The sequence below is a fragment of the Phocoena sinus genome, chromosome 15 (assembly GCF_008692025.1).
Source record: "Phocoena sinus isolate mPhoSin1 chromosome 15, mPhoSin1.pri, whole genome shotgun sequence".
NCBI lineage: Eukaryota > Metazoa > Chordata > Mammalia > Artiodactyla > Phocoenidae > Phocoena > Phocoena sinus.
The window spans coordinates 29,092,445-29,164,533 of NC_045777.1; the positions used below are offsets into that span (position 1 = coordinate 29,092,445).

At 41.8% G+C, this 72,089-nt stretch overlaps 1 protein-coding gene across 1 annotated transcript; it reads left to right on the forward strand.

Moving 5' to 3' along the window:
* The first annotated feature begins 1,651 nt into the window (after nucleotides 1-1,651).
* Nucleotides 1,652-40,287, forward strand: TGM6 (transglutaminase 6). The gene is given in 12 exon segments (XM_032606081.1): nucleotides 1,652-1,960; nucleotides 2,750-2,794; nucleotides 2,796-2,870; nucleotides 4,373-4,504; nucleotides 5,979-6,156; nucleotides 6,680-6,818; nucleotides 10,393-10,496; nucleotides 10,575-10,815; nucleotides 23,019-23,344; nucleotides 38,269-38,432; nucleotides 38,711-38,832; nucleotides 40,005-40,287. Coding segments are annotated over 12 exon segments (2,118 nt in total).
* Nucleotides 40,288-72,089: the final 31,802 nt, after the last annotated feature.

Here is a 72,089-nt window from a genome sequence, read left to right on the forward strand (position 1 = left end):
CTGTCTTCATTTCTTTTCATTCTTTTTTCTTTATTCTGTTCTGCAGCAGTGAATTCCTCCATTCTGTCTTCCAGGTCACTTGTCCGTTCTTCTGCCTCAGTTTGTCTGCTATTGATTCCTTCTAGTGTAGTTTTCATTTCAGTTATTGTATTGTTCATCTCTGTTTGTTTGTTCTTTAATTCTTCTAGGTCTTTGCTAAACATTTATTGCATCTTCTCCATCTGTGCCTCCATTGTTTTTCCAAGGTCCTGTTTCATCTTCACTATCATTATTCTGAATTCTTTTTCTGGAAGTTTGCCTATCTCTACCTCATTGAGTTGTTTTTCTGGGGTTTTATCTTGTTCCTTTATCTGATACATAGCCCTCTACCTTTTCATCTTGTCTATCTTTCTGTGAATGTGGTTTTTGTTCCACAGGCTGCAGGATTGTAGTTCTTCTTGCTTCTGCTGTCTGTTGTCTGGTAGATGAGGCTACCTAAGAGGCTTGTGCAGGTCTCCTGATGGGAGGGACTGGTGGTGGGTGGAGCTGACTGTTGCTCTGGTGGGCAGAGCTCAGTAAAACTTTAATCCGCTTGACTGCTGATGTTCCCTCTTGTTGGTTGTTTGGCCTGAGGCAACCCAACACTGGAGCCTCCCTGGGCTCTTTGATGGGGCTAATGGCAGCCTCTGGGAGGGCTCATGCCAAGGAGTACTTCCCAGAATTTCTGCTGCCAGTGTCCTTGTCCCCACGATGAGCCACAGCCACCCTCCTGCCTCTGCACGAGACCCTCCAACACTAGCCAGTAGGTCTGGTTCGGTCTCCCCTGGGTTCACTGGCCTTCCCCTGGGTCCTGATGCACACACTATTTTGTGTGTTCCCTCCAAGAGTGGAGTCTCTGTTTCACGCAGTCCTGTCAAAGTCCTGCAGTCGAATCCTGCTACCCTTCAAAGTCTGATTCTCTATGAATTCCTCCTCCTGTTGCAGGACCCCCAGGTTGGGAAGCCTGACGTGAGGCTCAGAACCTTCACTCCAGTGGGTGGACTTCTGTGGTATAAGTGTTCTCCAGTCTGTGAGTCACACACCCAGCAGTTATGGGATTAGATTTTGTTGTGATTGTGCCCCTCCTACCGTCAAATTATGGCTTCTCATTTGTCTTTGGTTGTGGGGTATCTTTTTTGGTGACTTCCAGTGTCTTCCTGTCGATAATTGTCCAGCCGCTAGTTGTGATTCTGGTGTTCTCGCTAGAGGGAGTGAGAGCACGTCTTTCTACTCCACCATCTTTGTTCAGGCTCCTGGAGGCTTTTGATGATAGCTTTCTGGGGATGGTTGGAAGGTGCTGCCAGCAGGCAGTGGGACAGATGAGATGACAACTCTGGAATCCTAGGCACACCAAGAAATCCAGAGCTCTGGAAGGGTATAGAAGTTCATCAGGCATTTTTGGAGTCCATGCTTTCCTTTGCTGATCAGACAGAAGGCACACTTTGGTTTCAAAGAGTGCTTTTACTTCCTCCTTGATCCAGGAAGTGGGTGGAAGTCAGGACAGCTAAAGTGGACCCCTCTCTACAGCTGGCCCTCTTGCATCTTGGTCAGGCCCTTCCCCACAGCAGTGTCCCAGCAGCTCAGGGCCTGAATGTTGGTCTTCCAGGTCTGTAGCTTTTCCCTTTCTCCAGAGATGAGCTTCCTGTGGGTGGCTGGGTCTCCTGATTCCCTCTCCTCTCTGCCAGGACCCCAGGCTTCTGAGGCCCTCTGCACCAAAGCTGTGTTCTAGACATCGGAGCTGGAGGAGAGCAATGCCTGGATGGCAGTGAAGGAGGCTCATATGGAGAACACCATGGCCATCAGCCTCACCAACCCTCCAGATGCTGTCATTGGCTGCTACCAGCTGAGCACCAAAGTTTCCTCTCGCTGCAAACACAGTAACCGGAAGCTGGGCGAGTTTGTTCTGCTTTTCAACCCATGGTGCCCAGATAGGAGCTCCTGAGTCCAAGGCTGAGGTTTTCCTGGAAGCTGTCCTTCAGGAAGTCCTGGGAGGCAAATTAGGGACAGGGAGATGAATGCCAAGAGCTTGGCAAGAGTGGGCCCAGGAGGAGACAGGCATGGGACAGAGGAAGCTGGTAGCAGATGTTCCAAACCTGCCGTGACAGAAGGGCAGGTATTAGTGGGTTCTGGTGTATGGAGGCCAGTGGGAAAGGAGGGGGCTAATGGAAGGAGAGGCCTAGGATTGGGTAAGAGCCAGGTTTCAGCTACCAGACAGCCTTGATTTAGTCCCAGCTTTGCTAAGTTGCTTCCCTCTGAGTCTCAGTTTCCTCACCTGTAATATGGGAATAACAGTGCCTACCTCTTAGTGTTATGGTGAGAAACCATAGAACTAATGTTTGTAATATGCAAGGCACATCTTAAGGAGTACTGGGGTCAGTATTCTTATTAAGGGGTAAGTCAGTAAGCAGTAGCCTGGATCAGTATTCTTATTAATGTTTAAGAAATATGAACCTTCCATTGTCATTAAATCAGGTCACTCGAAAGCATCAGGACTTCTAAATTCCCTCCATCTGGGGCTGGGTTGGGGGTGGTCCCTGCCTGGGGAAAGACCGGCCAGGTGGAGTAGTGCTTGGCCGGGAGGCAGCCTGGGAGCCAGCAAGCCCCTCTTGACCTCTCCTGCCCCAGCAGCCTCTAGGCGCCATCCTGCAGCTGAGCCCTGGTGTAGCCCTTTCCCCAGGCCAGTGAGGCCAGACTCCGTGCCCACGCCAGACCCGACCACTGTCTTTCAGAGGATGATGTGTTTCTGGCCACAGAGGAAGAGAGACAGGAGTACATACATGCTCAATGACAGCGGGATCATCTTCCGAGGAGTGGAGAAGCACATCCGAGCCCAAGGCTGGAACTTCAGGAAGGTCTCCAGGGACCCAGGCCAGAAGGGGGACTGAGAGTCATAAGAGACAGAAGCGGGGCTGGGGAGATGAGAAAAGTCAGTGCAGGAGCCATTCTGTCTGCCCTCTTCTTCCCAGGAGGGACAAGCTGGGCTGACTCTTAGACCAAGTCCACTTCTCCAGTCTCTACTACTAGTTGTGCTGGGTCCTTGGGAAGGGGTGCTACATTGGGTACAAATAAATAGCTTAGATCAGGGGCTCTCAATCTTGAGTGTGCACCAGAAGGCCACCGAGGGCTCGTTAAAACACACAGGTGGCTGGGCCCCAACTCCCCAAGTTGCTGATTCACTAGGTCTGAGGTGGGGCCTGAGAGTCTGTATTTCTAGCAAGTTACCAGGTGCTGCTGCCGTCGCTGGCCTGGAACCACATTTTGAGAGCCCCTGACTTAGATAAGTAGCTACAATACAAGGTGAGATGTTGTGGGAGGGGGTGGAGGCAGTTGGAAAGGTAGAGATGGGAGCAGAGGGAGTTCAGAAGGTCATGAAGGGAAACTCCACTTCAGGATTGCAGAAGGCTTCATGATATTGGGGTGGAGCCCCCAAAGTCGGGCAGGATCTGGACAGGCAGAGGGAAGAGCAGACAGAGCAGTGGAGGAGGGGAGCCAGAGAGTAGTGGAGGTTCTGTAGAGGAGCTCTGTCTGCCCGGGCTCCAGGCAAGTCGAGAGCCTTGACTGTCAGACTGAGGAGCTGGGGGTTGAAAGCATCTGGGGCTCAGGGGCTGGGCAGGGATGATATACCAGAGAGTTCAAGGTCCATCTAAGGGTAACCCCATCTCAGCATCCACTTCGTTTTTTTTGTTTGTTTTGTGTGTGTGTGTGTGTTGTATGCGGACCTCTCACTTCTGTGGCCTCTCCCGCTGCGGAGCACAGGCTCCGGATGAGCAGGCTCAGTGGCCATGGCTCACAGGCCCAGCCACTCCGCGGCATGTGGGATCTTCCCGGACCAGGGCACGAACCCGTGTCCCCTGCATCGGCAGGCGGACTGTCAATCACTGCACCACCAGGGAAGCCCAGCATCCACTTCTTATTGCCACAGAGGAAGGTGAGCCCAGGGTTCCCGGACCTTCCCAATTTTCAAAGACCAGAAATCTTAATTTGTATGTGAAAATCCCCCAGTTTTTAAATGTTGTCAACTAAGTCATTTGGAAACATTATGTAAACCAGTGGGATCAATGTGGCTCCAGAGTCCCAGTTTATCATGAACTTTACTGTGGTTCGTGGGGAGCCATGGGCCTACTGAACAGGGGAGGGAGGTGATTAAGGCTGAGCTTCTGGTTCCCAGTGACTCTTTGAAAGAGGGTTTTTGAGACTTGGGTGTGCTGTGTTGTGTCCCTGGAGGGGGTGGACGGGTGGGCAGTGGGGTAGGCAAACTCCCTGCACAAAACAGTGACTGACTAGGGAAGGGTTGTGAGAGGGTCTGAAGTGTAGGTGTGGCTCTGGCCTCTAAGAACAGCCTCTCTGGGGGCAGTTTGAGGAGGACATCCTGAACATCTGCTTCTGCATCCTGGACCGAAACCCTAGTCACCAAGATGACCCAGCCACCACCAAAGCGTCCCACCGCTACGACCCCATCTACGTCACTGGAGCCATCAGCGCCATGGTAAGGAGCCCAGCTATCCCTGCACGCACACTCCCTCGTGGGTCCCCAGGCCAACTCCAGGGTCACACCCTAAGATTTTCCCCATCACCTCTTGTTTTAATTCTCTATTGCTGCATAACAAATCACCCCAAAACTCAATGGTATAAAACAGCCATTTACTATGTTGACAACTTTGCAAATCAGGGACTTGGTCAGGGCAACGTGAGGACAGAACACCTCTGTTCCAAGCTGCTTCAGCTGGGTGTGTCTGAATGGCTGCAGATGTCTGGAATGGTTTGATGGGACCATATATCTAGGGCATTTGCTCCAACAGTCAATGTTTCCTTGGTTCTCTTCCATGCTGTGTCTGCTGGAACTGGAGTGCCCAGGTGGCTTGCTCACTCTCATGTCTGGCCCCTGGGCTGGGATGGTTGGAAGAGCTGGGTCTGGCCAGTCATCGCTCTGTGTCTCCATGCAGCCTTTCCACATGGCTAGGTTGGGCTTCCTCAAAGCATGGCAGTCTCAGGGTAATCAGATAAGGCAGCTGGCTTCTCCCCAAGCGATTATTCTAAAATTAAGTGGAAGCTGCCAGTCTCATAAAGCCTGGGCCTGGAAACAGGCACAACATCACTTCCACCATGGTCATTAATCAAAGCAGTCACAAGCCAACCCAGATTCAGGGAGAGGGTACACAGAACCTCCTCGCTGTGAGAGGATTGCCATCTTTAATCTATTACATGCCAGTGCTTCCTCCTCGGAAGGTAGCCAGAGGGCCTACTAGCTCTCTCTATAGCAAGTAGGTGTTAAGATCAGTGGGTGGGTAACTGTGATTCCAAAAATGGGCAAAGCTGTTTTTCCTCATATTTGATACTCTCAAATCCTCAAGACTTCAGAGACATGTTGGAGCACAGAGAATCAAAAGCAGTGACCAGTCCCGAACAGTAGAGTGGTACAACCCTGTAGGATAGCGGTACAGGCTCCCAAGTCAAAGTCCTGAACTCCTGAACCCCTTTTGCTAACTTGCTGTGCGATTTGAGCAAGTGCCCTAACCTCTATGAATCTCAGTTTCCTCATCTGAAAAAAAAAGGAAATAATAGAACCTACATCATAGACTAATATAGATTAATATAATGTGTGCTAAGCCCTTAGAATAGTGTCTGGCACACGGTAAACATTTAATGAATGTTAAGCATCTCTATAACTAACATTACCACCAACAGTCCCAAAAAACAGATTACTTAAAACAGGAAATGCTCTAAAACTGAATACAATTTTCAGCAATAGAGCATCCCAATGGAAAGTAACTGAAAATGATAAATGGTACCAAAAAGTAGGTATTTTAAAACAGCAGATGGCCCCAATTTTCAGACAATTTAAAAACAAGGGGTGGCCCCAAATAAATGGGTGGCCCAAAGTTGGAGACGATTTTACGATGGCAATGTTCCTGAAGAGGGAAGCCCTGCCTGGTGGTGGACTTTTGGCCTCCTCTGCCCAGGTGAACAGCAACAACGACCAGGGCGTGGTACAAGGCCAGCGGCAGGGCAAGTATGGTGGCGGCACCAGCCCACTGCACTGGCGTGGCAGCGTGGCCATTCTGCACAAGTCGTTCAAGGGCAGGTTCAAGCCAGTCAGATACGGCCAGTGCTGGGTCTTTGCTGGAGTCATGTGTACAGGTACCCTGGGAAAGAAGTTCCCCAACCCCTAGTCAGCTCAGTTTGCATTTGTTTCCATATATTTGCATAGGCATTCCTCCCCAACAAAAAAAATCTTTCTTTATTAGTGATGGGGAAATAGAAGTCTGGGTAATGAAGAGAGAAACCAGATCCCTCATTTATGTGACTTTTGATCTTTTATTTTACAGGAGTCCCACCTCTCAAGCCCACTGAGTGCCCTTGAGTGAGTCTTGTGGTCCTGGGTCCTCAGTCCCTACAGGCTATTATGGCTATTATAGGGTTATTATATGGCTTCCAAGGTCCTGCCAGCCTCAGAGCCCATCTATTCAAATGGGGGTGGTGGTGGTGACTCTAGAAGTCCCCTGAGAGAATGTACAGGAGATGGAGGTGTTTCTCAGAGTGGAGACGAGAGTCAGCCCTGGCAAAGATAGGGAGGGGGCTGTGGCCAGACCTGAGGCAGGCGGTCTGCTAGGGGAGGCCACACCACTCCTCCCTGAGTCTGGGGTCCCGCCCTGTCCTGAAGTCTTGCAAGCATCCTGCTCTTCACTCCTTGGGTGCTTGGGGATTTTGACATGGGTTGTGTCAGGCAGGAACCTGAGTGTGGACAAGTACATGGACTCCTTCGGGTGGACACTGGAGGACTTGATGGAGGACAGCATGTGGTGGCTCCTCAGCCGCTGGCTCCCAGGGGCGCCCTGAGGCCCTCCCAGATGGAGCTCAGCTCCACTGAGTCTGAGCCAGTTCTGGAAGTGGTGACAGGTGCCCAGCAGAGGGGGTGGTCCCTGGCAGGGTGACTCCTCTTCTGAGATACAGGGGTCTTTGGACACATGACTCAGAAGCCAAGAGGTGGGGTCAGGATTTGACAGCCTTGTACCCCTGGCTCTCCGCTCTGCAGGGCTATGAGCCCTCCCCTAGACACCTGTGACTTGCAGGTGGGGCCAAGTCCCGCCCCTGCAGAGTCACCTCTGTATCCCACTCCTGCTGTCTGTCAGCTGCCTGTGCACTGAGCTGTGTCTCAGGCGGGAAACAAGCTCCTTTCTCAGCTCAAGCAAAACTCTTTGCACAAAGCTTTACAAAGTTCATTTTGATTTGATTTTTTAAAGTAGGAGATACATTCATGTGCTTTAACATTCAAAAGGTACAGAATGGGCTACAGTGTAAGTCTCCCTCTCTCCATTGCCAGCCTCCCCCTCCTCCTTCTGGACACAACACCAGAGAGAAGCCCTGCAGCTACAGGGGCACACATATGCACAATCCCCACACACCCCCACTTCCCCTCACTTAATATCAGCAGCATAATGTAAACTGTTCATTTTGCTCTACATGAAACAGTTCCATATTGGTACATACAAAGTTTCCTCTCTTTTTATTCTTAATTAATTAATTAATTAATATTTTATTTTTGGCTGCATTGGGTCTTCGTTGCTGCACGCGGGCTTTCTCTAGTTGCGGCAAGCAGGGGCTACTCCGTTGCGGTGCGCGGGCTTCTCATTGAGGTGGCTTCTCTTTTTGCAGAGCACGGGCTGTAGACGCGCGGGCTTCAGTAGTTGTGGCTCGCGGGCTTAGCTGCTCCGCGGCGTATGGGATCTTCCTCCACCAGGGCTCGAACCTGTGTCCCCTGCAGTGGCAGGTGGATTCTTAATCAATGCATCACCAGGGAAGTCCCCTTATTTTTTATAGTGTTTAAAAAGTAGCAACACCGTGCCCAGTGAGCACCTCGTCTACGCCAGACCCAGTTGTGCTGCACATGCAGGCTGACCTCATTTTATTACTCTTCTTTTTATTGTGCTTCACAGACATTGCATTTTTTTCTTTCTTTTTTTTTTTTGCGGTACACGGGCCTCTCACTGCTGTGGCCTCTCCCGTTGCGGAGCACAGGCTCCAGGCGCGCAGGCTCAGCGGCCATGGCTCACGGGCCCAGCCGCTCCACGGCATGTGAGATCCTCCCAGACTGGGGCACAAACCCGCGTCCCCTGCATCGGCAGGCAGACTCTCAACCACTGTGCCACCAGGGAAGCCCCAGACATTGCATTTTTTTACAAATTGAAGGTTTGTGGTCTATTGGCATCATTTTTCCAACAGCTTCATTAAAGTATGTACATTGTTTTATTAGACGTAATGCTATTGCACACTTAATAGATTACAGTATACTGTAAGCATAACTTTTATATGCACTGGGAAACCAAAAAAGTTTGTGTGACTTGCTTTATTGCTGTATCCACATTTTATCCACATGTAGTGGTCTGGAACCTAATCCACAATATCTCCAAGGTGTACCTGTGTACTAATTCATTCCTCCAAACAACCTTGTAAGCAAGCTAGTATTGTTATCTCTATTTTGCAGATGAGGAAACCAAGGCACAGGGAGGTTAAGTAACTTGTCTAAGGCTCCACAGCTAGTGAGTGGACGAGAAGTTACAAACCTGTCCTGCCTTTCAATTGTACAGCAAAACCATTGTTTATCTAACCACCTCACATGGCTGGACCAAATATTTGCCTTTACAAACAAGGCTTTTGGAAAACCAAAAAGAGGAGAAGGAAAGGGGAGAAGAGAGGCAGAGAGATGGTCTGAGGCTGGACACCAGCTTGGGAGGAAGGAGTCCTGGGCACATTCCCCTGGGCGTGGCTGAAGGACATTTTTAAGAAGAGGGCTGCTGAGGCTGGCTGTGTTTCCTTCTGTACTATGTGCTCTTCACTATTCCCCTGCTCTTTAGAAAGTCGACTTTTCTTGGCAACTTACACATGTATAAGCAGACATTCGGATAAGGTTATTCATGGAAGCCTTGTGGATACAGGAGCTCCAAAAAAAATTGCATTCTTTCTTTATGCAGAACAGACAGACCCTTCTTTTTGTTTTGGGGATCTCTGTCGTCATACAGGTTATCCATGTTCTCCCTTTCACCCCCAAATGCTTTTCACAATATTTTCCCAAAGAAGAGTTTGGAGGTCAGAGTAAAGACACCAACCCAGCCCAAGAAGCATTTCTCTCTGCTGCTTCCTTACTGTGTGACCTTGTGCAAATGATGTCACTTTTCCTAATCTCATATTCTCATCTTTAACATAAGAGACTTAAAGCCTAAATGAAGGCCTACAGAACTCTGCATAATATGAAACCTACCTACCCCCGTGCTTGCCGTAGCCCAGAGATATACTTTCTGTTCCTTGAACACACTTTTTTCTTGTCTCAAGAGCCTTTGCACATGCTGTTCCTTCTGTCTGAAACACTGTTCCCTTCACTCTTCCTATGGCTAATTCTTTCCACTTTAAGTCTCATCTTAGATGTCATTTACCTAGAGTAGGTCTCCAGCAGTTATTCCCTAACTCAAGCTCCTCTCTTTCTTCACAGCATTTATTATTACTTTATTGTTTTATTTATTTGTTTATTTATTGTTACTTTATTGTTTTATTTATCTGCTTACTTACTTTTGCCTGTCTCCCTATCTGTCTCCTTTGTTAGAATGTAAGCTGCACAAGAACAAGGATCTTCCGTCTTATTTGCTGTTGTATTTCTGGACCTTGAACAACAGGTTCTAGATATATAGATATAGATATATAGATATAGATATACATACGTATATTTATACATACAGGCAGGCCTTGGAGATAGTGCCAGTTCAGTTCCAGACCACTTCAATAAAGCAATTTTCACAGTAAAGGAGTCACATGAATTTTTTAATCCAAAAGAGCATATAAAAGTTATGTTTACATTATACTATAGTCTATTAAGCGTGCTATAGCATTATGTCTAAAAAACAATCTACATACCTTAATTTTTAAAAACTTCATTGCTAAATGCTAACTATCGTTTGAGCCTTCAGCATGTTGTATTAGTAACATCAAAGATCACTCATCACAGATCACTATAACAAATACAATAATAATGAAAACGTTTGAAATATTGCAAGAGTTACCAAAATGTGACACAGAGAGACATAAAGTGAGCAAGTGCTATTGGGAAAACAGGGCAGATAGACTTACTTAAGGAAGGGTTGCCATAAACTCTCAATTTGTAAAAAACGCAATATCTATAAAGTGCAATAAGTGAAGTGCAATTTAAAAAGGTCTGCCTGTACGTATATGAATGCTAGGTGCTCTATCATTACAGTTCATGAACGGTTCAAAAAATTCAGCCACAGAGCAGGGCCCAGGGCCTAGCTGGCAACAGGAACTTTCCCTCTCTGAGGGCTCCTCTCTGCTCACCGGAGGCCACCCTGCCCCATCCTCTCTCTGTGGCAGGAATTTCCATGTCTGGAATGAGAGCTGGTTTGTCCGGCAGGACCTGGGCCCCGCTTACAATGGTTGGCAGGTTCTGGATGCCACCCCCAGGGAGGAGAGTGAAAGTACAGGCTTAGGGGGGCAGGTCCTAGACCCCCACTTTTGCTCCCCTGGAGCTGCTCACTCCCACCCCTCCTGCACAGGTGTGTTCCGGTGCGGCCCGGCCTCGGTCACCGCCATCCGCGAGGGCGATGCGCACTTGGCCCACGACAGTCCTTCTGTGTTTGTGGAGGTCAACGTGGACTACATCACCTGGCTCTGGAATGAGGATGAAGCCAGGAGCGTGTGTCCTCAGACACTAAGTACTGAGAAGATCGGGAGGTGCCTCAGGACCAAGGCAGTGGGCAGCGACTCCTGCGTGGACATCACCAGCCTCTACAAGTATCTGGAAGTTAAGGGCGTCTAGCGGCCTCCATCAGCCTCCCCAGTGACCCGGCTGCTGCATAGGGACAACGCGGGCCGCCCCGGGGCCAGGCCGTTTCCCATGTGATATGGTGGTGATAGCCTCCTTCAGTACTGTCTCTGAGATTGAGCCAAGTGCTTTTAGCTTATATTAACAGCTTCCTCTGTTTGCAAGTATATTTCCCACATCTAACAATATCAATAGCTACATTTCCTTTAACATATATGTTCCAGGTACTGTATCAGGTATGCTCACATGTGATAACAATAATTACTAATAATAGTGATGTTAGTAGCAGGTATTATTTATTGAACACCTAGGATACACAGCAATAGGCCCCATGCAAAATAATAATAATATAGCAGCTCCTGCTTATCATCTGCCAAGGCCTAAGCCATGATCACTAATTAATGGTCACCGGTTTACTGAAGAGCCTGTACTTGTTGGGGGTACAAAAACAAAACGTATTTTTTCTGGTCACTGCCTCTAGCTATAAAAAGTCACCCTTTTCCCCTCCCCCTAAATAACAGGTCCCTTAGCAGTGCTGTGATCTGATCACACACTTTCAGCTGCTCCTGCTTGTTAAAGGAATGTTATTTGGGTAATCAAGACTTCAAGTTCAAACTTGAATCAGAGCTAGTCTCCTCCCCTCCTCTGAGCACGAACTGGAGCGGTGACCCCAGAAGTTTGCTGTAATCGAGGGGCACCAGCTCTGGCTTCCTCCAGCCCCTGCAGTTTACCCTCTAGGGTGGTGGTTTGCAATGCACTGGCGTCACCTGGGGCACAGATTGAACAACAATTACTTCTTGCTCAGGATTCTGTGGGTCAGCCACGTGGGCTGTGCTCAGCTGCAATGGTTCGCACGTGGTGTCTGCTGGGATCTCAAATTTATCTGGGGCCTCAGATGGGACTGCTGGGCTGGCTACTGGAGCCTCTCATGCTCCAGTAGCTAGCCCCGGCTTGTCCACATGGCAGCAATGTGCTCAGCAGGTCAGAATGAAAGCTGCAAGGTCTCTCAAGGCTTCACTCAGAACTTACTATGTCATCTTTGCCACATTCTGTTGGTCAAGCAACAAACACCACCCCAGATTGAAGGGGCAGGAAGTACACTCTACATCTTAATAGGAAGAGTTGCAAAGAAAGTATTATGGCCATTTTAATCTACCACAGCAGCCCTGACTGCACCCTAAGTGAATTGCAGTCTCTAGAGGGTGTGGCCCAGCCATCAGGACTTATAAAAGCTCCCCAGGCAATTCCAACGTGCAGCCAATGTTGAGAACACCGGTCTAAGTCTTCTGGTGTGTTAGGCCAAGAAGGAGGAGGACAGAAGAGTGGAAATGCCTTTGACTTCAGGGAGCGAGGATTCAGTGCCCTAAGGCAGGCAAGTGCTGCTGCCCTAGTTACTCCGTAGCTCAGGGAGGACAGGTGGTGGCTCCGTTACAGCCTGCTGCCTTGGGACTCACTCCTGTGCTGTCCCCAGGCACTGCTGATTTCTTGAGACATTGCCCTCTCTTGCAGTGGAGCCCCCCCCCCACCCCACTGGCAGTCACACACTTTCCCTCTCATGCATGGAAGTTTTTGTCCCCAGATTCTGGAGGGGTTTGCAAGGCTGTGGCCCCCACACTCATCTAGATGCTGTGACCACCTCCAAAGCTGGTGGGGAGAGTTCTTGATGGGCTGTTACCCACCTGCCATCTCCCTTCAGTTCTGTCCTCTGTGCTCAGGGAACACATGGCTCAATAAGCAGACCTCCCACAAGGATGAAATGCCAGCTTCCCCTTCCTGTAGGCACTCTGCCAGTCTTTACCGGCCAGCTCCTTCCTGCAGGCACCCCTAAACTTTAACATTGATTCTTTTAAACACCCCACAACACACACACACACACACACACACACACACACACACACACTCCCCCAGTTCCTTCTCTAGGAACATGGCCCTTGATGTTGATGACCTTCTCTTCTTCACTGTCTCAGGGTGGGCAGTGAGGGATGGTAGGTGGTAAGGTCTCTTCCAAACTACTACTTCTCTCATAAGTCTTTCAGGTTGATGCCTGGTCCCATCTGCTGGGAGTTTCTAAAACTTAGAATACGGGGTGTTTGGGGTCTCTTATCCTAAGCTTTAGCCATGGCCACATGAGAAATCAACATCCTGTTACAAGATGCCAATAACAGTAGTCACCACTGCTGAGTCCCACTGTGGGCTGGCCATGTTCACATGTTATTTAATTCTATTATTTAACAAAAGCTTACAAAGCAGTTCCCACAAGCTTGTAAGGTAGATGCTGGTATAACATTTATTTGTTAGAGGAAAAAGCAGAGGTGCACAGAGGGAAGTAGACTCAGTGAAGGGACACAGCCAGTGAGTAGCGAGTCTGGCTCCGGAGCCCATGCTATTCCTTTACGCTTGGCTGCGCTATCTAATTATAATATTATCTACTGTTGATTGCCCACTGTGGGGCAAGTGATTTTACATCTAGGTTAATAATAATAATAGCATCTAAATATTGTTAAGCATGGTGATAAGCAATGTCTGCACATTATTTCATTTAATATTCATAAAAACCCTGTCTTACATAAGCAAGTTGAAGCATAGGAAGGTTAAGTAACTTCCCCAAGTTTCCAAAACCTAGAAGAGCTGGAATGCTAACCAGAGCCTCTGTGTAATCTCAGAGCCTCTGCCTCTCCACTCTGCTAGACTGCTCCTCTCTTCCATGAGTGCCCACAATGTGCCATGTACCACGCCAGGTTCTTTTATGTGCTCAAGAAATAAAGCATCCCTAAGTGTCAGGCATGATTTAGAGGCAGGGGAGAAAGAGAAGTGCCCAGAGGATTCACCATCTGGTGAGCGGACAGCATCAGGATGGCACAGGGTGATCAGCTGTACTGTGTTGGGGAGGCCAGAAGGCTGAGGAAGCCCAGAGGACAGGTTGCTAACCAGCCAGGGAGGAGAGGGCAAGAAGAACATCCATGGGAAGGGATCCTGAAGGGAGTAGATTTAGCCAGGAGATGAAGGGTTGGGAAGGCATTCCAGGAGAGGACCCTATGCATCTTGATTCCAGATTCACTGTAAGCAGTGCTGTTCATCCAAGCCATGGGCATCCCATTCTGTGGATGAAATGCCATGGCCTGTCTGCTTGCTCCATCCACTGAAGGAGGATACATGATAGAGTAGATTCAGAGTCCTTGGGGACAATGCGCTTTGCCCCTACCACTGAGTCAGCCTGGATGCTGAGCAAAGAGGAACCAGCCTTCCAAGCAAAGGAAACTGTGTACAAAAAACGCACTGACCGTCCTCAGATTCAGGTGGGCTTTCTGCAACAGGCTTCAGAGTAGAGTGGAGGAAGGCAGCTTCCCCCGCTAACCTTCAGGCAGAGGCACTAAACACAGAGGCAAGATCTTAGTCAGAGGCTGGTGCCAGGGGTTTGCAGGGGAGCCAGGTTGGCAGTTCAACCATCTGCCTCTGGCCCTGCCTGTTAGTTTCTTAGGGCTTCCATAACAAATTACCACAAATGTAGCAGCTTAAACCATCAGAAAGTTATTCTCTCATAGTTCTAGAGGCCAGAAGTTCAAAATCAAGGTTTAGCAGGGCCACACTCCCTCCAAAGGCTCTAGGGGAGAATCTTTCCTTGATTCTTCCAGCTGATGATGGTCCCTGCATTCTTTGGCTTCTGGCTGCATCACTCCAATTTCTGCCTCCACATGGCCTTCTTTCCTCCTATGTGTCTCAAATCTCCATTTCCTTTCTCTTACAATGACATCAATCATAGACTTTAGGTCCCACCGTAAATCCAGGGTGATCCTATCCCAGGATACTTAATTAATCTGCAAAGGCCCTATTTCCAAATAAGGTTATATTCACAGGTACCAGGGGTTAGGACTTGGACATACCAATAGTGGGCACTATTCTGCCCACTACAGCCTGTGAGCGGGGAAGACCATGCACCTGTTGATCAGGGCCTGGCCAGCCAGCACATCCAGTGGCTGTGGGGCTGGAGCTCAGAGGCTGATCCACAGAGACCCAGTGACCAGACCCCAGGGAACTCCCCTTCCACCCTCTCTCTCCCTCTCTGTTACTCTGCTGTCTGTCTCTTTCTACACTTTTCTGCTGTGCCCTTCCTTCTTGCATTTAGTGGGTCCCCCAAGTGTCAGGTAGGAGAGTGGACAAGATGAACAGGAAAGCAGACAGTCCCAGCAGAGCGTGTTGCTGTCCGCCTGCCAAAGTACAAAATGGCCAAGGGAACAGCATGGGGGAAGGCACAGCTTGTTCAGGCAAGAGCAAGTGTGAAAGGGTCATTGGAGACTCCTTTATACCTAAAGGACTTTGCACAGGATGCTTTCTCTGCCTGGGAAGGTCCTGCTGACTTCACCCCAAGTCTGCCTGACCAGGGGTCTCAGGACCCTACTGGCTTCCTTCTAAGTACATATCACAATCTGATATTTGTTTGAATCTTTATTCTTTCCCCACCAACTAGACTGTGAGCTCTGGTATGGCTGGAAACCTGACTATTTTGTCTTCTGCTGTATCTCCAGCTCCTGTTTCAGCATCTACCACATAGTGATGCTCAATATGGATTTTTATGAATGAATGAATGCAGGCTGATAGCACATAATGGGCTTTGAATGCCTAAGGACTTTGATCCATATGTCGGAAGGCCTTGCTTTATTGATTGTAAGACTGGCTTATGTTATGAGATACATGAGGCACATTTTCACATTTCTCTGTATTGATATATATTTATTGAACATCTGCTGTGTGCCAGGTACCCAGAGAACAAAACATGCATGACCCTTGCCTTAAAGGGGCTAACATTCTAGTGGGGCAGTTAGAAGTTAAGAAAAAGTAAAATAAATAGTATCTCAGATGGTGATAAGTATTCTGGGGGAAAATAAAGCAGAGAAGGATTTTAGGAACAGATTGGGAGGAAGTGAACATTTGTCATTAAAATCAGGTGATCACTAACAGATATCTATAGAAGGCCCACCCAGTAGCAGCAGAATACACATTCCTGGCAAGTCCAAATAGAACATAATCTAGAATTGACCATATGCTCATCCATAAAACAAACCTTAGAAGTTTTAAAGGATTGAAATCATACAAAGTATATTCTCTGATCACAATGGAATAAGATTAGAAATCAAAATCATAAAGGAATTTGGGGAATGCACAAATATGTGGAAATGAAGCAATACATACACCTAAATAATCAGTGGGTCAAAGAAGAAATCACAAGTGAAATTAGAAAATATTTTGAGATGAAAGTAAATGAAAACACAACATGCCAAAATTTATGAGGTGAGATAAAGCAGTACCTAGAGGGAACTTTATAGCTGTAAATACCTGTATTAAAGAAGAGCGATCTCAAGTAAATAACCTAACCTTCCACCTTAAGAAACTAGAAAAAGTAGAGCAAATAAAACCCAAAGAAAGCAGAAAGAGGAAATAAGAAAGATTAGAAGAGAAATAAATAAAAAACAATGAAGAAAATCAATAAAACCAAAAGTTGATTTTTTAAAGATCAACAAAACTGACAAATCTTTAGCTAGACAGAGAGAAGACTCATATTACTAAGGTCAGAGAGGACATCACTACCAAACTTACAAAAAAATTATAAAGGGTGTGGTAAAAAAAATAACTAATTGGTCTTTGTCCCCAGTTCCTGGACATGGCTCCTAAAAACCCTTGAAATCTCTGGAGTGATAAGAGTGTCTTTTGTATGGAAATGAGATGACAGGTGGCTGGGGGCCCCCAGGTAGCTCAGGATGGGGCTGGTTGCAAAAAGGCCAAAACCATGCTTAGAAGATTAGAACTTTACACTTCACTTGAACCTCTGGGGATGGGAAAGGGGCAGGAGATTGAGTTAAATGCCAATGGCCAATAATTTAATCAATCATGCCTATATAATTAAACTGTCATAAAACCCCCTAAACACAGGGTGCAGAGAGCTACCAGGTTGGTGAACACATCCAGGAACTAAGAGGGTTATCCTCCCAAAAAGGACATGGAAGCTCCATGCTACCTCCCCCCTCCTTCTACCTTGCCCTATGTTTCTTCTGTTTATCTCTTCTATTTGCCTATTCCTAAGTTATATCCTTTAATATAAATTGGTAATAGTAACTAAACTGTTCTTCTGTTCTGTGAACTGCTCTAGCAAATTACTGAACCTGGGGCCGTCACAGTCATGGTAACCCCCAATTTGTAACCAAGTCAAACAGAAGTGTAGGTAACTTGGGCACCCAATACTTGTGACTGGTGTCTAAATTGCAGGCAGTCTTGGACTGAGCCTTTAAATCTGTGGAATCTGACACTAACTCCAGGTAGTTAGAGTCTGGGTTGAATTCAAATGCAGGACAGCCAGGTGGTGACCAGAGAGTTGGAGAGTTGGTTGGTGTGGAAAACTCCCACACATTTTGTGTCAGAAGAGTTGTGAATAAAACAGTTCATTAGGAGACAGAATGAACAACTATTTACCAACATATTAGATAACTTTAGATAAAATGGACAAATTCCTCTAAGAATTACCAAAACTGCCTCAGGAAGAATTAGAAAATCTGAATAGATTTATAATAAGTAAAGAGATTGGAGTAGTAATTTAAAACTTCCCACAAAGAAAAGACCAGGCCCATATGATGTCACTGGTGAATTCTACCAAACATTAAAAGAAGAATTAATACCAATTCTTCACAAACTCCTCCCAAAAAATTAGGAGGGAACATTTCCCAATTCTTTCTATGAGGTTAGTATTATCCTGATAGCAAAACCAGATAATGACATCACAAGAAAAGAAAACTAGAGATCAATATCCCTTATGAACATAGAAGCAAAAATTGTCAACAAAAATACTAGCAAAGTGAATCCAACAACACATAAAAAGGATTATATGCCATGACCAAGGGTTTATTACAGGAATGCAAGATGGATTTAACATTGAAAACTAATTAATGTAATATACCATATCAATAGAAAAACCGGACAAAAACCATGTGATCATCTCAATAGATGCAGAAAAATATTTAACAAAATCCAACACACCTTCATGATAAAAAGTTCTTAACAAATTAAGGATAGAAGTGAACTTAGCCTGATAAAAGTCTTCTACAGGTTAACATCATATCTAATGGTAAAAGATTGAATGCTTTCCCCCTAAGATGAGGAAAATACAATGTTGTACACCATTGCCATTTTGTTCAACATTGTGATGGAAGTATTAGCCAAGGAAATTAGTCAAGAAAAAAATAGAGATCTTTTCAACAGTGTTGGGAAAACTGGATATCAACATGTAAAAGAATGAATTTGGACCCTTACCTTACACCATACACAAAAATTAACTCAAAGTGGATCAAAGACCTAAATGTAAGACCTAAAACTATAAAACTCTTAACAGGAAACATAGGAGAAAAGCTTCATGACATTGAATTTGGCAGTGATTTCTTGGATATGATACCAAAGGCAAAGGTAAAAAAGGAAAGACAAATTGGACCTCATCAAACTTTTGTGACATTATCAACAGAGGAAACCTGTAGAATAGGAGGAAATATTTTCAAATCATGTATCTGAAAAGAGGTTAATATCCAGAATATATAGACAACTCTAAACACTCGACAGCAAAAAAAAAAAAAAAAAAATGGGCAAAGGATTGAATAGACATTTCTCCAAAGAGGGTATACAAATGGCCAATAAGCACATAAAAATATGCTCACATCACTGATCATTATGGAAATGAAAATGAAAACCACAATGAGATACCACCTCATAACCATTAGGGTGGCTACTATCACAGAAGGAAAGAAGTCAGGAAGGAAGGGAAAAAGAAAGGAATAAAGGGATGGAGGAGGAGATGGAAGAAGAAAGTAAGAAAAGCACAAGTGTTGATAAGGATGTGGAGAAATTAGAACACGTGCACTGTTGCTGGGATTTTTATATGGTGCAGCCACTGTGGAAAACAGTATTGAAGTTCTTCATAATATTAAAAATATAATTATCAGATAATCCAGCAATTCCACTTCTGAATATATATCCAAAATAACTGAAAACAGGGACTTGAAGAGATATTATACCCATGTTCATAGCAGCATTATTCACAATAGCTAAAAAAACATGGAAGCCACCCAAGTGTCCATCAAGAGATGAATGGATAAACAAAACGCGGTATATACATACAACGGAATATTATTCAACCTTAAAAAGGAAGGAAATTCTAACACATGCTACAAATGGATGAAGCCTTGAAGGCATGATGCTAATGAAATAAGCCAGTCCCACATGGACAAATGCCATACAATTTCACTTGTATGAGGTATATAGAGTAGTGAAATTCTTAAAGACAAGAAGTAGAATGGTGGATGCCAGTGGCTGGGAGAAGAGGGATGGGAAGTTATTTTGTAATGAACACGGAGTTTCAGTTTTGCAAGATGAAAAAAGTTCTGGAAATGGATGATGGTGAAGATAGCACAACAATAGGAATGTACCTAATGCCACTGAAGTGCACACTTAAAAATGGCTAAGATGGTAAATTTTATATTATGTATATTTTACCATAATTTTTTAAAAAATAAAAAGAAAGAAGAAAAAATAAAGTAAAAGAAAGAAAAGGAAGGAAGGTAGGAGGGGAAGGTGGGAGGGAAAGTAAAGAAATAGAAGAATTTCCAGATTTGCAAGGAAGAGGTAAAACTATCTCTATTTGCACATGATATGATCTTGTATATATAAAATCCTAAGGAATCCACTAAAAGTTATTAGAGCCAATAAATGAGTTCAGAAAAATTGTAGAACACAAGATCAATTTTTAAAAATTAATTGTATTTCAGGACACTAGCAATGTATAATCTGAAAATAAAATTAAGAAAACAAATCCATTTACAATAGCATCAAAAATAATAAAATACTTAACAATAAATTTAACAAAAAAAGAGCAAGTCTAGTACACTGAAAACTACAAAACATTGTTGAAAGAAATTAAAGACTTCAGTAAATGGAAAGACATCCCATTTTCATGGATTGAAAGACTTTATTTTTTTAAGGTGGCAATGCCCCAAAATTGACCTACAGAATCAATGAAACCCCTATCAAAGTTCCAGCTAAGTTTTTTCCAAAATTGACAAGCTGTTCCTAAAATTCACTTGGAAATTCAAGGAAACCAGAATAGCCAAAACAATCTTGGAAAAGAAGAACAAAGTTGGAGGGCTCAAACTTCCCAAATTCAAAACTTACTATAAATATACAATAACCCAGATAGTGTGATACTGGCATAAGAATGGACATATAGATCAATGAAATAGAATCCAGAAATAAACTCTTAAAATTATGTTTAATTGATTTTGACAAGGGTGCCAAGACAATTCAGTGGGGAAAGAATGAGAACAGTCTTTTCAACAGATGGTGCTGGGACCACTAATTATCCACATGCACAGAATAAAATGGGCCTCCTACATCACACAGTATACAAAAAAATTAACTCAAATGGATCATTGACCTATATCGAAGAGCTAAAATTACAAGCTTTTAGAAGAAAACAGGAGTTAATCTTCATGAGCTTGAGTTAAACAGAACCTTTTTGGATATGACATCAAGAGCATAAATGACAGAAGGAAAAATTGATAAATCAGACTTCATCAAAATTAAAAACTTGTACTACAAATGATACCATCAAGAAAGAAGAAAAGCCCACAGAACAGAAAATATTTGCAAATCATGTATCTAATAAGGTACTTGTATCCATAATATATAAATAATTCTTATAGCTCAGTAATAAATAGATAAATAACCCAATTTTTAAATGGGCAAAGGATTTGAAAGGCCTTTCTCCAAGGACAATATACAAATGACCAATAAACATGAAAAGGTGCTTAGCATCATTAATCATCAGGGAAATGCAAATCAAAACCACAACAACATACCGCTTTATATCCACTAGAACTGCTATAAGCAAAAAGACAGACAATAAGAGTTGGTGAGATTGTGGAGCAATTGGAACACTCGTACATTGCTGGTGGGAATGTAAAATGGTGCAAGCTCTTTGACACTTCCTCACAATGTTAAACACAGAGTTAACGTAACAACCTAGCAGATGCACTTCTAGGTATACACCCAAAAGAAATGAAAAATAACATCCACCCAAAAACTTGTACATGAACCTTCATAGCAACATTATTCAAAATAGCTAGAGTGGAAACAACCCTAACATCCGTCAACGGATAAATAAAATGTGGTCTGTCCATACAATGGAGTATTATTTAGCAATAAAAAGGAATCAAGTACTGATGTATGCTACAACATGAATGAACCCTAAAAATATTATGTTAAGTGAAAAAAAAGCCAGTCGCAAAGGACCACACATTGTATGACTCTCTTTATATGAAATGCCCAGAATAGGCAAGTTAGAAATTAAATTAACAGTTGCCTAGGGCTATGGGTGGGGCAGGGAGGAATGGGAAGTGACTGCTAATGGTTACAGAGTTTCTTTGAGGTGACAGAAATTGTTCTGAAATTAGATTGTGGTGATGAGTGCCCGACTCTGTGAATGTACTAAAAAACACTGGCTTGTAACCTTTAAACTGGTGGATTGCTTGTTATGGAATTATCATATATCTGAATAAAGCTGTTTTAAAAAATCAGGTGGCCAGAGAAGCCCTCCCTGAGAAACTGACTTTAGAAGTTTTGGCAGGCAAATGAAACATTTTCTTAGTAAAAATATATTATGAGTACATTATGGAATAGAATGAACAATTCACATACATTTTAATAATAAAACATGATATGTTAAAGAACCTTTAGGTCCACATGTGTCCCTTCAAGCCCAGGTCACACAGTAGAGAGGTACTTGGGAGAACGTTTGAGAAGCAGCACAACACAGGGTTCAAGGAGGGAATCAGAACTATCAGAGTTGGATCTTGGAAGGATCAGGGTGGAAAAAGGACTAGAGGGGGCATGCAGCCCACATCCTCAGGAAGGGAGGGGCATTCCTGAGCACTGTGCTTGGGGCCTAGCCTTTGCACCTCTTCTCCTCACTTCATAGATGGGAAACTGAGACTTGGAGGGACAGGGTAATGATAATAGTAAGAAAAAGTCCACAGTGACCTGGTGGCAAATTGATCTGATGTTGAGACATTTTGTACAGTGGTATGAGGGGAAAAGAATGATGGGAGAAGGGGGAAGATTCCAGAGATCAATGAGGATGCTTGGCAGAACTTGCAGTCTCATCAGCTGTGAGTGGTAAAGATGAGGGGAGAGTCAAGGACACATCCAGTTTCCAGTTTGTATATTGGGTGAATGGTGGAGCTGTTTGCTGAAATGGGGAATGCTGCCAGGCAGAAGATGGCATGTTTGGTTGGGTTGGAGGCACCTGTGGAATATCCTGGGGGTGAGGTGGGGGCTGTCAGGTTGTGTGTTGATCTGGAGATCAAAAAAGAGAGAGAGAAGTCTGTGCTAGCAACAGGGTAAGTGGATGATCAGGGTTCCTAAACTCACATGTCTTCAGAAGCTTGCAGATGGCAAGCCATGAGTGCAGCAGGCCAGTGGGAGAATTACAGGTGGAGACCATGGCGAACAAGCAAGTATACTCCCTTCCAGAGAGAGCACCCCTTACTCAGCTCTAGACCATAATTGCCATGTAGAGAGTGGGAAGGGAGCATGATTAAGAACATGGAAGTTGGAGCCAGACTGCCTGGGTTCAAATTCCAGCTCCCTTACAATTTGCTTTACTTCTCTGTGCCTTGGGTTCCTTATCTGTAAAATGGGGATGATAATATAGTACCTTCCTCCTAGGAAAAAAAAAAAAAAAAAATATATATATATATATATGTGTGTGTGTGTGTGTGTGTGTGTGTATATACATATGTGTGTATGGCATATAGCAAGTCTACAAAAGTGTCAGCTATCATTATCATATGAGACTTCAGATCCAGCTGTTAGAGGGGCTACACATCTATAATGTTATGTGAAATTTACTAACCTGAAGTTGTTGGCAACTGATTAAAATTTTATTTAAATAGTCCAGAATCAAACACAATACATATGGATGAGGTCTGCATATGGCTCTTGAGCTTCCAATTTGAGACCTCCGACAGCCATGGTAAGTTAAAGTGGGGATCGAGTGGTGGTTTTATCTAGAGAAAAGGGAAAATGAGAAGAGCTGGCCCTGGGACAGGTGGCAGAGGAGAGAATACCTGCCTCATGATGTCCGATGCCCTGCAGGATCCCAGAAGGAGAGACAGATGTACAGCAAGACCATGAAGAAGCTGTTAAGAGTGAAAGCCTCTGGAAGGAGGGCCCAGGTCCACAGTGTGGGCAGCCATGGTCTCTGGCATGATGACCTCCTGGAGCCTGCCAATAAGCCCAGCATCACTGGAAAGTTCAAGGTGCTGGAGCCGCCCATGCTGGGCCATGACCTGAGACGGGTCCTTTGCTTGGCTAACCTCGCATCCTGGGTCCAGTGGGTCCAAGTCACCATACTTTACACCCACAAGACGGTGGCAGAGATCCTGCACGAATCCCATGCAGTGAAGCTGGGGCTAGAAGAAGATAAGAACGCCACAGCTGGGTGGGACCTGGTTGGCCCAGCTCCTTTTTCAGGAGGGTTGGGGTTGGGGGCAGACTTTCCGGCATCCTACATTCATTCCCAGGAAAGAAAGGGATATTTCTGAGCATTTGCAGATGAGAAAACTGAGGTTCAGAGGGGCTGAATAATGAAGATAGTAATAAAAGTACACAATCATCTAGTGGCAAACATATAATGCTCAGGTGATCCCACTTAGTATGAATATTCACACACTGAATAAATACCTGCTGGGAGCATTTCATAGTATGTGGAATATGCCCTGTGTTACCTTTCTAAAATCCAACAAATTTCAGAGCTCATCTGGCTCCAGGTGTTTGGTGTGAGAGGAATGGACCAGTAAGAGATGTTTATTAAGTGCCTACATGTGCCAGACCCTGTCCCAAGAATTCTGAAAGCATCAGCTACAACCCACAACCACCCTCAGTCCTCTCCCCTCCCCTTTCCTCCCATATTCTTCCTCTGTCCCTGTCTTTCTCTCTCCCCTACCCCACCAGCACATACATTCTGAAGGATTTGATTAAATAAAGACATTTCTCCTCTGAACCAGTTTCAGCTAAGTGAAACCTTGTGTGTTTTGACAGGATGTGAAAATATGTGAAGGAGGTGTCACATATTTTTTGCTTTTCTGTCACTTATTTTTCACACAGTCTAAATCACAAAATAACACTTCACAAGGAAATGTTAATTAACATACACTTTCTCCTGGTTTTTTTCATATTAAAAGTAATACAGCTACGTAGGGGAAAGCAGGAGCAAGATGGCAGAGTAGATGGACGTGCGCTCATTCCTTCTTATGAAAGCATGTGAATCACAACTAACTGCTGAACAATCATAGACAGGAAGACACTGAAACTCACCAAAAGACATACCCCACATCCAAAGACAAAGGAGAAGACACAGTGAGGCAGTAGGAGGGGAGCAATCACAATAAAATCAAATCCCATAACTGCTGGGTGGGTGACACACAAGCTGGAGAACGCTTATACCACAGAAGTCCACTCACTGAAGTGAAGGTTCTGAGCCCAACATGAGGCTTTCCAACCTGAGGGTCCGGCAATGGGAGGAGGAAATCCTAGAGAATCAGACTGTGAGGGCTAGCGAGATTTGATTGCAGGATTTTGACAGGACTAGGGGAAACAGAGACTCCACTCTTGGAGGGCACACACAAAGTAGTGGTCGCATCGGGACGCAGGGAAAGGAGCAGTGACCCCATATGAGACTGAACCAGACGTACCTGCTAGTGTTAGAGGGTCTCCTGCAGAGGCAGGGGATGGCTGTGGCTCACTGTGAGGACAAGGACACTGGCAGAAGAACATCTGGGAAGTACTCCTTGGAGTAAGCCCTCCCAGAGTCCGCCATCAGCCCCACCAAAGAGCCAGGTAGTCTCCTGTGTTGGGTTGCCTCCGGCCAAACAACCAACAGGGAAGGAGCCCAGCCCCACCCATCAGCAGACAAGTGGATTAAGGTTTTCCTGAGTTCTGCCCACAAGAGAAACACCCAGCTCTATCCACCACCAGTCCCTCCCATCAGGAAACTTGCACAAGCCTCTTAGATAGCCTTATCCACCATAGGGCAGACAGCAGAAGCAAGAAGAACTACAATCCTGCAGCCTGTGGGGAAAAAACCACATTCACAGAAACATAGACAAGATGAAAAGACAGAGGGCTATGTACCAGATGAAGGAAGAAGATAAAACCCCAGAAAAACAACTCAGTGAGGTAGAGATAGGCAACCTTCCAGAAAAAGAATTCAGAATAATGATAGTGAAGATGATCCAGGACCTTGGAAAAAGAATGGAGGCAAAGATCGAGAAGATGCAAGAAGAATTTAACAAAGACCTAGAAGAATTAAATAACAAATACCTAGAATAATTAAAGAACAAACAAACAGAGATGAATGATACAATAACTGAAATGAAAAATACACTAGAAGGAAACAATAGCAGAATAACTGAGGCAGAAGAACGGATAAGTGACCTGGAAGACAGACTGGTGGAGTACACTGCAATGGAGCAGAATAAAGAAAAAAGAATGAAAACAAATGAAGACAGCCTAAGAGACCTCTGAGGCAACATTAAATGCAAAAACATTTGCATTATAGGGGTCCCAGAAGGAGAAGGGAGAGAAAGGACCCAAAAAGATATTTGGAGAGATTATAGTCAAACACTTCCCTAACATGAGAAAGGAAATAGCCACTCAAGTCCAGGAAGCACAGAGAGTACCAGGCAGGAAAAACCCAGGAGAAACATGTCAAGACACATAGTAATCAAATTCGTAAAAATTAAAGACAAAGAAAAATTGTTGAAAACAAGGGAAAAATGACAAGTAGCATACAAGGGAACTCCCATGAGATGAACAGCTGATTCCTCACCAGAAACTCTATAAGCCAGAAGGGAGTGATATGATATATTTAAAGTGATGAAAGGGAAGAACCTACAACAAAGATTACTGTCCCCAACAAGGATCTCATTCAGAGTCGACAGAGAAATCAAAATCTTTACAGACAATCAAAAGCTAAGAGAATTCAGCACCACCAAACCAGCTCTACAACAAACGCTAAAGGAACTTCTCCAAGTGAGAAACACAAGAGAAGAAAAAGACCTACAAAAACAAACCCATAACAATTAAGAAAATGGTCATAGGAACATACATATCAATAATTACCTTAAATGTGAATGGATTAAATGCTCCAAGTAAAAGACACAGGCTCGCTGAATGGTTACAAAAACAAGACCCATATATATGCTGTCTACAAGAGACCCACTTCAGACCTAGGGACATATACAGACTGTAAGTGAGGGGATGGAAAAAGATATTCCATGCAAATGAAATCAAAAGAAAGCTGGAGTAACAGTACCCATACCAGATAAAATAGACTTTAAAATAAAGAATGTGACAAGAGGCAAGGAAGGACACTACATAATGATCAAGGGATCAATCCAAGAAGAAGATATAACAATTATAAATATATATGTACCCAACATAGGGACACCTCAATACATAAGGCAACTGGTAACAGCTATAAAAGAGGAAATCGACAGTTATACAATAATAATGGGGGACTTTTAACACTTCACTTACACCAATGGACAGATCACACAAACAGAAAATAAGGAAACACAAGCTTTAAATGATACAATAGAGCACATAGATTTAGTTGGTATTTAAAGGACATTCCATCCAAAAACAGCAGATTACACTTACTTCTGAAGTGCGCACAGAACATTCTCCAGGATAGATCACATCTTGGGTGACAAATCAAGCCTCAGTAAATTTAAGAAAATTGAAATCATATCAAGCATCTTTTCTGACCACAACGCTATGAGATGAGAAATCAGTTACAGGGGAAAAAAGTAAAAAACACAAACACATGGAGGCTAAACAATACGTTACTAAATAACCAAGAGATCACTGAAGAAATCAAAAAATACCTAGAGACAAATGACAATGAAAACACGACGATCCAAAACCTATGGAATGCAGCAAAAGCAGTTCTAGGAGGGAAGTTTATAGCTATACGAGCCTACCTCAAGAAACAAGAAAAACCTCAAATAAACAATCTAACCTTACACCTAAAGGAACTAGAGAAAGAAGAACAAACAAAACCCAAAGTTAGTAGAAGGAAAGAAATCATAAAGATTAAAGCAGAAATAGATGAAATAGAAACAAAGGAAACAAAAGCAAACATCAATAAAACTAAAAGTTGGTTCTTTGAGAAGATAAACAAAATTGATAAACCATTAGCCAGACTCATCAAGAAAAAGAGGGAGAGGACTGAAATAAATAAAATTAAAAATGAAAATGGAGAAGTTACAACAGACACTGCAGAAATACAAATCATCCTAAGAGACTACTACAAGCAACTTTATGCCAATAAAATGGACAACCTGGAAGAAATGGACAAATTCTTAGAAAGGTATAACCTTCCAAGAGTGAACCAGGAAGAAATAGAAAATATGAACAGACCAATCACAAGTAATGAAATTGAAACTCTGAGTAAAAATCTTCCAACAAGCAAAAGTCCAGGACCAGATGGCTTCACAGGTGAATTCTATCAATCATTTAGAAGAGAGATAACACCCAACCTTCTCAAACTCTTCCAAAATATTGCAGAGGAGGGAACACTCCCAAACTCATTCTATGAGGCCACCATCACCCTGATACCAAAACCAAAGATACTACAAAAAAAGAAAATTACAGACCAATATCACTGATGAATATATATGCAAAAATCCTCAACAAAATACTAGCAAACAGAATCCAACAACACATTGAAAGGATCATACACCATGATCAAGTGGGGTTTATCCCAGGAATGCAAGGATTCTTCAATATACGCAAATCAATCAATGTGAAACACCATATTAAGAAATTGAAGAATAAAAACCATATGATCATCTCAACACATGCAGAAAAAGCTTTTGATAAAATTCAACACCCATTTATGATAAAAACTCTCCAGAAAGTGGGCATAGAGGGAACCTACCTCAACATAATAAAGGCCATATATGACAAACCCACAGCAAACATGATTCTCAATGGTGAAAAACTGAAAGCATTTCTTCTAAGATCAGGAACAAGACAAGGATGTCCACTCTCACCACTATTATTCAACATAGTTTTGGTAGTCCTAGCATGGCAACCAGAGAAGAAAATGAAATAAAAGGAATACAAATTGGAAAAGAAGAAGTAAAACGGTCCCTGTTTGCAGATGACATGATACTATACATAGAGAATCCTAAAGATGCCACCAGAAAACTACTAGAGCTAATCAATGAATTTGGTAAAGTTGCAGGATACAAAATTAATGCACAGAAATCTCTGGCATTCCTGTACACTAATGATGAAAAATCTGAAAGATAAATTAAGGAAACACTCCCATTTACCACTGCAACAAAAAGAATAAAATACCTAGGCATAAACCTGCCTAGAGAGACAAAAGACCTGTATGCAGAAAACTATAAGACACTGATGAAAGAAAGTAAAGATGAAACAAACAGATGGAGAGATATACCATGTTCTTGGATTGTAAGAATCAATATTGTGAAAAGGACTATACTACCTAAAGCAATCTACAGATTCAAGGCAATCCCTATCAAATTACCAATGGCACTTTTTACAGAACTAAAACAAAAAATCTTAAAATTTCTATGGAGACACAAAAGACCCCACATTGCCAAAGCAGTCTTGAGGGAAAAATACGGAGCTGGAGGAATCAGATTCCCGGACTTCAGACTATGCTTCAAAGCTACAGTAATCAAGACGATATTGTACTGGCACAAAAACAGAAATATAGATAAATGGAACAGGATAGAAACCCCAGAGATAAACCCACACACCTATGGTCAACTAATCTGTGACAAAGGAGGCAAGGAAGTACAATGGAGAAAAGACAGTCTCTTCAATAGTGGTGCTGGGAAAACTGGACAGCTACATGTAAAAGAATGAAATTAGAACACTCCCTAACACGATGTGCAAAAATAAACTCAAAAGTGGTCAGAGACCTAATATAAGACTGGATGCTATAAATCCTTAGAGGAAAACACAGGAAGAACACTCTTTGACATAAATCACAGCAAGATCTTTTTTGATCCCCCTCCTAGGGTAATGGAAATAAAAACAAAAATAAACAAATGGGACCTAATGAAACTTAAAAGCTTTTACAAAGCAACAGAAACTACAAACAAGACGAAAAGACAACTCTCAGAATGGGAGAAAATATTTGCAAACGAATCAATGGACAAAGGACTAATCTCCAAAATATATAAACAGCTCATACAGCTGAATATTAAAAAAAACAAACAACCCAATCCAAATATGGTCTGAAGACCTAAATAGACATTTCTCCAAAGAAGACATACAGATGGCCACGAAGCACACGAAAAGCTGCTCAACATCACTAATTATTAGAGAAATGCAAATCAAAACTATAATGATTATCACCTCACACTAGTTAGAATGGGCATCATCAGATAATCTACAAACAACAAATGCTGGAGATGGTGTAGGGAAAAGGCAATCCTCTTGCACTGTTGGTGGGAATGTAAATTGATGCAGCCACTATGGAGAACTGTATGGAGGTTCTTTAAAAAACTAAAAATAGGGCTTCCCTGGTGGCGCAGTGGTTGAGAGTCTGCCTGCCAATGCGGGGGACGCGGGTTCGAGCCCTGGTCTGGGAAGATCCCACATGCCACGGAGCAACTAGGCCCGTGAGCTACAACTACTGAGCCTGCGCGTCTGGAGCCTGTGCTCCGCAACAACAGAGGCCGTGACAGTGAGGCCCGCGCACCGCGATGAAGAGTGGCCCCCGCTTGCCACAACTGGAGAAAGCCCTCGCACAGAAATGAAGACCCAACGCAGCCAAAAATAAATAAATTAAAAAAAAAAAAAAAAAAAAAAAAAAAAAAAAAACTAAAAATAGAATTACCATATGACCCAGCAATCCCACTACTGGGCATATACCCAGATGAAACCATAATTCAAAAAGACACATGCACCCCAATGTCCATTTGCAGCACTATTTACAATAGCCAGGTCATGGAAGCAATTTAAATCCCCATCAACCACCGATTGGATAATGAAGATGTGGTACATATATACAATGGAATATTACCCATAAAAAGGAACGAAATTGGGTCATTTGTAGAGACGTGGATGGATCTAGAGACTGTCACACAAAGTGAAGTCAGAAAGGGAAAAACAAATATCGTATATTAACCCATATATGTGGAACCGAGAAAAAGGGTACAGATGAACCAGTTTGCAGGGCAGAAATAGAGACACAGATGTAGAGAACAAACGTATGGACGCCAAGTGGGGAAAGTGACGGGGGTGTGGGGTGTGGTGTGATGAATTGCGAGATTGGGATTGACATATATACACTAATATGTATAAAATGGACAACTAATAAGAACCTGTTGTATAAAAAAATAAAATTCAAATATTCAAAAAAAATGTAATACATATTCATTAAAGATTTGGAGAGTAGAAGGGAAAGATCACCTATGATCCTGCCACCCACCTACAAATTGTTAACGTTTTCCTTCCAAATTTTTAATGCCTGTTGCTTTTTGAAAAACAGTTCTGGGGCTTCCCTGGTGGTCCAGTGACTAAGACTCTGTGCTCCCAATGCAGGGGGCCCGGGTTTGAGCCCTGGTCAGGGAACTAGATCCCACATGCCACAACCAAGAGTTCGCATGCTGCAACTAAAGATCCCACATGTCACAATTAAAGATCCTGCATGTGGCAACAAAGATCCCATGTGTCGCAACTAAGATCCAGTGCAGCAAAATAAATAATTATTTTTGGTTCCAAAATAGGGTCTTTATATTTTTATTAAAATAAAAAAGATATTACAGAATATAAGTCCAGTAAAATTTCCTTTTTTTAATTAAAAAAGGAAAATTAAACAAAAGAAAAGAATCTGTTAAAATGTTTGGTTCTATGTATGGTCACCAAAATCTATAATCAATTTGCTTTCAGTCAAATATACACACAGATAGAGACATAGACACAGTAAATACACACACACACATACACATTCTAATTAATGTTTAAGATATTAGGAACATCAAAATATATTTGTGTATGCTTCTCAAACTGGGCTTCCTATCATCTTGGATATATGGTGCTGTATCATTCTATGTTATATAAATTAATGCACTATTTATATTAACACAAAGTTATTATGGAATAGAATGCAAAATTTGCACGCATTTTCTAGCACTCAGAAATTATCAAACAAATATTAAGGAGTTGATTAATCAATGAATTAGGTTTTATTTTAACATCTTTATTGGGGTATAATTGCTTTACAATGGTGTGTTCATTTCTGCTTTATAACAAAGTGAATCAGTTATACATATACATGTGTTCCCATATCTCTTCCCTCTTGTGTCTGCCTCCCTCCCACCCTCCCTATCCCACTCCTCCAGGCGGTCACAAAGCACCGAGCTGATCTCCCTGTGCTATGCGGCTGCTTCCAACTAGCTATCTACCTTACGTTTGGTAGTGTATATGTGTCCATGCCTCTCTCTCTCGCTTTGTCACAGATCACCCTTCCCCCTCCCCATATCCTCAAGTCCGTTCTCTAGTAGGTCTGTGGCTTTATTCCTGTCTTACCCCTAGGTTCCTCATGACATTTTTTTTCTTAAATTCCATATATATGTGTTAGCATACGGTATTTGTCTTTCTCTTTCTGACTTACTTCACTCTGTATGACAGACTCTAGGTCTATCCACCTCACTACAAATAGCTCAATTTCGTTTCCTTTTATGGCTGAGTAATATTCCATTGTATATATGTGCCACATCTTCTTTATCCATTCATCTGAAGATGGGCATTTAGGTTGTTTCCATCTCTGGGCTATTGTAAATAGAGCTGCAATGAACATTTTGGTACATGACCCTTTTTGAATTATGGTTTTCTCAGGGTATATGCCCAGTAGTGGGATTGCTGGGTCATATGGTAGTTCTATTTGTAGTTTTTTAAGGAACCTCCATACTGTTCTCCATAGTGGCTGAAGCAATTCACATTCCCACCAGCAGTGCAAGAGTGTTCCCTTTTCTCCACACCCTCTCCAGCATTTATTGTTTCTAGATTTTTTGATGATGGCCATTCTGACTGGTGTGAGATGATATCTCATTGTAGTTTTGATTTGCGTTTCTCTAATGATTAATGATGTTGAGCATTCTTTCATGTGTTTGTTGACAGTTTGTAAAAGCCTGCCAAAAAAAGAAAAAAGGAAAACAGTTCTAATGATATCACAAACACTCATTAGTGCCCTGCTCCTTTCATATTACATTGTAATTTAAATATTTTTATAAGCTCTTCATTCACATCATTTGAATGGATGTATAATCTGTAAACAAATATATGGTGATTTATTTCATCTTTTCCCTTCTTTTGGGTAGTTATCAGTTATTGCTATTTCTAAAAAGCACTAAAGTAAACATCTTGGTGAAAAAAATTCCCTTTTTTTGATCTAGATTTTGGACTGTTTTGTTAGAATACATTCACAAAAATGGAATTACTAAGACAAATTTTATAGCTATTAAATATAAATAATTTATTAAAATTTATAATTTTTTAAATTAATAGGCTTTTTTTTAGTAGTTTTGGTTTCAGAAAAAATGAGCAAAAAGTCCAGAGGGTTCCCATATACCCCTCACCACCTCCCATATTTCCCTATTATTAGCATCTTGCATTAGTGTGGTACATTTGTTACAGTTGACAAGCTAATACTGGTACATGTTATTCTTAACTAAAGTCCATAGTCTGCATTAGAGTTCACTCTGTATTGTACATTCTGTGGGTTTTGACAAATGTATGACATGTATCCATCATTAGAGTATCATACAGAATAGTTTCACTGCCCTAAAATTCCCTGTTCTTCACCTATTCACTTCTCCCTCCCTCATCTCAAACCCCTAGCAACCACTGATCCTTTTACTGTCGCCAAAGTTTTGCCTTTCCCTAAATATCATAGAGTTGAAATCATACAGTGTGTAGCCTTTTCAGATTGGTGTCTTTCACTTAGAAATAAGTACTTAAGATTCCTCATGATTTTTTCATAGCTTGATAGCTCATTTTTTGTTATCACTGAATAGTATTCCTTTATATGGATATACCACAGTTGATTGATTCCTTCACCTACTGAAGAATACCTTAATTGCTTCCAAGTTTTGGCAATTATGAGTAAAGCTGGTATAAACATCCATGTACAGGTTTTTTTGTGAACACGTTTTCAATTTATATGGGTAAATACTAAGGAGCATGATTGCTAATGGTGTGCTAAGAATATGTTTAGTTTTCTAAGAAACTGCCAAAGTATCCCAAAATGGCTGTAACACTTTGCATTCCCACCATCAATGAATGAGAGTTCCTGTTGCTCCACATCCTCTCCAACATTTTGTGATGTCAGTGTTTTGGATTCTTGTAATTCTAATAGGTATGTGGTTGTATCTCGTTTTAATTTGAAATTTCATAATGATGTATGATGTGAGCATCTTTTCATATGCATCTGTACATCTTCTTTGGTGAGGTGTCTGTATAGATCTTTTGCCCATTTTTTAATCATGTTGTTCATTTTCTTATTGTTGAATTTTAAGAGTTCTTTGTATATTTTGTATAATTGTCTTTTATCAGATGTGTCTTTTGCAAATATTTTCTCCCAGTTTTTGGCTCACCTGCTCATTCTCTTGACAGTTCTTTCACAGAGCAGAAGTTTTTAATTTTAATAAAGTGCAATTTATCAATTTTTTATTTCACGGATCAATACCTTTGGTATTGTACCTAAAAGTTCAGTCATCATCATACCCAATATTATCTAGGTTTTCTCCTATGTTATTGTCTAGATGTTTTATAGTTTCACACTTTACATTTAGGTTTATGATCCATTTTAATTTCATTTTTGTAAAGGGTATAACATATGTGTCTAGAATCTTTTTTTCAGTGTGGATGTCCAGTTGTTCCAGCACCACTTATTAAAAGGACAATCTTTTCTCCATTGCTCCTTTATCAAAGATCAGTTGACTATATTTGTGTGGATCTACTTCTGGGCTCTATTTTGTTCCACTGATTTGTCTATTCTTTCTTCAATACCACACTCTTGATTACTGTAGTTTTATAGTAAGTCAAAGTCAGGGAGTGTTAATCCTCTGATGTTCTTTTCCTTTAATATTGTGTTGGCTCTTCTGGGTCTTTTGCCTCTTTTCATAAATCAGTTTAGAATCAATTTGTTGATATCCATTAAATAACTTTCTGGGATTTTGATGGAATTGCCTTGACTATAGATCAAGTTGGGAAGAACTGACATCTTGACAATATCAAGTCTTCCTATCCATGAACATGGAATATCTCTGCATTAATTTAGTTAGTTTTTTATTTCTTTCATCAGAGTTTTTTATAGTTTTTCTCATGTATATACATATCTTCTACATATTTTGTTAGATTAATGCCTGAGTTGTTCACTGTGGGGGTGCTAATATAAATGGTATTTTAAATTTCAAATTCCACTTGTTTAGTGCTGGTATATTTTAAAAAGTGATTGAATTTTGTAAATTAACTTTATATCCTGTGACCTTGCTATAATTAGTAATTAGTATGATTACTTCCAGGAGTTTTTTATTATTGATTCTTTCAGATTTTCTACATAGATAATCATGTCATCTGTGAACAAAGACAGTTTTATTTCTTCCTTCCAAATATGTATACCTTTTATTTCCTTTTTTGCCTTTTTGCCTTAGCTGGGACTTCCAGTCCAGTGTTGAAAAGGAGTGGTGAGAGAGACATCCTTGCCTTTTTTCTGTTCTTAGTGGGAAAGCTTTGAGTTTCTCACTGTTAAGTATGTTGTTAGCTATCAGTTTTTTGTAGATGTTCTTTGTCAAGTTGAGGGAATTCCTCAGCTATTCCTAGTTTGCTGAGAATTTTAATCATGAATAGGTATTGGATTTTGTCAAATGCTTTTTCTGCATCTACTGATATGGTCATGTGACCTTTCTTCTTTAGTTTATTGATGTAATGGGTTACATTAATTGATTTTTGAATTTTGAGGTAACCTCGTATACCTGAATAAATCCCACTTGATCGAGGTATAGAATTCTTTTTATATATTGTTGGATTAAATTTGCTAATATTTTGTTGAAGATTTTTGCATCAATGTTCATGAGTGATATCAGTATGTAATTTCCTTTTCCTGTAATGTCTTTGTCTGGTTTTGGTATTAGAGTTATGCTGCCCTCATGAAATGGTTTAGGAAGTATTCCCTCTACTTCCGTCTTCTGGAAGAGACTGTAGAGAATTGATGTCATTTCTTCCTTGAATGCTTGGTAGAATTCACCACTGAACTCATCTGGGCACAGTGTTTTCTGTTTTGAAAGGTTATTCACTATTGATTCTTTGATTTACTATTGATTTCTTTAATAGATATAGACCTGTTCTGATTGTGTGTTTCTTCTTCTGTGACTTTTAGCAGATTCTGTCTTCAAGGAATTGGTACATTTCATCTAGGTTATAAAATTTGTGAACATAAGATTGTTCAGGGCTTCCCTGGTGGCGCAGTGGTTGAGAGTCCGCCTGCCGATGCAGGGGACACGGGTTCGTGCCCCGGTCTGGGAGGATCCCACATGCCGCGGAGCGGCTGGGCCCGTGAGCCATGGCCGCTGAGCCTGCGCGTCCGGAGCCTGTCCTCCGCAACGGGAGAGGCCACAACAGTGAGAGGCCCGCGTAACGCATAAAAAAAAAAAAAAAAAAAAGATTGTTCAAAATTATCCTTTTAATGTCCATGGGATCTATAGTGGTGTCCCTCTTTCATTTCTGATATTAGTAATTTGTGTCTTCTCTCTTTTTTTCTTATTTAGCCTGGCTGGAGGCTTATCAGTTTTATTGATCTTGAAAAAAAAAACCAGCTTTTGGTTTTGGTGACTTTCTCTTTAGATTTCTTGTTTTCAATTTTATTGATTTCTCATCTAGCTTTTTTCTAAATTTTATTTCTCTTCTTTTGCTTACTTTGGATTTAATTTGTTCTTTTTCTAGTTTCTTAAGATGGAAATTTAAGATTTATTGCTTTTAGATCTTTCTTCTTTTCTAATATATGCATTCAGTGCTATAAATTTCTACCTAAGCACTGCTTTGCTGCATCCCACAAATTTTAAGTTATATTTTCATTTAGTTCAAAATATTTTTAAATTTCTTTCAAGATATCTTCTTTAGCCTAAGTGTTATTTACAAGTGTGTGGTTTAATCTCCAAATATTTTGGAGTCTTCAAGTTATCTTTCTGTTACTGATATCTAGATTAATTCTCTTGTGGTCTGAGAGCATACATTGTATAATTTTTATTCTTTTAAATTTGTTAATTCATGGTCCAGAATGCAGTCTTTCTTGGGAAATATTCCATATGAGCTTGAGAAGAATGTGTATTCTGCTCTTGTTGAATGAAGTAGTCTATAGTTATCAGTTATACCTAGTGGTTGATGGTGCTGTTGAGAACATTAATTCTAAGAAAAGGGTCTCCGTTTTTATTAGACTGTTGGTGGAGTCCATGACATACAGAACTGCAAGGAGCTCTGTTCTGAATATTGTAAGGAGTAGTCTTTCTCCTCCCTTCTCCCGTGGTCTGAACTAATGTCCAAAGCTCTGTCCATGTGCATAATTGGGAGCATCTGGTGGTTCTTCACTCTGGACCCTTAAAATTTGCACTTCTAATAAGTTCCCAGGAGATGCTGATGCTACTGGTCCCAGGACCACACGTTGAGAACCACTCATCTCCCACCATGCAAGGAGTAAATGATATAACATATATAAAATATTTGGCATAATTCCTACCACTAATGAACATTAAATTTATGGTAGTGATTGTCAGTATTGTTGGTATTATTATAAGCTGGGGATAATAATACTTGCTCATGGGATTGTTGTAAGGATTAAATGAGTTAATCCATGAATGTGCTTCCAAGTGCCCCAGACACTTTAATCCCTCAGTAAAAGTCAGCTTTTAAAATGATTAATTATTACTAGTACTGTAGTAAGGGTTCTCCTAGTAATGGCCTGCTGGACTAAGGGGACCCATAAAAACATGGTAGAACTTTGACACATGGATCAGCTATGGGCATTCAAGAAGCATCGACTATATGCAAAGCTCTTGGGGAACAGAGAATTTGAATCCTTTAAGGATCTCTCCCACAGATGCCTTTGGAGGCAGGAAGGAAACAGAAATAAAGGAAGCAGTAGCGATAAGGCAGTAGGGGATGGTAGAGCCTGGGCAAACTGGAAAGGACATGTTGTACCTAAAAGAAAAAAATGTATAGTGGTCAAATATATATATGTGACTAACAGTCACCTATGGCCTGTGGTGACCCATGCTCAAAAGAAGAGACTGCACGGGACTTCCCTGGTGGTGCAGTGGTTAAGAATCTGCCTGCCAATACAGGGGACATGGGTTTGAGCTCTGGTCCAAGAAGATCCCACATGCTGCGGAGCAACTAAGCCCATGTGCCACAACTACTGAAGCCCACGCGCTCTAGGGCCCCCATGCTGCAACTATTGAAGCCCACACACCTAGAGCCCGTGCTCTGGAACAAGAGAAGCCACCGCAGTGAGAAGCTTGCGCACCACAATGAAGAGTAGTCCCCGCTTGTCACAACTAGAGAAAGCTCGCATGCAGCAACAAAGACCCAACGCAGCCAAAAATAAAAATGTATATACAAGTAAATAAATAAATTAATTTTTTTAAAAAAAAGAAGGGACTGCATAGGCAGGTTGTTTGTGGCTGATGAGAGAGAGATGGAAATGGCCAGAACCACAGGAGTTCAGTAGGCAAAGGGTACAAGATAATTGGGTAAGGGCATCAGTGAAGCCTTTCCACAGTTGGTGAGCCTGACTGGAACTGCGCCTTAATGGGGAGAGAGGATTTGGAGAAGCTGTGAGGAAGTTGGCCTCCTCACTGAGTTGGAAGCTTGAGGTAGGCCTTTGGCCTCCCTCTTCTCTGCACTAGCACATAGTAGGTGCTCATTAAGCAGTGAGTGAATTCCTGATGGGATAAATTGTTGATGGAGTGAGAGATTTCCTTTTGGAATGATTGGGGGGATTCTAAACACATCTCCAGGAGCTCTTAGAGAGACAGTCTGCTGTCATCGTAGCTGACTGGCCTGAATTTGAATCCGACCTTATCTTGGAGCCTTGATTTACTTGCTATGTGACACTGGACAAGAAATTACCTTCTCTGAGCCTTAGCTTTCTTAATCTGTGAACTGATGATAGTAATTACTATCTCAGATTGGTTGCAAGGATCATAGAGGGTATAACTATGAATTTAGCCTTCCCTTCCTTTTCTAGGTTCTTTGAAAAAGAACATCAGAATCCCAGTTCCCACCTCTGCTTTCCCTTCCAGAGAAAAAGATCCCAATTGCAATATCTTACTCTCAATATAAGGAAGACCTGACAGAGGACAAGAAGATCCTTTTGGCTGCCGTGTACCTTGTCACCAAGGGAGAGAAGCTCCTGGTGGAGAAGGACATTACTCTGGAGGACTTCATCGCTATTAAGGTGACTCCTGTAAGCTGTTCCTGGCAGGCCTCCGTCAGAGCTGGGGGAGGGCATCAGAGGCTGGGGGTTTGTGCTTTTAGCTCTGGCTTCAGCTCTCAAAGGTTGGAATAAGTGGTGTGGATGCAGGAGTATGGATATAATGATAGATCTCAGTAATGGGCTAGGTGGAAGCAAGGGGTAGACAAGTTTAACTCCCCATCCTCTGACCCAGCCAAGATCATGGGTTTCCTGGGAGAATGGGGAGGATGGGGGGTGACTTATGGGTACTGCCCCTCCAGGTGCTTGGCCCAGCCGCGGTGGGGGTGGAAGTGATGGTGGTCAACCCCCTCTCGGAGAGAGTGCAGGACTGTATGCTGATGGTGGAGGGCAGTGGCCTTCTCCAGGGACAGCTCAGCATCAAGTAAGTGTCAGCCTGGGGTGGGAGGGCTGCTTATAGCCCTTCCTTATAAAATGGGCCATAAAGACACTGCCAGCAGGGGGAGGAGGGAGAGATTCTGGATCCCCAGGAACCAGCCCACTGCCTAGACACATCAGCCTTTCTTCATTTATTCATTTCTTTATTTAATAATTAACTTATTTGGTCATATAACTTGTCCACTCATTCACATTCATATTTTCTTTCATTTATCCATTTACTTATTCATTCACTCACTCTTATTCATTTACTCTCTCCTTCACTCATTCATTCACACTTTTTTCATGTTTTCACTCATTCATTCATGTATTTATCTACTCAGCTCAGTTTTGACTGGTTCATTTATCCACTCATTCTTTCTTTAATTTGCTCACTCATTTACCTATTCATTCATGTATGCATTCATTCACATATATTCTATTTATCAGTGTACTCATTTATTTACTTATTCTCAATCATTCACTCATTCATTCATTCATTCACTCACTCACACTCATATGGTCCTTCATCATATTGGCCTGTGCTCTGACCCACCTGTCAACTGTTGGGAACACCAAGATGAACAGATGCGGTTCTACCTGAAGAAGGACTCTCAGCAATATATGGCTCTTCAAATGAAGACAGTGTGATTTGTACAAAGGGATGGACCCTCAAGGTCCAAGAACTCAGAGATAGCCCTTGAGTTGGGATTGGGTGGGACCAGGAGAAAGCCCCAATGGAGCTGGTATTTAAGCTGGGGCTTAAGTGATGAATTGAGGAGATTTTCAGGGATCAAGAAGGATGGAGAACTTCCCAGTCAGAGGTCTCCATGGCTGGTATAGCCAGGGAAGGTCTCCTGGAAGAAGAAAAACTTAATCTGGGCCTCAGATGTAATTGGAATGGGAAGGGGACTCTAGGTAGGAGGAACAGACCAGACAAAAGCCCAGAGGAGGGGAAGTGTAAGGTATGTTCAGGGCACAGGGAGGAGACTAGCCTGACTGGTTGAAAGAAGCAAGAAGTGGTAGAAGGGATAACTAAGCTGAAAGCATATTGAAAGGCTTGAATGTCAAGCCACAAGGTGTGACCTTGATCCTAAGTGCTCTGGAGAGCTGTGGACTGGCAGACCAGGTTCAGGAAGGAGACAGAGCTGAAGGTCTGCCTTTCTCCCATCTCCCCAGTGTGCCCAGCCTGCAGCCCCAAGAGAGGGCCTCAGTCCAATTCAACATCATCCCCTCCAAGAGTGGCCCACGGCAGCTGCAGGTGGACCTTGTCAGCTCCCACTTCCCGGACATCAAGGTCTTTGTGATCATCTACGTGGCCACAGCCAAATTATGGGCCATGGGGGGCCAAGAGTGGAGGAGATGTCCCCTGTTCTCCTCCTGTCCACCTCTCTGTCCTTCCCATATGGGAGCCAGGAGGTCTGGGTTCCAGTCCTGCTTCAGCTTCTGCCCTACTCTGTGAACTTGGGCAAGTCCTTCCCCTCCTGGGCCTCAGTGTCCCTATATGTAAAATGAGGTGTTAGACTCAGTAACCCTTAAACTTTTGGAAAATGATGGATGATATAAGGAGCCACTACCACCTTCATCTCATCACCCACATTGCTGATGGACTAATGGACTGAGAGTCACAGTAACCTTGGCCCACCCAGCTGTGCCACCTCCTGCCAGCCAGTTCACCATCACCCTGGCTGACCCCTGCACTCTCCTTGCTTGTCTCTCAACTCTTCAATGCTCTGACCACAGCAAGATCAAGAATATTCTCCAAGCTCTGACAGAGAACCCAAAAGTTTTGGCACTGACACCTAAATATCCCTCAACACTCCTGTCTTCACAGAGGGGACAGTCTAGCCTATGGCCACGGGGTAAGCTAGAGACAGAGCTGGGGCCCTTGTGCATGCCATTTACACCAGCAAAGTTTTACCCCAAAGTCATGTTCCTGAAAAGCATTGGGTTTAAAGTGATGGGAGAATTTCCCTCAATGAAGACACAGGCCCAGCAACTGGAGGTGGGGAGGGGGAACGCGTGGGGAAGGGAGTGGTTACTGCTACCTGAAAGAAGCTGAAGATAGAGGAAGGGCCATCAAGCCCAGCTGAGTTTGGGGATAGAGCCCCAAATCTGATCTAGCTATGGTCATCAGGGATCTCATACAACCAACCCAGCTACACCCAATGTTCATTTACTTCTTTGGAACCAGAACAGTGTTGCCTTTGAAAAACATCCCCAGCAGCTTACCCTACACACAATCACTCTCTTAGCATCAAAGCAGAACAGAGACTACTAGGATGAAGACCAGAGTGGAGACCATCAGGCCCTGAAGATAACTGCATCAGACATAGAAATCAGCTCCGAAATGCTCTAGATAGGCAAGGAATTATAACTAAGCATGCAATTTAAATAAACTGAACTACAACAAAACAGGCACATCTGCAGTGAGACGTCTCCTGGTCATGACTCAGGTGAGAACTATTCATGAAGGGGGTCAGGCAAACACACAGACTTTTGCATGACCTTTGTGACCTAAGCCTTAATGAAGACATTTCTGATGATTCCACACAGCATGGGGACAGCTTGGAGAATCCAGATGAGTGGATGCATTTAATGAGTCAGGCCCTCAGCTCCAGGACTCCTCTCCAAACCATCCAAAGGTTTTGGTTGCTGATCCTGTATAAAAAGGGCAGCTGGAGGTTCGGAGCAGGCAGCCATTTCCTCAAATTTGAGCAACAGGAAGGGGCCTTGGGGGCTGAAGTCAACAGGAGGCCATCTCCCACTCTTAGTACAAAGGACACACCTGTCAGGAGGGAGACCGAGATGGTCTCCCCTTGGGGGTACCCCAGACACCTCACTCTCCCCACAAACACCAACTGCCCATCTTCCTTAAGCTCGGCTGTCATAGGCTGAGTTTCCAAGGAAGCTGAGTCTGAGATGGAGCTTAGGGTGCAGGGTGTTGATTGAGGGATGACATTGGGATCAACCCCCATGGAAGGGAGGGAGAGGAAGAAGGAGGAAGGAACCAGAGGAGAAATCGGCCCATGATTCAGGCCCAGTGAAGCCTGGGCACACCCCACGGGCAGCTCTGAAGCTAGTATGGCCTGTCAGAGTGTGTGTATTTGAATAAGGGAAAGTAGCTGAAGGTGATGGGGTCACCTGCTGGGTAGCTGCATCTCCAGCTCAGCCCCTTTGCCCTCGCACCTCTCAGCTGGGCCGAGGTAGCAATTCACTGGGACCAAACTGGCCTCACAGGTCCTTCTAGCTCCAGCTGAAAGCAGAAGCCACTGCAGCAGCCAGTGAGAATACCCTGGTCAGGACTGGGATAGGTGGGGATGTTGAGAGAAGATAGCCCAAGGGGGACTGTGGATGGAAATGCTTCTTTTGAAGCTGCAAAGAAAAATGTGCAGGTAGGGATTACCTGTCAGTTGATAGGGCAACACCTTGACAGTGCCCTTCATGGAGGAAGGCAGAACACATAGTTTAAGACTGCAAAACCTTAGAGTCAGCTGGCCATGGGGACCCAGAACGACACCAGCAACCTGAGACTCAGGCCTCCCCCTGCTTCCTTTAAGTCCCCTTGGTCTCTTAAATGCTGCCTTCAGGGAAGCTCTTGACACTGAGTTAGGTCATAATCTGGCTTTCATGCCAGAGAAGCCTTTAGAACAGCAGTTGGCTAGCTTTTACTGTCAAGGACCAGATAGTAAATATCTGGGGCTTTGCAGACCATATGGTCTCTGTTCCAACTACTCCACTCTGCTGTCATGGTGTATAAGCAGCCATAGACTAGGGGTAGACAAATGAGTGTGGATGTGTTGCAATAAAACTTTATTTACAAAAACAAGCAACAGGCCAGGTTTGGTCCACAGGTTGGGCTTTGCTGACCCTGCTGCAGAACATGTTGGTTCAGCTGCTTGCTCCAGGACTGAGTCCTGATGCCAGGCTATACCAAGCCTAGGATCAAGCCCAGACTTGAACTGAGGCCAAGCCCTGAGCAAACCCCACAAGGAAACTCAGATGAGGTTCCAGCTTGTGCTCATGACCTTAGATAGAGCCATCACTATCCATGACTGCCTAGACTTAGTCATGGCCGTGATGCTAGAATGAGTCCTATACCTTAACCTCACACTAAGTCCTGGCTCCTACCACAGCTAACCCATGACTTGACTGGCCCTAGATCAAGCCCTGACCCAGCCCCAGACATTCCTGGCCCCAGACTGAGCTTCAATCGTGATATCTGATTGAGCCCTGAACCCAGGCTGAACCCTGGTCCCAAACAGAACTCTGGTACCGGACTGAGCTCTGACCCCACCCTGAGCCCTGATCCAGTCTCATTCCAAGTCCTGATCTCAATCAGACCCCAGCCAGATTGGGCTCTATGCCTTGGATTTCTCATCCAGATCTGAGTTTCTCAAATGGGGGCCCACACACCCCTCCAGGATATTTGATGTCACTGGGCAAACATGACCTGTCTTCTTGCACCAGGGATCTGAACTCACCTTCCTTTCCCTTTGAGGTACTTGGGCAGAAATACTTGAGAAGCATGGTGAACCACTGGATCCTCACATCTGTGTCATGCTGTGAGAGTCTGCACTCACAGCCCAGCTCTCCAGGAATAAATATAAATGCCTGGCAGCTGACCAGGGCCCTCTCTCCACCCCTATGCATTCACTTCTCTTACGCATTTGCCAAGAGTGGAAGGAGCTCTGCTAAGCCCCTGATACCAGAGCAGGAGGTCATCTCCTGCTCTTAGTATAAAGCACACTCCTGTCAGCAGGGAGGCTCCATATGTCATCCAAGATGGTCTCCCCTTGTGGGAGCCCCAGACACCTCACTCTCCCTGCGAACACCAACTCCCTGTCTTCCTTAAGCTTGGCTGTCACAGGCTGAGCTTCTCAGGAAGCTGAGTCTGAGATGGAGCTTAGGGTGCAGGGTATTGACTGAGGGGTGACCTTGGGATCAACCCCCAAGGAAGGAAGGGGAGGAAGAAGGAGGAAGGGGCCGGAGGAGAAGTCGGCCCATGATGCAGGCCCAGTGACAGCCTGGGCGCACACCCACGGGCAGCTCTGAAGCTAGAATGACCTGTTAGAGTTGTTCCAGGCTTAGCTGAGACGGCTGGGCCTTCCTATGCTTCCATCTGTCACCAATTCACCCCAGAAGGGGCGTGACTTTTGGCGACTCTACAGCCAAGGCCATCCCTGAAGTGGCCGACAGCTGAGGGTCATCTGCAGGCAGCACTTCTAGCAGTTGGAGCAACAAGCCTTTCACTGAAGGAAAGTCTGGACAGCACATCTGCATGTCCACCACACCTGCGATCTGTTCAACGCAAGGACAGAGCAGTCGGATTCCAAGTTCCCTGCACTCATGGGGATTACCTTCCAGGTGGTATACAGAGGTATTCAATACATTTTTAAAGGTATAAAAAGTAAAATGAGAAATACAAGTAAACAAGCAAATTCGTAAATAAATAAGTTAATTCAATTTAGTGAAACATGACAAAAAGAAAATAAAACGGAAGGCCAGGGGGGGACCTTGAAGATGGCGGAAGAGTAAGACGCGGAGATCGCCTTCCTCCCCACGGATACACCAGAAATACATCCACACGTGGAACAACTCCTACAGAACTCCTACTGAAGGCTGGCAGAAGACCTCAGACCTCCCAAAAGGCAAGAAACTCCCCACGTACCTGGGTAGGGCAAAAGAAAAAAAGAAAAAGCAGAGACAAAAGAATAAGGACGGCACCTGCACCAGTGGGAGGGAGCTGTGAAGGAGGAAAAGTTTCCACACACTAGGAAGCCCCTCCGCGGGCGGAGACTGCGGGAGGCGGAGGGGGGAGTTTCGGGACCGCGGAGTAGTGCACAGCGACGGGTGCGGAGGGCAAAGCGGGGAGATTCCTGCACAGACGATCGGTGCCGACCGGCACTCACCAACCCGAGAGGCTTGTCTGCTCACCTGCCGGGGCGGGCGGGGCTGCGAGCTGAGGCTCGGGTTTTGGTTTTGGACGGAGCTCAGGGAGAGGACTGGGGTTGGCTGCTTGAACATAGCCTGAAGGGGTTAGTGCACCACGACTAGCCGGGAGGGAGTTCGGGGAAAAGCCTGCACCTGCCGAAGAGGCAAGAGACTTTTTCTTCCCTCTTTGTTTCCTGGTGCGCGAGGAGAGGGGTTTAAGAGCGCTGCTTAAAGGATCTCCAGAGACGGGCGCGAGCCGCGGCTAAAAGCGCGAACCCCACAGACGGGCGCGAGTCGCGGCTAAAAGCGCGAACCCCAGAGACGGGCGCGAGCCGCGGCTGAAAGCGCAAACCCCAGAGACGGGCGCGAGCCGCGGCTAAAACCGCGGACCCCAGAGACGGGCGGGAGACGCTAAGGCTGCTGCTGCCGCCACCAAGGGGCCTGTGTGCGAGCACAGGTCACTCTCCACACCCCTCTTCCGCGGAGCCTGTGCAGCCCGCCACTGCCAGGTTCCCGGGATCCAGGGACAACTTCCCCGGGACAACGCACGGCGGGCCTCAGGCTGGTGCAACGTCACGCCGGCCTCTGCCGCAACTTCACGCTGCCTCTGCCGCCGCAGGCCCGCCCCGCACGCAGTGCCCCTCCTTCCCCCATCCCCCAACCCCCGGCCTGAGTGAGCCGGAGGCCCCGAATCAGCGGCTCCTTTAACCCCGTCCTGTCTGAGCGAAAAAACAGACGCCCTCCAGCGACCTACACGCAGAGGCAGGGCCAAATCCAAAGCTGAGCTCCTGTGAGCTGTGAGAACAAAGAAGAGAAAGGGAAATCTCTCCCAGCAGCCACAGAAGTAGCGGATTAAAGCTCCACAATCAACTTGATATACCCTGCATCTGTGGAATACCTGAATAGACAAGGAATGATCCCAAATTGAAGAGGGGAATTTAGGAGCGAGATCTATGATTTTTTTCCCTTTTCCTCTTTTTGTGAATGTGTACGTGTATGCTTCTGTGTGAGATCTTGTCTGTATACTCTTGCTTCCACCATTTGTCCTAGGGCTCTATCCGTCCATGATTTTTTTTTAAAAATTCTTTTTCTTAATAATTAAGTTTAATTGTAATAACTTTATTATACTTTACCTTCGTTCTTTCTTTCTTTCCTTCCTTCCTTCCCTCCTTTAGACAACGAATCACCCCAAATTGAGGAGGTGGTCTCTGAGAGCAAGATTTATGATTTTTTCCCCTTTACCTCTTTTTGTGAAGGTGTATGTGTATGCTTCTGTGTAAGATTTTCTCTGTATAGCTTTGCTTCCAACATTTGTCCTAAGGTTCTATCCGTCCCTTTTTTTTTTTAAATATTTTTTAATTCAATAACTATATTATACTTTATTTTATTTTTACTGTATCATCTTTCTTTGTCTTTTTTCCTTCTTTCCCTCCTTCCTTCCTCCCTCCCTCCCTCCCTCCCTCCTTTCTTTCCTTCTTTGCTTCTTTCTTCCTTCCTTCCTTTCCTCCTTTCTTTTTTTCTTTACTCATACTTCTACTAATTCTCTCTACTTTTTCTCCCTTTTATTCTGAGCTGTGTGGATGAAAGGCTCTTGGTGCTCCAGCCAGGAGTCAGGGCTCTGCCTCTGAGGTAGGAGAGCCAACTTCAGGACACTGGTCCACAAGAGACCTCCCAGCTCCACATAATATTAAACGGTGGAAATCTCCCAGAGACCTCCATCTTAACACCAGCACCCAGCTTCACTCAACGACCAGCAAGCCACAGTGCTGGACAACCTATGCCAAACAACTAGCAAAACAGGAACACAACCCCACCCATTAACAGAGAGGCTGCCTAAAATCATAATAAGGCCACAGACACCCCAAAACACACCACCAGACGTGAACCTGCCCACTAGAGAGACAAGATCCAGCCTCATCCAGCACAACACAGGCACTAGTCCACTCCACCAGGAAGCCTACACAACCCACTGAAACAACCTTAGCCACTGGAGACAGACATCAAAAACAACGGGAACTACGAAAGTGCAGCCTGCAAAAAGGAGACCCCAAACACAGTAAGATAAGCAAAATGAGAAGACAGAAAAACAGCAGATGAAGGAGCAAGATAAAAACCCACCAGACCTAACAAATGAAGAGGAAATAGGCAATCTACCTGAAAAAGAATTCAGAATAATGATAGTAAGGATGATCCGAAATCTTGGAAGTAGAATGGACAAAATGCAAGAAACAGTTAACAAGGACCTACAAGAACTAAAGATGAAACAAGCAACGATGAACAATGCAATAAATGAAATTAAAACCACTCTAGATAGGATCAATAGCAGAATAACTGAGGCAGAAGAACGAATAAGTGACCTGGAAGATAAAGTAGTGGAAATAACTACTGCAGAGCAGAATAAAGAAAAAAGAATGAAAAGAACTGAGGACAGTCTCAGAGACCTCTGGGACAACATGAAACGCACCAACATTCGAATTATAGGGGTTCCAGAAGAAGAAGAAAGAAAGAAAGGGACTGAGAAAATATTTGAAGAGATTATAGTTGAAAACTTCCCTAATATAGGAAAGGAAATAGTTAATCAAGTCCAGGAAGCACAGAGAGTCCCATACAGGATAAATACAAGGAGAAACACGCCAAGACACATATTAATCAAACTGTCAAAAATTAAATACAAAGAAAGCATATTAAAAGCAGCAAGGGAAAAACAACAAATAACACACAAGGGAATCCCCATAAGGTTAACAGCTGACCTCTCAGCAGAAACCCTACAAGCCAGAAGGGAGTGGCAGGACATACTGAAAGTGATGAAGGAGAAAAGCCTGCAACCAAGACTACTCTACCCAGCAAGGATCTCATTCACATTTGATGGAGAAATTAAAACCTTTACAGACAAGCAAAAGCTGAGAGAGTTCAGCACCACCAAACCAGCTTTACAACAAATGCTAAAGGAACTTCTCTAGACACGAAACACAAGAGAAGGAAACGACCTATAGTAGTGAACCCAAAGCAATATAGAAAATGGGAATAGGAACATACATATCGATAATTACCTTAAATGTAAATGGACTAAATGCTCCCACCAAAAGACACAGATTGGCTGAATGGATACAAAAACAAGACCCTTATATATGCTGTCTACAAGAGACCCACTTCAGACCTAGAGACACATACAGACTGAAAGTAAGGGGATGGAAAAAGATATTCCATGCAAATGGAAACCAAAAGAAAGCTGGAGTAGCAATTCTCATATCAGACAAAATAGACTTTAAAATAAGGACTATTAAAAGGGACAAAGAAGGACACTACATAATGATCAAGGGATCGATCCAAGAAGAAGATATAACAATTGTAAATATTTATGCACCCAACATAGGAGCACCTCAATACATAAGGCAAATACTAATAGCCATAAAAGGGGAAATTGACAGTAACACATTCATAGTAGGGGACTTTAACACCCCACTTTCACCCATGGACAGATCATCCAAAATGAAAATAAATAAGGAAACACAAGCTTTAAATGATACATTAAACAAGATGGACTTAATTGATATTTATAGGACACTCCATCCAAAAACAACAGAATACACATTTTTCTCAAGTGCTCATGGAACATTCTCCAGGATAGATCATATCTTGGGTCACAAATCAAGCCTTGGTAAATTTAAGAAAACTGAAATTGTATCAAGTATCTTTTCTGACCACAACGCCATGAGACTAGATATCAATTACAGGAAAAGATCTGTAAAAAATACAAACACATGGAGGCTAAACAATACACTACTTAATAATGAAGTGTTCACTGAAGAAATCAAAGAGGAAATAAAAAAATACCTAGAAACAAATGACAATGGAGACACAACGACCCAAAACCTATGGGATGCAGCAAAAGCAGTTCTAAGGGGGAAGTTTATAGCAATACAAGCCCACCTTAAGAAGCAGGAAACATCTCGAATAAACAACCTAACCTTGCACCTCAAGCAATTAGAGAAAGAAGAACAAAAAAACCCCAAAGCTAGCAGAAGGAAAGAAATCATAAAAATCAGATCAGAAATAAATGAAAAAGAAATGAAGGAGACGATAGCAAAGATCAATAAAACTAAAAGCTGGTTCTTTGAGAAGATAAACAAAATAGATAAACCGCTAGCCAGACTCATCAAGAAAAAAAGGGAGAAGACTCAAACCAATAGAATTAGAAATGAAAAAGGAGAAGTAACAACTGACACTGCAGAAATAAAAAAAATCATGAGAGATTACTACAAGCAACTCTATGCCAATAAAATGGACAATCTGGAAGAAATGGACAAATTCTTAGAAATGCACAACCTGCCAAGACTGAATCAGGAAGAAATAGAAAATATGAACAGACCAATCACAAGCACTGAAATTGAAACTGTGATTAAAAACCTTCCAACAAACAAAAGCCCAGGACCAGATGGCTTCACAGGTGAATTCTATCAAACGTTTAGAGAAGAGCTAACACCTATCCTTCTCAAACTCTTCCAAAATATAGCAGAGGGAGGAACACTCCCAAATTCCTTCTACGAGGCCACCCTCACCTTGATACCAAAACCAGACAAGGATGTCACAAAGAAAGAAAACTACAGGCCAATATCACTGATGAACATAGATGCAAAAATCCTCAACAAAATACTAGCAAACAGAATCCAACAGCACATTAAAAGGATCATACACCATGATCAAGTGGGGTTTATTCCAGGAATGCAAGGATTCTTCAATATATGCAAATCTATCAATGTGATAAACCATATTAACAAATTGAAGGAGAAAAACCATATGATCATCTCAATAGATGCAGAGAAAGCTTTCGACAAAATTCAACACCCATTTATGATAAAAACCCTCCAGAAAGTAGGCATACAGGGAACTTTCCTCAACATAATAAAGGCCATATATGACAAGCCCACAGCCAACATCATCCTCAATGGTGAAAAACTGAAAGCATTTCCACTAAGATCAGGAACAAGACAAGGTTGCCCACTCTCACCACTCTTATTCAACATAGTTTTGGAAGTTTTAGCCACAGCAATCAGAGAAGAAAAGGAAATAAAAGGAATCCACATCGGAAAAGAAGAAGTAAAGCTGTCACTGTTTGCAGATGACATGATACCATACATAGAGAATCCTAAATATGCTACCAGAAAACTACTAGAGATAATCAATGAATTTGGTAAAGTAGCAGGATACAAAATTAATGCACAGAAATCTCTGACATTCCTATATACTAATGATGAAAAATCTGAAAGTGAAATCAAGAAAACACTCCCATTTACCACTGCAACAAAAAGAATAAAATATCTAGGAATAAACCTACCTAAGGAAACGAAAGACCTGTATGCAGAAAATTATAAGACACTGATGAAAGAAATTAAAGATGATACAAATAGATGGAGAGATATACCATGTTCTTGGATGGGAAGAATCAACATTGTGAAAATGACTCTACTACCCAAAGCAATCTACAGATTCAATGCAATCCCTATCAAACTACCACTGGCATTTTTCACAGAACTAGAACAAAAAATTTCGCAATTTGTATGGAAACACAAAAGACCCCGAATAGCCAAAGCAATCTTGAGAACGAAAAAAGGAGCTGGAGGAATCAGGCTCCCTGACTTCAGACTATATTACAAAGCAACAGTAATCAAGACAGTATGGTACTGGCACAAAAACAGAAAGATAGATCAGTGGAACAGGATAGAAAGCCCAGAGATAAACCCACGCACATATGGACACCTTATCTTTGATAAAGGAGGCAGGAATGTACAGTGGAGAAAGGACAGCCTCTTCAATAAATGGTGCTGGGAAAACTGGACAGGTACATGTAAAAGTATGAGATTAGATCACTCCCTAACACCATACACAAAAATAAGCTCAAAATAGATTAAAGACCTAAATGTAAGGCCAGAAACTATCAAACTCTTAGAAGAAAACATAGGAAGAACACTCTATGACATAAATCACAGCAAGATCCTTTCTGACCCACCTCCTAGAGTAATGGAAATAAAAACAAAAATAAACAAATGGGACCTAATGAAACTTCAAAGCTTTTGCACAGCAAAGGAAACCATAGCCAAGACCAAAAGACAACCCTCAGAATGGGAGAAAACATTTGCAAATGAAGCAACTGACAAAGGATTAATCTACAAAATTTACAAGCAGCTCATGCAGCTCAATAACAAAAAAACAAACAACCCCATCCAAAAATGGGCAGAAGACCTAAATAGACATTTCTCCAAAGAAGATATACAGAATGCCAACAAACACATGAAAGAATGCTCAACATCATTAATCATTAGAGAAATGCAAATCAAAACTACAATGAGATATCATCTCACACCAGTCAGAATGGCCATCATCAAAAAATCTATAAACAATAAATGCTGGAGACGGTGTGGAGAAAAGGGGACACTCCTGGCACTGCTGGTGGGAATGTGAATTGCTTCAGCCACTATGGAGAACAGTATGGAGGTTCCTTAAAAAACTACAAATAGAATTACCATATGACCCAGCAATCCCACTACTGGGCATATACCCTGAGAAAACCAAAATTCAAAAAGAGTCATGTACCAAAATGTTCATTGCAGCTCTATTTACAATAGCCCGGAGATGGAAACAACCTAAGCGCCCATCATCGGATGAATGGATAAAGAAGATGTGGCACATATACACAATGGAATATTACTCAGCCTTAAAAAGAAATGAAATTGAGCTATTTGTAATGAGATGGATAGACCTAGAGTTTGTCATACAGAGTGAAGTAAGTCAGAAAGAAAAAGACAAATACCGTATGCTAACACATATATATGGAATTTAAGGGGAAAAAATGTCATGAAGAACCTAGGGGTAAGACAGGAATAAAGATGCAGACCTACTGGAGAATGGACTTGAGGATATGGGGAGGGGGAAGGGTGAGTTTTGACAGGGCGAGAGAGAGTCATGGACATATACACACTAACAAACGTAGTAAGGTAGATAGCTGGGGGGAAGCAGCAGCAAGGCACAGGGATATTAGCTCGGTGCTTTGTGACAGCCTGGAAGGGTGGGATGGGGAGAGTGGGAGGGAGGGAGACGCAAGAGGGAAGACATATGGGAACATATGTATATGTATAGCTGATTCACTTTGTTATAAAGCAGAAACTAACACACCATTGTAAAGCAATTATACCCCAATAAAGATGTTTAAAAAAAAAACAAAACAAAAACGGAAGGCCACCTCTCCCCAAATGGTGGGGAGTTAGATTGTGGCATCAGAGAAAGACTTTCTGAGGAAGTGACGTTTAAGCTGAAATTTCAATAATGACAATAAAATAATGATTAAAAGCCAAATTAGTATGTTTCCTGGAGAGTTCCTTACATGCCAGAAACTGTTTCAAGGACTTTGCACATATTAATTTATTTAATGGTGGTAGAGCCCTGGGCAGTGTCCTAACCAGGTGATTTCTGCTATGACATAGTTGCTGTATGTTCCTGTTACCAGTCACTGTGTGACAAACCAACCCATACCTTAAGGCTTAAAATAATGACCATAATTATTTTGCTCATGAATCTGCAATTCAGGCAGGGCTAGGTAGAGATAACTCATCTCTGCTCAACTTAGTGAAGCTAAGGTTTTACAGCTCAAAGGCTAAGTCTGGGATAATCTGAAGGCTTGTTTACTCATACTTCTGGTGGTCGATGCTGGCTGTTGGCTGAGTCCTAAGCTGGGCTGTGGGCTGGAACACCTACCTACTACCTCTCCACATGGCCTGGGCTTCCTTACAACATGATGGCTGGATTGCAAGGGGGAGCATCTCAAGAGAGAGAGTCAGATGGAAGCCATGTTGCCTTTATGATCTAAGATTGGGAGTCACCAGTGTCATCTCTGCCACATTCTCTGTTCATCAGAGAAGTTCAAAGGGAGGGGAAGTAGACCCAATCCATAATAAAAAGTGGAAAGATTCTGGAAGAGCTTGTAGGACTGGAAATACTGCTGTAGATATTTTTGGAAATACATGATCTGCCATACTGCTTCCTGCTGCCTGCTTCCTAACTCTCTGGAGACTCATGGAATCCCGTATTGCCCTCTGTCTGGTCTGTCTGTTAGTATCCTCTCTAATTTCTACTCCATCCCCTTTTGCTTAAGCCAACAAAAGTCAGTTTATTTTGCTTGCAACAAAGAACCCTGACTCATAAAGCAGTGAGGTGGAAAAAAGCATGATGAATCCAAGGGACAAAGTGAAAGCCAATGTACCCAAAGTGACTTGCAGCTCAATACCTTCTTCTTGACATAGGTCAGTGGCCCTGACCTACAATTCCTAGATATCAACCAACAAGGGGGATTCAGAGGCCAGTACCTTGACTCTGACCACTTCAATAGCTTCTCATTTGTGTCATCTTTGCAGTTTCTGTAGGCCTAAAAGGCTGTCCCTCGGAAAGATCCTTGGCATTCTATTTATTGGTCTGACAGAGTGGGTTTTAAGACTTTTTCTTTATCTCCACCAAATTGTTATATGCCTCTCTGTAGTCAGTCCCCTTCCCTCAATTTATGACTCTTTTTAAATCGAAGCAAAAAAGACAAAGGGATGATTGTGGTAGTGGTGGTGCTTGTATTTGTCAGGGTTCTCCAGAAAAATAGAACCAATAGGATGTAGATATCAGACTTGTCAGCCTCCATAGTTGTGTGAGCCAATTCCTTAATCAAATGCATTTCTATGTACTATCAATGAATAATCCAAACCAAAATTTAAAACATATTCACAATGGTAAAAAAAAAAAAACTTAGATGTAAATTTAACAAAACACATGTATTTATATGCTGAAAACGACAAAATGCTGGTGAAAGAAATCAAAGAACATCTAAATAAATGGAGAGACATACCATGTTCATAGATTGGAAGACCCAACGTAGTTAAAAAGTCAGTTCTACCCAAAATGATACACAGGTTTAATGCAATTCCTATCAAAATCCCAGCAAGGAAAATTGATAAATTAGACTTCAGAGCAATCTAATTAAGGAAATGTGCAAAATATATAAACTTTTCATTGAAGAGGATACAGATGGCAAGCACATGAGAAGATGTTAATGTTATTAAGCATTAGGGAAATGCAAACTAAAAACACAGTGAGATAGCACTATATATCGACAAAAAGGCTTAAAAAACAATAGTGACAATGCCAAATGCTGGGAAGGATACTGAGAAACATGATAACTCTTACATTGCTGGTATATATGTAAATGTTACAGCTACTCTGGAAAAGAGTTTGGCAGTAAAAAAACACGCGCACACACACACAACACAACCAACATATAACCCAAAAATTGTACTCCTGGCACTTATTCCAGGAAACGAAACCTGTGGTCACACAAAAACCTGTACATAGATGTTTATAGCAGCTTGATTTGTAGTAACCACAAATTGAAAACAACCTAGATGTTCTTCAACTGGTGAGTAATCCATACTGTGGAATACTACTCAGCAATAAAAAGGAACAGACTATTGACACATGCAACACCTGGAGGAATCTCCTAGAATTATGCCAAGTAAAAAAAGCCAGTTCTAAAATGTCACCTTCTGTACAATCATCCCTCAGTACCTATGGGGGATTGGTTCCAGGACCCTTCTTAGGTACCAGAATCCAAGGATGCTCAAGTCTCTTACATAAAAATGACATCGTATAGTCAGCTGTCTTCATCCAATGGTTCTTCATCCATGAATTCAACTAGTCGCAGAATTTCAATACACAGTTGGTTGAATCCATGAATGTGGAACCCGTAGATGCAGAGAGCCAACAGTATACAACATTCTTGGAATGACAAAATTATAGAAATAGAGAACAGATTAGTGGTTGCCAGAGGTTAAGGAGGTAGTTGAAGGAGAAATAGTGAGTGTGGGTATAAAAGGGCACAACAAGGGTCCTTGTAATGGAATGTTCTCTCTCTTGACTGTATCATTCTCAATATCCTGGTTGTAATACTGTACAAGATGTTTTGCAAGATGTTACCACTGGGTGAAACTAGGTAAAGTGTCTGTGGGATCTCTCCATATTGTTTCTTACATGTGAATCTATAGTTATCTGAAAATAAAAAAGTTTAATGTAAAAAATAGTTGATTGAGGCTTCTTTTGTTGTCTGACATTTAGTCTATCCTTGAGAATGTTCAGTGTGTGTTTGAGAAGAATGTGTATTCTGTTGCTGTTGGGTGTTCTATAGACCTGTTAGGCCAACATAATGATAATAGCTGCTTTGAAGTCTTGTTCTGCTAACTCTAACATCTGGGCCCCCTCAGAAATTATGTGTATTGACTGCTTTTTTTCTCTGTGGAAGTCACACTTTCCTGGGTGTGTGTGTGTATGTGTGTGTGTATGTGTTGCATGTCTTATAATTTCTTGTTGAAGATTGGACATTTTATATATCACTGAAACTCTGAATTCTGATCCCCCCCAGGAGGGATGGTTGTTAGTATTGTTTACTTGTTTCTTTGTGTCCTGGATTTGTTTGCCTGGATTAATTCCATGGAGTCTATTTCCCTCACATTGTGTGGTGGCTAATGTCTCTACTTAGGATTTTTTTTTAATTCTTGTTTTTACTTTTAAGCCTGACTTCCTAGAGGTCACCCTTGGGCAGCATAGGATTAGTCAGAGGTTGTGCTTAAATCACCTTTATCCAGTAAGGCATCCATCCTTTGCTGATGGATCTGTGGGTGGGTTGGGGAATACATTCAAAGTTCAAGCAACTTACAAGTAGGTGCCACCTTTTATGTTCTATGTTTACAACACCTCACATTCAGCAAGGAAGGAGTAAGCTGGCTGGTGTCCTCTCTGGTCTCTCTTTAGGTGCTCGCAGCCTTGAACATGAGCACAGCTTTCCAGACCACCAGGCATAAGTAAAGATTTTATCAAGACCCACTCTGGCTGTTTCCTTCCTAGATCTCCCTTGTTAAATTTCTGGCTGGTCTACCTATGTGTTGCTCCAACCATTAGAGACCTTAGGCTAGCTGTGATGTTGTCCTTCTCTAATTATTTGACACTGATATCGCTGTTGATTTTTACAACCACACTGGCAAGTAATTTTCTGTACTCTTTTCCAATAAAGTCTGTCCCCTTTATTAGCAGAGCTGCAGTCCTCATAGGACTACAGAGCTGTGGGCAGTGGGTAGTGGGAGAGGGGCTAACATGCCATGAATTCCCATTATTCATATTAAGGCTTGGTAAATTTGCTTCTCAGTTTGTTGTGTCTAACGTAACACATCCAAAACTGAATCCATGACTCCTATCCCCTCCCACTGTAATTGGAATCTCCCTCCTTCCAGCTTTTCAGATCAAAAACTTTGGAATTATTCAGTGTGGCCAAGATGATGGAGTAGGAAGACCTTGAGCTCACCTTGTCCCATGAGCACACCAAAATTACAACTATTTACTCTCTCTGAGAATGACCTGAAAATAGCAGAAAGGATTTTCTACAACTAAAGACACAAAGAAGGAACCACAATAAGAAGAGAAGGAAGGGGTGAAGATACAGTATAGTCAAGACCCACACCCCTGGGTAGGTAACGCACAGAGAGAAGGATAACCACAATTCCACAGATTCTCCCCAATGAGAAGGGGTCCAAGCCCCACATCAAGCTCCCCAGTCTGGGGGTCCTGCACCAGAAAGATGAGCTCCCAGAATATCTAGATTTGAAGGCCAGTGGGGCTTGAGTATGGGAGAGCCAGGGCTGTAGGAACCAGACACTCTTAAAGTGTGCATGCAAAATCTCACACTCTGAGTCCCAGCTCAGGTGAGTAACATGAAAGCAATGTGCTGGTGGCAGCCATTTTTGAGAGTTTGTTCTACTACGAGGACACTAGTGTTGACAGGTGTCATTTTGGAGAACTCCCTCTAGCCTATTAATGCTGGGTTCTTACTCGCCAACCCATTGGCCAGAACCAGTCCAGTGATATCCCACACACACCAGAGCCACACGATCAGCCATGCTGGGACCCAGCTCTGCCCACCAGGGAGCTGGCAGCCACCACATGAAGCAGGGCCTGGCAGCCAACTGACCTGAGGGCCAGCCCCACCTACCAGCATATCCATAGTAGTTGACCCTGCCACAAGAGAAGGGCCCACACAGCCCACATAGGGGGCACCTCTAGAGCATATAGCTCTGGTGACCATAGGGGAGTGTGCTTCTAGGCCGCATAGGATGTCTCCTACATAAGGCCACTTCTCCAAGATCAAGAAGCATAAATGACCTCTCCAATACATAGAAATAAACACAGAGAATTAGACAAAATGAGAAAACAGAGTAATATGTTCCAAAGGAAGGAGCAAGACAAAACCCCAGAAGAAGAACTAAGTGAAGTGGAGATAAGCAGTCTACCTGATAAAGAGTTCAAGGTAAGATCATAAAGATGCTCAATGAACATTGGGGAAGAATGAATGAACACAGTGAGAAGTTTAACAGAGTTAAAAAATATAAAGAAAAAAATCAGAGGTGAAGACTGTAATAAAAAAAAATACACTAGAAGGAATCAACAGTAGATTAGATGATATAGAGAAACAGATCCGTGAACTGGAAGACAGAGTAGTGGAAGTCACCTAAGTTGAACAGAAAAAAGAATTTTTGAAAATGAGGATGGTTTAAAAAAAATGAGGATAGTTTAAGAGACCTCTGGGACAACATCAAGCATGAGAAAATTCACATTATAGAGGTCCCAGAAGGAGAAGAGAGAGAGAAGAGAGCAGAGAACCTATTTGAAGAAATAATAGCTTAAAACTTCCCTAGCCTGGGAAATGAAACAGACATCTAGGTCCAGGAAGTACAGAGTCCCAAACAAAGTGAACCCAAAGAGGTTCATACTGAGACATATTATAATTAAAATAACAACTAATTAATAGCAATTAATATAGATAGAAAGAGAATCTTAAAAGAAGCAAGAGAAAAGCAACTGGTTATGTACAAGAGAACTCTCATAAGACTATCAGCTGACTTTTCAGCAGAACTTTGAAGGCCAGAAGTAGTGGCACTATATATTCTAAATGATGAAAGGAAGAAACCTATAATCATGAATACTCTACCCAGGAAGGCTATCATTCAGACTTTAATAGTTTTACAGACAAGCAAAGCTAAAAGAGTTCAGCAACACTACATCAGCTTCACAAGAAATGTTAAAGGGACTTCTCTAAGCAGAAAAGAAAACACCAAAACTAGAAATATAAAAATTACAAAAGGAAAAATCTCATTGGTAAAGGCAAACATACAGTAAATGTAGTAGATCAACCATTTATAAAGTTAGTAGGAAGGTTAAAAGACAAAGTTGGTGAAATCATCTATATCCACAATAGGCAGTTAAGAGATACACAAAACAAAAAGATGTAAAATATGATATCAAAAACATTTGGGACTTCCCTGGTGGTCCAGTGGTTTAAAATCTGCCTTCCAATGCAGGGGACGTGAGTTTGATCCCTGGTTGGGGAACTAGGATCCCACATGCCATGGGGCAACTAAGCCCACCTGCTCTACCGCCCACATGCCACAACTAGAGAGTCCGCATGCCACAACTACTGAGCCTGCATGCTCTGGAGCCCACACGCCACAACTAGAGAGAAGACCATATGCTGTAACGAAGAGCCCACATGCTGCAATTAAGATGTGACACAGCCAAATAAATAAGTAAATTAAAAAACATTAAATGTGGGGAGGAATAAAAATGCAAGGTTGTGAGAATGCATTCAAACTGAAAAGATCATCAACTTAAAATAATTACATATATGTATGTATATTTGTATACATGTTGTTACATATGAACCTCATGGTAACCACAAACCGAAAACCTATTAAAGATACACACAAAAAAGATATAAGATTCCAAACATAACACTAAAGATAGTCATCAAATCACAAGGGAAGAGGGTGAAAGAAGAAGAAAGGAACAAAAAAGAGCTACAAAAACAAACAAAAAAATGAACAACATGGCAATAAAAACATACCTATCAATAATTACTTAAAATGTAAATGGACTCAATGCTTTCAATCAACAAACGTAGAGTGGCTGAATGGCTAAAAACAAGACTGCCCACAAGAGACTCACTGCAGATCTAAAGACAGACAGACTGAAAATGAGGGGATGGAAAAAATGTATCCCATGCAAATGGAAATGAAAAGAAAGCTGGGATAGCAATACTCATGTCAGGCAAAATAGACTTTAAAGTAAAGACTATAACAGGAGACAAAGACATTACATAATGATAAAGTGATTTATCCAACAAGATATTGATCCAACGAGAAGATATAACAATTGTAAAGAGACATATACCCAACATAGGAACACCTAAATCCATAAAGCAAATACTAACAAACATAAAGGGAGATTGAAAGTAACAGAATAATAGTAGGGGACTTTAACACCCCATTCACATCAATTGACAGATCATCCAGACAGAAAATCAATAAGAAAACACTGGCCTTAAATGACAGATCAGATAGATAGAGATATAGATAGAGATGGATGTGGATATAGATATAGGTAATGTATGTATACATATTTTTTTTTTCATCCAAAAGCAGCAGAATACAACTTTCTTTTCAAGTGCATATGGAACATTCTCCAAGATAGATCACATGCTAGGCCACAAACAAGTCTCAATAAATTTAAGAATATTGAAATATCAAGCATCTTTTCTAACCACAACAATATGAAACTAGAAATCAACTACAAGAAAAAAACTGCAAAAAATATGAACACATGGAGGCTAAATAATATGCTACTAAACACCAATGGGTCACTGGAGAAAGTGAAGAAGAAATCAAAATATACCTTGATGTAGGTGAAAATGGAAGTAAAATGGTCCAAAATCAGTTATAAGAGAGAAGTTTATAGCAGTACAAGCCTACCTCAGGAAACAAGAAAAGTCTCAAATAAACAATCTAACCTTATACCTACAGGAATTAGAAAAAGAAGAATGAGCAAAATCCAACATTAGTAAAAGGAAACAAATCTTAAAGATCAGAGCAGAAACAAGTGAAATAGAGACTTAAAACTAAAAAAAATTAATGAAACTAAGAACTAGATCTTTGAAAATATAAACTAAATTGATAAACATTTAGCCAGACTCATCAAAAAACAAAGAGAAAGGGCCCAAATAAATAAAATCAGAAATGAAAGAGAAGTTACAAATGACATCACAAAAATTCAAAAGATCATAACAGATTACTACAAACAATAATATGCCAATAAAATGGATACCCTAGAAGAAATGGATAGATTCATATAAATGTACTGTCCCCCAAGACCAAAACAGGAAAAAATTAGAATTATGAACAGACTGATTACCAGTAATGAAACTGAATCAGTAATCAAAAAACTCCCCAAAACAGAAGTCTAGGACCAGGTGGCTTAACAGTTAATTTCTACTAAACATTAACAAAACAGTTAAAACCTATACTTCTCAAACTATTCCCAAAAATTGGACAGGAAAGAATGCTTCCAAACCCCTTCTATGAGGCCAGCATCACCCTGGTACCAAAATCAGAGAAAGACACCACAAAAAAAAAAAGAAAATGACAGCTCAATACCCCGATAAACATAGACACAAAAATTCCTCAACAAAACATCAGCAAACTGAATTCAACACTACATTAAAAGGATCATACATCATGATCAAGTGGGATTTATCCCAGTGATGCAAAGGTGGTTCAATATTCATAAATAAATCAATGTGATATATCACATTAACAAATTGAAGAGTAAAAATCATATATCTTCAAAAATGTATGTGAAGAAATTATGACTGAAAACTTCCCAAACTGAAGAAGGAAACAGATATCCAGGTAAAGGAAGTACAGAGTTTCCCAAGCAAGATGAACCCAAACAGACCCACACAAAGTCATATCATAATTAAAATGGCAAAAGTTAAAGATAAGGAGAGTATTCTAAAGGCAGCAAGAAAAAACAGAGTCATATACAAGTTAATCCCTATAAAGCTATCACTTGGTTTCTCTGCAGAAACTTTGTATCCAGAGAGAGTGGCAAGATATACTGACAGGGCTAAAAGGGGAAAATCTGCAATCTAGAATACTCTACCCAGCAAGATTATCATCTAGAATAGAAGGAAAAATACAGAACTTCTCAGACAAGCAAGAACAAAAAGAATTCAAGGGTCTTCTCTAAATGGAAAAGAAATAAGAATCTGTAGGAAAGGGAAAATCCCAATAGAAAAGTCAAATATATAGTAAGGATTGAAGGTCACTTAAATAAGCCAGTACATAGATTAAAAGACAAAAATTGCTTTTTATAAAACCCACTATATCTGCAATAAACAGTTTAGGGATAAACATGAAAATGTAAAATATGACAACTAAAGCAGAAAATGTGGGGAGGGTAGTAAAAAAGGAGATCTTTTAGAATGTGTTTGAACTTAAATGACTACCAGTTTAAAACAAGTAGATATAATTATGGATCAACATATGTGAACACCATGGAAACCACAAATCAAAACCTACAATAGAGAGAGGGCAGACAGCAGAAGCAAAAATAACTACAATCCTGCAGCCTGTGGAACAAAAACCACATTCAAAGAAAGATAGACAAGATGAAAAGGCAGAGGGATAGGTACCAGATGAAGGGACAAGATAAAACCCCAGAAAAACAACTAAATGAAGAGGAGATAGGCAACATTCCAGAAAAAGAATTCAGAATAATGATAGTGAAGATGATCCAGGACCGCAGAAAAAGAATGGAGGCAAAGATTGAAAAAATGCAGAAATGTTTAACAAAGAACTAGAAGAATTAAAGAACAAACAAACAGAGATGAACAATACAAGAACTGAAATGAAAACTACACTAGAATGAATCAAAAGCAGAATAACTAATGCAGAAGAACAGATAAGTGACCTGGAAGACAGAACAGTGGAATTCACTGCTGCAGAACAGAATAAAGAAAAAAGAAGCAAAGGAATGAAGACAGCCTAAGAGACCTCTGGGACAACATTAAGTGCAACAACATTTGCATCATAGGGGTCCCAGAAGGAGAAGAGAGAGAGAAAGGACCAGAGAAAATATTTGAAGAGATTATAGTCAAAAACTTCCTTAACATGGGAAAGGAAACAGTCACCCAAGTCCAGGAAGCACAGAGAGTCCCATACAGGATAAACCCAAGGAGAAACACGCCAAGATACATAGTAATCAAATTGGCAAATTTTTTTTTTTTTTTTTTTTTTTTTTTTTTGTACATGGGCCTCTCACTGTTGTGGCCTCTCCCCTTGCGGAGCACAGGCTCCAGAGGTGCAAGCTCAGCAGCCATGGCTCACGGGCCCAGCCACTCCACGGCATGTGGGATCTTCCCAGACCGGGGCACGAACCCATGTCCCCTGCATCAGCAGGCGGACTCTCAACCACTGCGCCACCAGGGAAGCCCCAAATTGGCAAATTTTAAGGACAAAGAAATATTATTGAAAGCAGCAAGGGAAAAATGACAAATAATATACAAGGGAACTCCCATAAGGTTAACAGCTGATTTCTCAGCAGAAACTCTACAAGCCAGAAGGGAGTGGCATGATATACTTAAAGTGCTGAAAGAGAAGGACCTACAACCAAGATCACTCTACCCAGCAAGGATCTCATTTAGATTAGATGGAGAAATCAAAAGCTTGACAGACAAGCAAAAGCTAAGAGAATTTAGCACCACAAACCAGCTCTACAACAAATGCTAAAGGATCTTCTCTAAGTGGGAAACACAAGAGAAGAAAAGGACCTACAAAGACAAACCCAAAACAATTAAGAAAATTGTCGTAGGAACATACATATCAATGGATTAAATGCTTCAACCGAAACACAGTCTTGCTGAATGGATACAAACACAAGACCCATATATATGCTGTCTACAAGAGACCCACTTCAGGGCTTCCCTGGTGGCACAGTGGTTGGGGGTCGGCCTGCCGATGCAAGGGGCGCGGGTTCATGCCCCGGTCCAGGAGGACCCCACGTGCCGTGGAGCGGCTGGGCCCATGGGCCATGGCCACTGAGCCTGCATGTCCGGAGCCTGTGCTCTGTGACAGGAAAGGCCACAGCAGTAAGAGGTCCACGTACCACAAAAAAAAAAAAAAAGAGAGAGACCCACTTCAGACCTAGGGACACATACAGACTGAAAGTGAGGGGATAGAAAAAGATACTCCATGTCAATGGAAATCAACAGAAAGCTGGAATAGCTATACTCATATCAGATGAAATAGACTTTAAAATAAAAAATGTTACAAGAGATAAGGAAGGACACTACATAATGATCAAGGGATCAATCCAAGAAGAAGATATAACAATTATAAATATATATGCACCGAACATAGGGGCACCTCAATACCTAAGGCAACTGCTAAGAGCTATAAAATAGGAAATCGACAGTAACACAATAATAGTGGGGGACTTTAACACCTCACTTACACCAATGGACAGATCATCCAAAATGAAAATAAATAAGGAAACACAAGCTTTAAATGACATAATAGACCAGATGGATTTAACTGATATTTATAGGACATTCCATCCAAAAACAGGAGATTACACTTTCTTCTCAAGTGTGCACAGAACATTCTCCAGGATAGATCACATCTTGGGTGACAAATCAAGCCTCAGTAAATTTAAGAATATTGAAATCATACCAAACATCTTTTCTGACCACAACGCTATGAAATTAGAAATGAATTACAGCGAATAAAATGTAAAAAACACTAACACATGGAGGCTAAACAATACGTTACTAAATAACCAAGAGATCACTGAAGAAATCAAAAAGGAAATCAAAAAATACCTGGAGACAAATGACAATGAAAACACGATTATCCAAAACCTATGGTATGCAGCAAAAGCAGTTCTAAGAGGGAAGTTTATAGCTATACAAGCCTACCTCAAGAAACAAGAAAAATCTCAACTAAACAATCTAACTTTACACCTAAAGGAACTAGAGAAAGAACAAACAAAACACAAAGTGAGCAGAAGGAAAGGAATCATAAAGATCAGAGAAAAAATAAATGAAATAGAAACAAAGAAAACAATAGCAAAGATCAATAAAACAAAAAGCTGGTTCTTTGAGAAGATAAACAAAATTGATAAATCTTTAGCAAGACTCATCAAGAAAAAGAGGGAGAGGACTCAAATCAATAAAATTAGAAATGAAAAAGGAGAAGTTACAACAGACACTGCAGAAATACAAAGCATCCTAGAGACTACTACAAGCAACTCTATGCCAATAAAATGGACAACCTGGAAGAAACGGACAAAATCTTAGAAAGGTATAACCTTCCAAGACTGAATCAGGAACAAATAGAAAATATGAACAGACAAATCACAAGTAATTAAATTGAAACTCTGATTTTAAATCTTCCAACAAGCAAAAGTCCAGAACCAGATGGCTTAACAGGTGAATTCTACCAAATATTTAGAGAAGAGCTAACACCCATCCTTCTCAAACTCTTCAAAAAAATTGCAGAGGAAGGAACACTCCCAAACTCATGCTATGAGGCCACCATCACCCTGATACCAAAACCAGACAAAGATATTGCAAAAAAAGAATATTACAGACCAATATCACTGATGAATATAGATTCAAAAATCCTCAACAAAATACTAGCAAGCAGTATCCAACAACCCATTAAAAGGATCATACACCATGATGAAGTGGGATGCAAGGATTCTTCAATATACGCAAATCAATCAGTGTGATACACCATATTAACAAATTGAAGAAGAAAAACCATATGATCATCTCAATAGATGCAGAAAAAGCTTTTGACAAAACTCAACACACATTTATGATAAAATCTCCAGAAAGTGGGCATAGAGGGAACATACCTCAACATAATAAAGACCATATACGACAAACCCACAGTAAACATCATTCTCAATGGTGAAAAACTGAAAGCATTTCCTCTAAGATCAGGAACAAGACAAGGATGTCCACTCTCACCACTATTATTCAACATAGTTTTGGAAGTCCTAGCCACGGCAATCAGAGAAGAAAAAGAAATACAGATTGGAAAAGAAGAAGTAAAACTGTCACTGTTTGCAGATGACATGATACTATACATAGAGAATCCTAAAGATGCCACCAGAAAACTACTAGAGCTAATCAATGAATTTGGTAAAGTAGCAGGATACAAAGTTAATGCACAGAAATCTCTGGCATTCCTATATACTAATGATGAAAAATCTGAAAGGGAAATTAAGGAAACACTCCCATTTACCATTGCAACAAAAAGAATAAAATATCTAGGAATAAACCTACCTAAGGAGACAAAAACCTGTATGCAGAAAACTATAAGACACTGATGAAAGAAATTAAAGATGATACCAACAGATGGAGAGATATACCATGTTCTTGGATTGGAAGTATCAATATTGTGAAAAATGACTATACTACTGAAAGCAATCTACAGATTCAATGCAAGCCCTATCAAATTACTAATGGCATTTTTTACGGAACTAGAAGAAAAAAATCTTAAAATTTGTATGGAGATACAAAAGACCCCGAATAGCCAAAGCAGTCTTGAGGGAAAAAAACGGAGCTGGAGGAATCACACTCCTGGACTTTAGACTATACTACAAAGCTACAGTAATCAAGACAATATGGTACTGGCACAAAAACAGAAACATAGACCAATGGAACAAGATAGAGAGCCCAGAGGTAAACCCACGTACCTATGGTCAACTAATCTATGATAAAGGAGACAAGGATATACAATGAAGAAAAGGCAGTCTCTTCAATAAGTGGTGCTGGGGAAACTGAACAGCTACATGTAAAAGAATGAAATTAGAACACTCCTTAACACCATATGCAAAAATAAACTCAAAATGGATTAAAGACCTAAATGTAAGACCGGATACTATAAAACTCTTAGAGGAAAACATAGGAAGAACACTCTTTGACATAAATCACAGCAAGATCTTTTTTGATCCACCTCTTAGAGTGATGGAAATAAAAACAAAAATAAACAAATATGATCTAATGAAACTTAAAAGCTTTTACACAGCAAAGGAAACCATAAAAAAGACGAAAAGACAACCCTCAGAATGGGAGAAAATATTTGCAAACAAATCAATGGAGAAAGGATTAATCTCCAAAATATATAAACAGCTCATGCAGATCAATATTGAAAAACAAACAACCCAATTCAGAAATGGGCAGAAGACCTAAATAGACATTTCTCCAAAGAAGACATACAGATGGCCACGAAGCACATGAAAAGCTGCTCAACATCACTAATTATTAGAGAAATGCAAATCAAAACTACAATGAGGTTATCACCTCACACTGGTAAGAATGGGCATCATCAGAAAATCTACAAACAACAAATGCTAGAAAGGGTGTGGAGGAAAGGGAACCCTCTTGCACTGTTGGTGGGAATGTAAATTGATACAGCCTCTATGGATAACACTATGGAGGTTCCTTAAAAAGCTAAAAATAGAATTACCATGTGATCCAGCAACCCCACTACTGGGCATATACCCAGAGAAAATCATAATTCAAAAAGGCTCATGCACCTCAATGTTCACTGCAGCACTATTTACAATAGCCAGGTCATGGAAGCAACCTAAATGCCCATCGACAGATGAATAGATAAAGAAGATGTCGTACATATATACAGTGGAATATTTCTCAGCCATAAAATGGAACGAAACTGGGTCATTTGTTGAGACATGGATGGATATAGAGACTGTCATACAGAGTGAAGTAAGTCAGAAAGAGAAAAACAAATATCATATATTATCATATATATGTGGAACCTAGAAGAATGGTACAGATAAACTGGTTTGCAGGGCAGATATTGAGACACAGATGTACAGAACAAACATATGGACACCAAGGGGGGAAAGCGGCAGGTGGGTGGGGGTGGTGGTGTGATGAATTGGGTGATTGGGATTGACATGTATACAGTGATGTGTATAAAATTGATGACTAATAAGAATCTGCTGTATAAAAACATAAATAAAATAAAATTCAAAAATACAAAAGAAAAAAATAATAGATACACAAAAACCGAAAACAAAGGAACACAAGCATACTACCAAAGAAAATCGTCTTTGTTTGGAAGAACAAAAAGAAGAAGAAACTAACAAAGAAGAACTACAAAAACAACTGGAAAACAAGTAATAAAATGGCAAAAAGTACAGACCCACCAATAACTGTTTTAAATGTTAGTGGACTAAATGCTGCACTCAAAAGATATGGTTGCTGATTGGATTAAAAAAAAAAAAAAAGACAAGGCCCTTCAATATCATGCCTACAAGAGACTCACTTCAGGGCCAAAGACACACACACACACGACTGAAAGTAAGGGGACGAAAAAAAATATTTCATGGAAATGACAAGAAGTGTGGCAATACTCATATCAGACGAAACAGACTTTAAAACAAAGGCTATAACAAAAGACCAAGAAAATCATTAGGTAATAACAAAGGAATCAATACAAGAAAAGGATATTACGCCCCTTAACGTATATGCATCCAATACAGGAGCACCTAAATATGTAAAGCAAATACAAACAGACATTAAGGAAGAAACTAACAATAATACAATAATAGTAGGGGACTTTAATATCCCACTTACATCAATGGACAGATCATCCAGACAGAAAATCAAAAAGGCAAGATTAGTCTTAAATGATACAATAGACCAGCTGGATTTAATAGATAACTACAGGACATTACATCAAAAAGCAGCAAAATATGCATTCTTTTCAAGTGCATATGGAATGTTCTCCAGGATGGATCACATGCTGGGCCACAAAACAAGTCTCAACAAATTTAAAAGGATAGAAATTATATCAAGCATTTTTTTCCCAATCACAATGGTATGAAACTATAAATCAACTACAGAGAGAAAAATGGGAAAAGAACAAACACGTGAAGACTAAACAACATGCTACTAAAAATCCAATAGGTCAATGAAGAGATCAAAGGGGAAATCAGAAAAATACCTCAAGACAAATGAAAATGGAAACACAACACTCCAAAATCTATGGAATGCAACAAAATCAGTTCTAAGAGGGGAGTTCACAGTGATACAAGTCTTCCTCACAAAACAAGAAAAATCTCAAACAACATAATCTACCACCTAAAAGAATTAGAAAAAGAACAAAGCCCAACATCAGCAGAAGGAAGGAAATATAAAGATCAGAATGGAAATCGATAAAATCGAGATCAAAAAAATAGAAAAGATCAGTGAAACCAAGATCTGTTCTTTTTTTTTTTAATTTATTTATTTTTGGCTGTGTTGGGTCTCGTTTCTGCGTGAGGGCTTTCTCTAGTTGCGGCGAGCAGGGGCCACTCTTCATCACAGTGCATGGGCCTCTCACTATCGCAGCCTCTCTTGTTGCAGAGCACAGGCTCCAGATGTGCAGGCTCAGCAGCTGTGGCTCATGGGCCCAGTTGCTCCGTGGCATGTGGGATCCTCCCAGGCCAGGACTCGAACCCATGTCCCCTGCATTGGCAGGCAGGCCCTCAACCACTGCACCACCAGGGAAGCCTCCTGTTCTTTTTTAAAGATAAAATTGATAAACCTTTAGCCAGGTTCACCAAGAAGAAAAGAGAGAGGACTCAAGTAAATAAAATAAGAATGAAAGAGGGGCTTCCCCGGTGGCGCAGTGGTTGAGAGTCCGCCTGCCGATGCAGGGGACACAGGTTCGTGCCCCGGTCCGGGAAGATCCCACATGCTGCGGAGCGGCTGGGCCCGTGAGCCATGGCCGCTGAGCCTGCGCGTCCAGAGCCTGTGCTCCGCAATGGGAGAGGCCACAACAGTGAGAGACCTGTGTACAGCAAAAAAAAAAAAAAAAAAGAATGAAAGAGGACAAATAACAACCAATATCACAGAGATACAAAAAATCATAAGAGAATATACTACAAACAGTTGTATGCCAACAAATTGGACAACCTAGAAGAAATGGACAAATTTCTAGAAACATACAACCTGACAAGACTGAATCAAGAATAAACAAACAATTTGAACAAACCACTCACTAGTAGTAAAATTGAATTTGTAATAAAAAAATAAATAAAAACTTTTAAAACTCCCAGCAAACAAAAGTCCAGGACTTAAGGCTTCACAGGGAATTTTTTTTTTTTTTTTTTTTTTTTTTTGGGCTGCATTGGGTCTTCATTGCTGTGCGTGGGCCTTCTCTAGTTGTGGTGAGCAGGGGTCACTCTTCATTGTGGTTCACGGGCTTCTCATTGCAGTGACTTCTCCTATTGTGGAGCATGGGCTCTAGACATGTGGGCTTCAGTAGTTGTAGCTCACGGGCTCTAGAGCACAGGCTCAGCAGTTGTGGCACACAGACCTAGTTGCTCTGTGGCATGTGGGATCTTCCCAGACCAGGGCTTGAATCCATGTCCCCTGCATTGGCAGGCGGATTCTTAACCACTGCGCCATCAGGGAAGCCCTCACAGGGAAATTTTACCAAACATATAAAGAAGAACTTATACCTATCCTTCTTAAACTATTCCAAAAAATTGAAGAGGACAGAACAATCCCAAAATCATTCTACAACACCACCATTACCCTGATACCAAAGACACTATTAAAAAAAAAATTACAGGCCAACATCTTGGATGAATATTGATGCATAAATCCTCAACAAAATATTAGCAAATAAAATCCAACAAAATATAAAAAGGATGATACATAATGATCAAGTTGGATTTATTCCAGGAACACAAGGATGGTTCAACATTCACAAATTGGGCTTCCCTTGTGGCACAGTAGTTGCGAGTCCGCCTGCCAATGCAGGGGACACGGGTTTGAGCCCTAGTCAGGGAGGATCCCACATGTCACAGAGCAACTAAGCCCGGGTGCCACAACTACCGAGCCTGTGCTCTAGAGCCTGTGAGCCACAACTACTGAGCCTGCATGCCACAACTACTGAAGTCCGTGTGCCTAGAGCCAATGCTCCGCAACAGGAGAAGCCACTGCAATGAGAAGCCCGCCCACTGCAACAAAGAGTAGCTCCCACTCGCCACAACTAGAGAAAGCCCACACACAGCAATGAAGACCCAATGCAGCCATAAATAAATAAATAAATTTATTTATTTTTTAAAATTCACAAATCAATCAATGTGATACACCACATTAACAAAAGGAAGGATAAAAATCACATGATCATCTCAATAGATACAGAAAAAGCATTTGACAAAATTCAACACTCATTCCTGATAAAAACTCTCATCAAAGTGGGCATAGAAGGAACATATCTCAACATAATAAAGGCCATTTATGACAAGCCCACAGCCAGTATCATACTCAATGGTAAAAGTTGAAAGCCTTTCCTCTAAATTTAGTAAAAGACAAGGATGCCCACTCTCACCACTTCTGTTTAACATAATATTGGAAGTCCTAGCCAGAGAAATCAGACAAAAAGAGAAATAAAAGGCATCCAAATTGGAATGGAGAAAGTAAAACTGTCACTATTTGCAGATTACACAATACTTTATATAGAAAGCCTTAAAGTCTCCACTCAAAAACTATTAGAACTAATACATTAATTCAGCAAAGTAGCAGGATACAAGATTAATATACAGAAATCTGTTGTTTCTATATACTAATAATGAACTATCAGAAAGAGAAAGTTTTATAAATTTTCATTTAAAATTGCATCAAAAAGAATAAAATACCTAGCAATAAATTTAGCCAAGGAGGTGAAAGACCTATACTCTGAAAACTATAAAACACTAATGAAAGACATTGAAGATGATACAAAGAAATGGGAGGATATCCCATGCCCTTAGATTCAAAGAATTAACATTGTTAAAATGGCCATGCTACATAAAGCAATCTACAGATTTAATGCAATCCTTATCAAAATACCATGAAATTTTTCATAGAACTAGAACAAATAATCCTAAAATTCATATGGAACCACAAAAAATAACCCGAATTGCCAAAGCAATCTTGAGAAAAAGAACAAAGCTAGAATATCACTTTCCCAGAGTTCATACTATACTACAAAGCTACCATAATCAAAACAGCATAGTACTGGCACTAAACCAGACACATAGATCAATGGAACAAAATAGAGCCCAGAAATAAACCCATGTACCTATGGTCAATTAATCTACAACAAAGGAGGCAATAATATATAATGGAGAAAAGACTGTCTCTTCAATAAGTGGTTCTGGGAAAACTGGACAGCTACATGTAAAACAATGTGATTACAACATTTCCTCACATCATATACACAAATAAATTCAAAGTGGTTTAAAGAGTAAATGTAAGACTTGAAACCATAAAACTCCTAGAAGAGAACATAGGCAGGACACCCTTTGACACAAAATCATAGCAACATTTTTTGGAACTGTCTCCTAAGGCAAAAGTAATAAAAACAAAAATAAACTAATGGGACATTATTACACTTAAAAGCCTTTGCTTTTAAAAGCTTTTTGATTTTTGTTTTGTTGATGGTTTCAACAAAACAAAAAGACAACCAATGGAATGGGAGGAAATATTTTCAAATGATATGACTGACATGGAGTTAATATCCAAAATATGTGAACAGTTCATTCAACTCAATACTAAAAAGAAATTTTTAATGGGCAGAATACCTGAATAAAAGACATATAGATGGCTAACAGATAAATGAAAAGATGTTCAACACCACTAATTATTAGAGAAATGCAAGTCAAAACAATGAGTTGTCCCTTCTCCTCTAAGCAACCAGATGGAACTTTCCAAAATCTGTCATGTCATGTCATTCTTTTGCTCTGATCCCCTCCCACTGACTGAAAACAAGTGTCCTTCAGGGCCCCTAGCTGCTCTCTAAACTTCATCCCTTCCATCCTCTTACTCGCCCACTCCTTTAGAGCCAGGCTGACTGTGTCAGTCAGGGTCTATTCATGAGACAGAAACCATCAGTAATGTGCATGGGGAAAGTTTAATACAAAGAGTTATTGACCATAACAGCGGGGTGGAGTAATCAGGGGTTGGAGAACACCAAAAAATACAGGGGTTTCATATTTAAGGAGCAGCTTCTAACCCTAGGCCTGAGAGAGCCCAAAAAGAGCCCAGCCCCAAACGAGATTGAGATCAGGCTTAGCTGGAGAGGGTATGCTGTGGCTCTACAGATGGCAGAGGAGTCACCGTGGTCCTCACTAGTGGAAGCTGCTGGGAATCTGCCCTCTAGCAATGGCCAGGGAAAGCCATTCATGGTGAGGTATCTCCCCAGAGGCACTCTGTACAGAACCACCCAAGACAGGTGCCAGGGGAAGCTGCTGGTTGCTGGGTGCTGATGGCCAATGTGCACTGCAGGTGGCAGTGCTAAAGAAGCCATCTTCCCTGCAGAAGTGGGCTGAGAGCACAGCAGAACCAGA